This window comes from Poromitra crassiceps (genome assembly GCF_964638095.1).
Source record: "Poromitra crassiceps genome assembly, chromosome: 3".
Classification (NCBI taxonomy): domain Eukaryota; kingdom Metazoa; phylum Chordata; class Actinopteri; order Beryciformes; family Melamphaidae; genus Poromitra; species Poromitra crassiceps.
In genome coordinates, this window is record NC_139625.1 from 60,180,595 (window position 1) to 60,252,683 (window position 72,089).

The 72,089-nt window shown below is 43.9% G+C and overlaps 2 protein-coding genes and 2 pseudogenes across 4 annotated transcripts in view; 3 read left to right on the plus strand and 1 right to left on the minus strand.

The window, feature by feature from the left end:
- Nucleotides 1-17,920: 17,920 nt before the first annotated feature.
- On the minus strand, nucleotides 17,921-19,849 carry LOC310773198 (nuclear protein localization protein 4 homolog pseudogene; annotated as a pseudogene). The gene has a single exon. The product of its transcript is annotated as a nuclear protein localization protein 4 homolog pseudogene (transcript).
- Nucleotides 19,850-23,970: 4,121 nt separating this feature from the next.
- Nucleotides 23,971-60,326, plus strand: LOC310773200 (uncharacterized protein; the record flags this gene model as incomplete). The annotated part of the gene is made up of 16 exons (XM_083633098.1): nucleotides 23,971-24,109; nucleotides 28,253-28,327; nucleotides 32,385-32,630; nucleotides 33,993-34,246; nucleotides 34,973-36,788; nucleotides 37,021-37,215; nucleotides 37,497-37,634; nucleotides 39,684-39,739; nucleotides 41,795-41,912; nucleotides 45,202-45,258; nucleotides 46,767-47,077; nucleotides 56,417-56,509; nucleotides 57,001-57,093; nucleotides 58,811-58,895; nucleotides 59,635-59,747; nucleotides 60,114-60,326. 16 exons carry the CDS (start codon nucleotides 23,971-23,973, stop codon nucleotides 60,324-60,326), a joined length of 4,002 nt encoding a protein of 1,333 aa, XP_083489224.1.
- Nucleotides 52,287-53,711, plus strand: LOC310774219 (COP9 signalosome complex subunit 1 pseudogene; annotated as a pseudogene). The gene has a single exon. The product of its transcript is annotated as a COP9 signalosome complex subunit 1 pseudogene (transcript).
- Nucleotides 60,327-64,516: 4,190 nt separating the features above from the next.
- unc80 (unc-80 homolog (C. elegans)) overlaps nucleotides 64,517-72,089 on the plus strand; it is a gene marked incomplete at both ends in the record, with an annotated part of 113,112 nt that continues 105,539 nt past the window's right edge. Inside the window, 7 exons of the mRNA XM_083633099.1 lie at nucleotides 64,517-64,608; nucleotides 65,111-65,159; nucleotides 65,559-65,715; nucleotides 66,512-66,840; nucleotides 68,497-68,620; nucleotides 68,715-68,779; nucleotides 69,610-69,752. Coding sequence (XP_083489225.1) covers nucleotides 64,517-64,608; nucleotides 65,111-65,159; nucleotides 65,559-65,715; nucleotides 66,512-66,840; nucleotides 68,497-68,620; nucleotides 68,715-68,779; nucleotides 69,610-69,752 — 959 coding nt within the window. The remainder of the gene's footprint in view (nucleotides 64,609-65,110; nucleotides 65,160-65,558; nucleotides 65,716-66,511; nucleotides 66,841-68,496; nucleotides 68,621-68,714; nucleotides 68,780-69,609; nucleotides 69,753-72,089) is intronic.

Genomic DNA, 72,089 nt, shown 5'->3' on the forward strand with positions numbered 1-72,089 from the left:
TATTTCTACAACTTCGACAATGTACAATTGCGACTTGTAGGCGTTTCCATTGAAGTTGAGTTTGAGTTACGGCGCACACACCTGAATGCAATTCCCCATTACCAGCAGCTGCCACAGTGATTACGCACGGGGATCTGCCCCATATCCCGTCCCCTGCATGCTCAAATCCAACCAATGGTCAATGCAAATCACAACATGAAGTTACAACGCATATAAACGAGCATGATTATCAATTCAAAAGAAAATGAGTGGCAACATGTTGCTGGCTGCGGTGAATGCAGTGAGCGCAACAGACAGAGGAAAAAAGGTAATACAACTGGTCCGATTTAGAGATGGAGGAGGGAAAAGGCTGATTTGGTGCAATAATCAGAATGTTGTGTATTATAATTATAACATTGCACCTGAAACGTGTGTAATGTATTACTCACAGTCACTGTATTCACTTCAGTCAGCAGCACCGCACCGGTGTGCTTTTCATCCCCTCATCTCGCTGCTGTGCCAAATGCGCGCACACAGGCAGCCTGTCACCATGGACCGATTTCTGCCATTAAACATTATCTATTTTCCCCGGCTCCGCTTTTGCACAACACTCGTCTTTCTGCTAGGTAGCGTTGCTTCAAAGTTTTCCACTTGCTGCAGAGGTTTTGCCACAGCTTATCGAACCCTTTCTCCCTAATTTTCCGCTCCTTTTCCAAAGGAGAAGTTGGGTCACATGACGTGCAAATGCAGAAAATGTGTTTCCATTACACTTTTGCGATAAACTGCTATATCGACACGTCTGAAAAACCACCTCATGAGAGCACAAAAACTTTTTGTGATATTTGGGAGGTTTTTCGAAATGTACGTGTTTCCATTACCCGATCTTTATTGCGATATTTAGATTTTGCGCATTTCTGAGGGTAATGGAAACACGACTAATGTCAGTGTGTCTGCATTATCTGACTCCCCTCCCTCAGGGAACTGCAGTTACCTTCACAATGTCAGTGTGTCTGCTCGTCTGTGTCTGCATTATCTCATGCTCACGCTCCGCTCCATGCTTCCCTCTCATTATTAATTAATGAGTCTCTTTCCCTGCAGAGATTGGCTCATTAGACACACAGGCCTTCTGCACTCTGAAGTGTGTGGAGCTGTACACAACTCTCTTATCACCTGTAAGATCGCACTGATTACAGAGAAGTCTGCAGAATAAAGGAGACTAAGACCACGGGGAGAGCCATCATTAAGAAACCAGAGGGGTATCACAGACGCAATTACTCACTGGCTCGCTTCAAGAGAAGTTACCATTATAAGTCAGTGAGGCAAAGATGATGAAAAGCCATAAATGCTTAATATCTGAAACGGTTATCACCGCAAACAAATGATGTGGAACAAATGGCAATATTTAACGGACACTGTCATCGCCAATGACTCAGCTGTTGAAATGATGTTGATAAATTATTACGTCATTTTCTTCACTATCATTCTGAACATAGTGCTTATTTACTATTTTTGGCCTTGAAGTAATCCACTGATTTGTGTGTAGCTAGATCAAATAGGGGATCGGTACAGGCGGGACTTGAAAACTGGCAGCCCTATACCCCCTCCCTCTGAACACACACACACACACACACACACACACACACACACACACACACACACACACACACACACACACACACACACACACACACACACACACCACCCCAACCAAACCAACCCCTACTTCCATCTACCATGGCATTTCAAATCCGTCACATGAACCTTGACTATCACTCCTGGTGGTTTTGATGCATTAAACATACGTGTGTGTGTTTGCTTGCACACTCAAGTGTGGAAGCATGTACTCTACTGGCCTGCAAGTAGGTAGGTGTGTGTGTGTGTGTGTGTGTGTGTGTGTGTGTGTGTGTGTGTGTGTGTGTGTGTGTGTGTGTGTGTGTGTGTGTGTGTGTGTGTGTGTGTGTGTGTGTGTGTGTGTGTGCATGCACCAGTGCATGTCTGTTGGTCTGTGGGGAGATGGAGGCTGTCTGTGTGAATTATAGATGAGGAAATGGGGGCGATGGCCAAGTTAAAAGAGAGAGGAAGTGAAGACCTCTGTGGAGAGGCTCTTAAATTTACTGGACCCCCAGGTTGAACTAAAACACACCACAACCACAGTCAGACATACCGCCGCTGCAACCTCACATTATTACCATAAATTATCTAATATACTGGCACTTTGTTTTCTCGCCGTAGGCCTACTCATTTTACAGTTATTTTTTCCCAGTGAAATGTTTTAATTTAGTCACGCAACTGCTCATAACACACCCCAGTGACCCACCTTATCACATAGATACCAGAAAGATAGATAGATAGATAGATAGATAGATAGATAGATAGATAGATAGATAGATAGAGATAGATAGATAGATAGAGAGAGAGAGAGAGAGAGAGAGAGAGAGAGATAGAGAGAGAGAGAGAGAGAGAGAGAGAGAGAGAGAGAGAGAGAGATAGATAGACAGACAGACAGACAGATAGACAGATAGATAGATGCCTTTGGCTTCATCATGGCTTTCCAACACCTGACAACAGACAGCAGCCTATAGTTAGGCCTAGTAGGACATAGTTCTAGACCTACTAGTGCCAGTATACTCGCAATAGAGGCCGAAGGCTTTCAAGTTTCAACTAATTACATTTCTAAACTTACAACTTGCCAATCTCAAAAGCAGTTAGGAGACATTGTTAATTTCTGTGCTCTTTTTTTTGGGGGGGGTGGACGACTGACGATTACCTCCCTATAGCTAACATCTGATTGATCTGTGTTAGCTAGCAAGGTAGCTCTAACCATCTTGTTGTAAACCCATCTAATTTGCACACTAACTAACGTCGTTGCTAAGTGGTCGAATGCTAGCAGTCTCCTGTTAACTTTAACATTGGGAGCTTTATTGCTAACTGAACTTCTGAAGAAGGTCGTGAGACCGAAATGTTAAAATAAATTATCTGGGAGACACCTTTACCAGCAGTGTGCGGACTCTACTTTTGATTCATTTGTCTTTCTTTTGTACAGCACCTGCTCTTTTGAGTGGATGTGCGCGCTCTACTTTTTATCTCTAGATGTTGTCCGTCCGCTGCCTCAAGTGAGATTTGGGTCATTATGATTCTGTAGGGTGAGCAGCAGGAAAGATCGATACGCCAAATTAAAAGATTTCCACAAATGCCACGAGCGCTCGATAAGAGCGAACTAAATAATTCTGGAAACAACCTTGTGTCATCTTCTCCTCTACCTCCTCTGTGGGCTTATTTCAGGAGCGTTTATCAGGCCTTTGACCACGGCGCTGAGATTACGATTCATTTGCTGTTTGCCCCGTCTCTGATGATGAAGTAGCCAAATCTGTGCATTAGCTTGGCTTCTGACCTCTTTCTCCTATTTCCTCTCTCTCTGTGCGCTCTGTTCCCTTCCTCCAACTCATCCCTCTCTCTTCCCTTTCTGTTTGACCCGTTTGACCTCCCTCCTCTCCAGGGAGGAATGGGAGTGATACAAGTCAGGACTAATGTCAGGATGGACAAACGGCGACACACTGTGTTCCTCCGTTCCAGGGACTCAGAAGGAAGTGTCTGTTGTTTAGCTGTTTCTCAATGTCAAGGAAGGATCCTGAAACGGCTGCATTTCAAGGATGCTACGCCATTGGAGGCCGCCAAAGTACTGTTCCAATCTTCGAATTCTACAAAGGACTGTGTCCTCAGCAGAGAGGGAATTTCGAGGATGCATATTATGTGTATCCTCAGCGCATGTAAAGTTCCCACAATGTATGCACACAAATTGGGGGGTCTTTTCAAATTGGGAAGCATCGTAAATATGTTATCACTTTAGTGTGCCAGCCAAATTGCTTATTAATAAGCTAGAAACTTCGGTAATGTTAGGCTAACTGAGCTGTCATGGCTAAGTTTGTTAGCTGGCCTGCTAGCTTTGTCAACTTCCTTTGTTGTGTTTTCGCACGGAAGTGACGCAAGTGACGGTGGGACAATCACACACACACACACACACACACACACACTCGCTAGCCTGTTCCAAAAATGTTTGCTCTTCGAATGTGAGGAAGGACTCTTGCCTGCCCTCTGTAGGACATGACTAGGAAGGGCCCGTCCTGCCGAGGAAGGAACCATGACATTGTGAAAGAGGTTTTGTTCATCCCTGCAGTCGTGCACTCAGTATTTGTGCCCGTTTGATATTGAGCATTATTACACAGGCTTGTTGAATCCTCGATTCTGATTGGTCAATCACGGCATTCAGTGGTCTGTTATTTCTATTTATAAAATGGCTCTCTCAAATCAAGCAATCTGATTGGTTCACAGCCATTGTATAATTCCAGTAACCGAGTTCAATAACCCATAGCCATGGGTTATTGGTTGCCATGGCAACTCTCTTACTAAGAGAGTAATAATAAGGCTTACCTCAAATGACAACGTAGAAAAAAAAATGGCGGAGACAGCTGTCAGATCCTTGTGAATCGATCTTCGCTTATAACTTTACTAATACTTCGCAGAAAATGATGTTTTGTACAAGAATAGATGCGGGCTAATGTCTTCTTTGCAAAAGAAAGGCTGTTAACTCCGCATTTAACCCCGCATTTAACCCCGTAACGTTAGTTGGTGTCGGGCAAGCCCTGAGAATGCAACGCTGCTGTATGGAGGGTCACTACTGCTTCAAGTCTTTGTACAATGAGTCATTATGGACGCATGATGGCGCAACTCTCTTACTAAAAGGCTTTGAAAACAAAATGGCGGAGACACCTTTCAGATCCTTGTGAATCGATCTTCGCTTATAACTTTACTAATACTTCGCAGAAAATGATGTTTTGTACAAGAATAGACGCGGGCTACAGTAATGTCTTAACCCCTCTCTCGCGCGCCCTCACTCTTAACCCCGCATCTCTAAATAAGACGTAACGTTACTTGGTACAGCTCTGGTGTCGGACTTTGCAAAAAGCTCTCAGGTTCGCAGCAAGCGCCAGGATTGGCCAATGTCGACTTCAGTCTCCAGAACGATCCAATCAAATCACCCGCAGGTCTATCTTCTTGCTAGAGGTCCCGCCTTACAGTAGTGTTTCAACTGACTCTCAGAATACCATGCCAGTCGGACTTATAGTGTTATTATTATTATATTATTATACTTGGAACCCTTTTATAAAAGCAATATAGCACTCGAGCAGCGTGTGTTGTGGAATATATCCCCCTGCTCAGTTGTTATCCCACTCGGCCTGCGGCCTCGTGGGATAACAACTGATCAGGGGGATATATTCACCACAACACACTTGCTCTCGTGATATATTGCTTAAATAACACACCGCTGCTAGGAATATCATACTGGTGACATGCACAGAGGCCACATCAGTCATATCATTCCACAGAAAAGAAGTCCAGTCAATTTAACAAGCTCATTTGCAAAGTTAGCTAGCAACAGTCTGTTAAATTGGCAAGCTGCCTACCAAACGCCTCTTTCTTGGATATATATTGCTTTCTTCGTTAGAAACATCTCAGACGAATCCAGGTAACATGATGTTGTTTCTACAAGGCTGGTGTGTTACATGTAGCAGCATGTCCAAGAAATTACTGGTTAGCAAATCCATCTTAATTGTTTCCAGGTGTGTCAAGTTAACTGCAAAAAAGATCACCGACTAGAGGTCACATTACCCATGTCTTTATTATTTATTGTGATCTTGATACACAATTCTGTGCGATGCAATGAACGTCAATTTTGTTATTTTACTTGATTTTGCATATTAAGACATATTGTGAAAATTGAACAAAAATCCCTATGATTATCGTGCTATTGATTTCAACCATAAACTGTACTGAGCCAAGCAAGTGTGTGAGAAGGATTCATCATATGCCATCACACGCCGCTCAGGGTATCCACTATCCACTCTGTCACGCTGCTGATATCCTCGGCCTGTCCATGGCCACGGTCAGGTCTCTCTTTATCTGTCTCTTGTTTTTCTGGCTAAGCTTCCCCGCCTGGCCAGCCTTCCCCCCTAGAGGAGACATTACTTCCTCTGTGACTGTAGTGTCTCTCTTTTTCTCTCTCAAAGCAATATAGTGTATTATTGAACTAACAGGAGGTATCATCATAGATACAAACAGAGGATTGCTAATAATTACGCTATATACTGTCTGCATGTCTTTCTCTATCTAAACTCGCTCTCCCTCTGACTCACTGCTGCAGCCATTTTCTCTCTTTTCTAATAAATCAGTCTCTTTTCTGTTTGGCGAAAGGCTGCCTCCTCTCTCTCTTTGTGTCTCCGTTTCAATTCCCATCTCTCTCTCTCTCTCTCTCTCTCTCTCTCTCTCTCTCCAACCGCCTGTAGTGTGGCGCCAGAGATGCTGACACTTCTTTCACGCCAGTTTAAAGTTAACAGGATGCTCCGTGTTGTACCGCCTCGCTGATCCAAAGCAGAGTAAACGCGCAAAATCTGTCTCTCTTAAGCCTCGGCTCATCTGCTGGCTCAATCCAAGAATTTGTCTATTCCAAAAAATGGCTTTGTCTGTGTGTCTCGTTCATGACCCACTTGTTGGTGACAAATGATCATTTTGGTTTGCCCTTTTCTTCTTCTTCTCCTTGTCGCTGCACTTGTCTTAGGCTACAGGAATTATGGAAGTGGCTCCGTTTCCTTGGAAACAATGAAGCAGTCCAGCAACCTCTCTTTATCTGTGTCTCTTGCTCACTGTAGCCTTGTCATTAATTTGTCCCTCCTCTGTCCATCGTCCAGGTCTGACCAGGAGCTTCACCTCAGCAGCTGTCTGTCTCATCCACCAGTGCAGACAACTCTTCATTCAAGTCAGGTAACTGTAAAACAGAGGCATGGAACATTAGTTTGGGGGCATTCCTGGCTTTATTTAAAGTAGAGAGAGGCAGGAGAGAGACTGGTGGGGGGGGCAACATGCGGAAAGCCAAATTTGATCCCAGGACGCCGCCTTTACTTGGGGTGCATGGTGCACACCACTTTCATAACAACGACCAGGACTGGACCAGGGTTACTTGACCCATGTTCAACCCTTCTTTTGTCATGACAATTCACATAGGTCCCGGGTCACAACCTGGGAGAGATGCATAACAATTAGCATAGGCTATTAGCATAACCAACAGCAACCCGGGTGGTGCCATTCACGCTTGTCCGACCCTGGTCCAACCCGGGTCAAGCAACCCGGGTTAACCCTTTCATACCCAAACTCTGGGGATAGCCCTGGTTGGACCCTTGGCGTGAAAGGGGTATAGGACAACTGGGCCACCATGAAAAAACATTTCTAAATATAGACAAAGTAAAGTAAAAACAAAACAAAAAAAACAATTTCAAATCCCTGGCGGACCACCAGACGGACCACCAGTGGTCCGCGGACCACAGTTTAGGAACCAATGCTGTAGATAAAGGTCTCAATCACTCAACTAAATAAGGAAATGGAAAGTAAACGAGAGAAAAACAGAGAAAAAGCATACAGTAGAAGCCTGGACCGCTGCCAGATATGGTACAGTATACTACGCCGTATTTATACTCTTACTCCCCCATGACATTTCACACTCACTTTCCCCATGAGTCATGGGGCCCCAGGAGTCAGATCTAAGAGGCTGCACTCAGCCAAATGATTAGCTACCAGGCTGTTCATGGATATACCGGTAATACAGACGGGATTATGCTCACCAGCATTTGAAGGGGGGGGGGGTTTGGAGATGGGGGACGATTGTATGGGTTGATATCATATAATGAGGCATTTTTGACTGCGCTTTGAAAAAATCAATCATTAACTTGGAGGTCTAATACCTATCTGTTGTTCTTTACATGTCTGATTGTCGTAGAAATGTCTGTGTGTCTTGTGATGCCTGTTTAAAGACAGAGTGACAGGCTAAAATGTAGATTTGCTGGTGTAATGTTCTTTCGGATGGTATTTTGGAGGCATTTGGCTATTTGTGTGTGTGTCTATATTTAGCTCATGTTAACAATGTGTTCGTTCCCAGCCAGGGAGTTGTGGGTTTAACTCTGTTTGTCTGTGTTTGTGGGCACTTTTTGTGTGGGTGTGTATGGGTGTGTGGGTGTGTGGGTGTGTGGGTGCCTATGATGGTTTGAGAAGGGTGTGTGTGTGTGTGTGTGTGTGTGGGGGGGGGGGGGGGGGGGGGGTTAGTAAGGTGTGTGTGATTAAGGCGTGGGTGTGTGTTCGGGGAGACGGTAAGCTATTGGCAGCCGTCGTCATAATCCCCTAAATCGAGGAGGCCGCGTTAAAATCCAAGATGGCTGTGCAGGGACTGGGACACAGACGGATGACTTGGAATGACAGAGGGGGAGTTTGTTTTTTGAGAAAACACAGTAGCAAGTTCCAGAGAGGGAGCTCAGCATTTTTGCCTTTCTGTTTTTTGTCTGAGACCATTAGCAGCAAAATGCTTGGAAAAAAGATTTCCCCCTTGCATTACCCTATAGAAAAAGTATTGTATGTACACCGTAATACCAGTACTTGAAAGTTTAGTGTGTTTACAAGCATGTCATAACAATTTCAACTGCAGCTCCGGCTGCTCTCGCCAACTAGCCAGTTGTTCTTCTGTCTACAGTTTTCCAAACAAACCGCTGTTACTGCTGTCGGAAACATAAAACGTATGACTTCCTGTGTGCCAGAGGATTTCTCCCGGGGAAGATCTATCCCACACTACGTGTATAGAAGAACAAATGCAGTGTAACTTCCATGAGCTGTGTATAGGTTGTGTCAGTATTGCATTAAATCAGTGTGGTGGGTGAAAAAGCGTGGAGCAAAATTGAAATTGAGCTGATTATTAGTTTAATGCATGTCTTAATACATTGTAATAAGGTGGGTACAGTGTGCTGCCAAATGCAAAGAAGAATGGATCTGATACTTCAGTTTTGTGCTAAAAGCAAATTTGTAAAAGAAAATATATCATTTTTCTTCTCTCCTACATTTGTCATTTGAATCCTGCTGTGTGTGGCAGCTTTCTGGCTACCATTTCTACACACAAGAGATGTGAGATTGGGGTATAATGAGCAGCATCAGTGAAAATGACCAAAACATGATATGTAGCCTACAGTATCACACCCTAGAAACACACACCTTCACCCCCGCCATAGAGTCTGAAATTACATCAAAAGGCCAACCAACAACCAGCTATCAGTTTATTGATAGATCTAAATGGCTTGGCTCCCGCTTGCGTCAGTGTAGTGAGGAAGGACCCCCGGGGCCAGGCCTAAAGGATCCAGTGACCCATTTCAGAAACCATAACCTGGTCAAAGTCTGCTCTCTGCAGCTGCCGTCCTCTCCCGTCCACCAGCCCCTCCCGCCCCAGGCTTATGTCACCATGGGAACGGTGATGTCATTGTGGGTGGGGCCGATGTATGCCAGCCAGGAAACATCTACTCCTCTGATGAGACTGCAGGCTGAAAGTGAAGAGAAGGAAAACCAGACAGTCAGTCAGAGGAGAGGCGCTGGAGAGTGGTCCGTTCAGCTTCGCGATCAGTTCAAATTCAAATCGGTAATTGTCCTGAAAGGAAAGGTTCACTTTAAAAACCCACAAGAAAAACACAAATCATCAAAACATCTACCATACGGTCAAGCAGGAAGCCAATGGCTCGATATAGTGCATTCATTGACTTTCAAATGAGAGGGGAAAATGTTAATACAACATGTAGTTCCGACCAAGCAATCTGATTGGTCAAGGACCGTTTTCAAATGAGCATAACAGCACACCTAGCCGTATATCACTCCACCGGCCGGTCTGTTCAGCAGAGAACAGCAGCGGCCAAAATTCTGCAGGCAATATTGCCTGTAACCTGACAGAATTTCTAGCCCATAAACTAACTAACCCTCTGAAATGTAGTAGAGTAATAGTATAAAGTCTCACAAAAATGGGAGTACTCAAGTAAAGTACAGTAAATGTAGTTACTACTAGAAAGCACCAGCTCAATGCCTAAAGGCCCAATTATACTCCATTTTCATCCGTAAATAAGGGCGTCCGTTTCAAATGGTGTAATCGTCACTGCCCACATACTTCCATGCGTCTTTCACGTTGGTATCATGTTAAGTAATACATCCACCAGTGGGCAGTAGAGAATCAAATGTATGAGTGTGTGTGTGGTTTTGCTCCGTTTCATGCGTATCCGTAAGCTTTCAGATGACGGACAGAAAACGGACGAAATTAACGCAGAGTACGGACAGAAGGCTCTGTCCGTCTCCGTGTCCGTCTTTAACGTTGAGTACAATTGGGCCGCCCTAAGCCTATTTTTCAGCTCACCTGCCGAAAATGACATGCCCGAACTGAATGGAGTATATCTCCACAACTACAGGGTATTTTCTGAAAATTATTTTTTTCAAAAGCTAGCCAACACCTGTGAGATTGCTGTAGAAGTGTCAGAATCAATTACAAAAGTACTGTATCAGAGTAAAATCAGTTGGAACATGGCAAAAAATTAAAAATTCAAGCTCCGCCTAAAAAAAACAACACTATTTTGGATGAAAAGCACCTGAAAATCATGGGTTGGTAGCCAAATTATTCTATGGAGCAGTAGACTAATATCTTATGAGTGCTTGTATCAAAGGAAATCCTTAGAAAGTGAACCAGAGCAATTTTACAGATGATTTACTACATGTAGGCCCAGGCGAACCTGATCTGGGCACATTTTGGGCATCATGGTGCCATTTGAGTTTTCTATGGTAGAAGACTGAAATACCTTTTTTTTCTCCTATTTACATATCACTATAGGTACTCAGTTAATATGCGTTATGGTTTGGATAACCCTCAAGCCTTATATCTGTATTTTTACTCTGTGAAATGCATCAAAAGGGCTTCTTCAATTTGCCTGCAAAGCCTGGGGTGATACGCAGAGGGATATCTCGGGACCCCATTGGCCTATTTCGATGATTGACACCTCTATGGAAGCGTCAGAGCCAATAGAATCGACGTGAACTGAAATAATTTACGTCAGGCAGTTTTTTCAGGAAATGCTGTCGACTGAACCCAAAGCTCGTCTATTCTGTGAAGATGACCACTCCATGTAAAATCCTCCATATGGCTTTGTAAACACGATGACTGTAAAAAAACAACGCTTTAAGATGATGAAGAGGCATTAGGAGTAGCAATTAGTAGCGTTTTTATGAAGTCAAACACAACTTTTGATTGGAAAACGGCAAAGGTAAGACATAACTTGTAGTTTTATCTGTAAAACGTTAAACACTTTTTTGCTGTTCTTTGACAGCCTACTGAGTGAGTTTTCATCTCTCAGAGACGAGCTATACCTCTTTGGAAAGAGGAGACTCCGAGCTTTCGAAAGCCGCCTCGTTTGGAGAGAAAAGATTCACTCACAAAAACAAATCACCACATAAACGCAGGCATGCACTGTTTTCTTGTTTTTGCTACATGGTGATATTGTTGCTTGGGGTTGGAATTATTTTTCGTTTGAATACAAATGCTTGTCAGAGTTTTGTAGCCACGTTTCTTCCCGACATTTTGGTGTGCTGTACGTTTCCCTGCCTGCTTCCTAAGCTGCTATAGAGAGTCATTTGTGAGAGATGACAAGGGCTCAGCCCGCCGGCGGGCCCGCTAGGGGGGAAGAGGTTTTAAGATGTGGATGTGAATTATGACAATGTGACCATCCTTATGAATGGAGGAGAGGGTGTTGAGTCCAGCTCCATGTCTTCTGCTCAGTGGCTTTGTGAGCAGATCTGAAGAGGGGAGTGATCAGAGGAGGGGTGGAGGAGAGGACCAAGTACAGAGATTGTCACAGGCTCGTGGGAGTGCTTGCGTGATTGGAATGTAGATACTGTATTGAACTCACTCTGTATTAGGGATGTTCATTTTGAAAATTTTCCAAAATCGATAATCGGTGAGAATTAACGATCAATTATCGATTATCGATTTTATTAATACTTAGAAAATTTTCAATATTTTCAAATTTTTTTTTTTTTTTTTTTTTTTTTTTTAACAAAATGAATGCCTATGGCAGAAAATACGAAAGACAACGTGTTCTCCTCAATGAACTCTTTATTTCAATGTGTCTCCTCTCCAACACTGCTGTCCCCGGCGCATGCCGGTGTGAATTTCTCATGTTTAAAACAGTTTTGTTGGCACAAAGGCCCGTGCCCAGCCAGAAAACTAGAGACTATATGAAGCTCCACCTCACGTTAGTCGGCTGTGCAATGGAGTGGGGCGAGGAGGAACGATTTCCACCCAAACCTAGTCCAAAAAAAAAAAAAAAAAAAATTTTTTTTTTTTTTTTTTTTTTTTTAATAATTAAAAAATCGATCCAAATGCCACAGGATCGATTCCAATCCTTAACGATCGATTATCGATTTTCGATAATTGATGAACATCCCTACTCTGTATACAACATAGTACACACTGGATAGGATAAACCCTATGTGTCTGCTATATCTGTTTAATATGGAAGAGAAATCAACACTATTCAGTTAGTTTGTAGTATACTGTAATTCAATTTGGCCACACAAAGGCTACCGGTGAACGCAAATAAAAACACACAAACGTCTTTGGCATGAAATAATTAATTTTATGTACTTATCTTACTTTCTTAGTTAACTGCCAAAATTTTAGACAGAGTTTTATGATATTATACTACTAATATTACACATATTGCAATTTTCATTTTCTATTTCCACTACACGATCTCACTTCGCCTATTTACTGTGTTTATGGTACTTAATTTGCATCGAGAGGAATTAGCAGGCGCACGTGCGTGCGTGTGTGTGTGTGTGTGTGTCTGTGTGTGTGTGTGTGTGTCTGTGTGTGTGTGTGTGTGCACGCGTGCTGTGCTCACAATGTTCACAGTTCATTCACACTTCACTGGCACCACTCATTATCCTCCAATCCGCCCACATGTCTGTCTTGCTGAGTCAACGAAACAGAACCCCCTCCTCCGTTCTGGAGCAGGAAGCTGTGGGTTGATTACAGGTCACTCAAACCTTGAGTGTCCGGCTGTCCTCTTCAGACATTACGAATTGATGGCATTATCCAGAGTGACTTAAGGCTAATGTCCACCAGCTCCAGAACAGATGCGGTACAGCTGCGAACAGACCCACACTCATGTAATCTGTCAGACGCATGCGGAATCCGACAAAAATAGAACAGGTGCGTAATTTTTCCACCGCATGTATCGCCTATCTATCTATTAACATGGGTGAGAGTCGATCCATACTCAAGGATAGCTCCTCCCCCCTGCATGGTTTCCTCCATCCAGCCTCAACTTCCACTTACTCTCTCCGCATAGAGAATACGTTGAAGACATTAACTCTCTTTTCTTCCTCGCGCCCTTAAACTGTTTTATAAATGATTTGATCTTGTTTTGCTTATTTAAATTGCCCTTCAGGCTTTATGTTGCTAAATTCATAGCTATTATCTATGATGATTAATCACTGCAAAGTTTTGACGCATTTCAGGATCACTGTTTAAAAACAGAATTTGTATACTGTTGTACCCTGCCTAGTCAAATTTTTATAAATGAAACTATGAAACTAATCCAAAAAGGTTCATGACGTCTGACTTAGTTTTACAGTATTAGATATTTCATGTGAAAAGACGTTATTTTGTTTTTGTCATACCTGACAGTTTCGACTGCTTTGCTTCCTGCAGCCTTCTTCAGAGACGTCACGTGATGTTGCTGTGACGTATATATGGATGGTTAATGAAACTATGAAACTATCCGGCAGTTTTACCGGATCCGCAATGCAGCCGTAACACATCTGGTGTACATTGCCTATTACAGTGAGTGAGCAACTAGGTTGGTTTGGTTTCTCGCAATTGGCTACTGTGGGCTCAAACTTGTGACTTTCTGGATACGGGACAGTCTCTCAAACTACTAATTTGCCAGTTAAGTTCAGTTAAAGACCCTGGAAACCCAAAATAAATATGCATTTGAGTTCTTCGCTCCACAGGAACATTATGCTAATAAGCCACCAGCCAAATTTGAATGATGATGAACGTTGCAAAGTATATAAATTTAGGTTTGAAAGTCATGGAGAAACGAGGAAGAATTATCCCTTCAGCCCTGGCGGAATGTCTGGGCGTGTCGCATTGAACCAGCTCCCAAATCGCGGGGCGACGGGGAGAGGTGCGGTGGAGTGGAGTTTGATTGTCCTTCCTGGCTTTGGCTAGTTACTGGGAATACACATACGAATGGGCCCCATTCAGACAGAGTCCCAGCGGGCTGCGGGGGCATGGAGGTTTTGTTGAATGGACAACTGCAAGCTCACTGATTGGCTCCTTCTAGTGATGTCACTAGGATGGGAATTTGAAGCAGTTCAGCACCGCCCAATTCAAAGCTGCCTCACGGAAAATTTTAAATATTGAAATGGCGATATTTAGGATTTAGATTGAAACTAATGTCTCAAACTTTTTGAGGCTTATAATTACTCACATAAGACCCTAAATTACATAGTTAGAAGGTTTTTTTGAATTTCAGTTTCCAGGGTCTTTAAGTTATCAAACAAGATTAGTTTAGCATCGCAGGAATAATTACATGGCTGACAGCACTGTGGCTCTGACTCATACAGGACACTTTGGCTGCTTATAATGTCGGTAATCTAAGAATTAAAGTCTGTTCTACTGCTGCCTTCATCATCAGTCAATCTAAATGTCAAATTAAATTGTGGGGCTCCTTGCCAAAGGGACAGAGAGTGATGGATGCTCACAGTGATGATCATTGATGGATGCTCAAATAAATCCCAATAGACTAGGAGAGAGAAAGAGGATCTCACAGCTCCCTAACATCAGTTGCAAAGCCTTTATTCTATAATGAATTATCTTAACACACACACACACACGCACACTCACTCTGTAGCTGGGCATACTAACAAACGAACACACGCACAATCACTCTGTAGCTGGGCATACTAACAAACAGACACACGCACACTCACTCTGTAGCTGGGCATACTAACAGACGAACACACACGCACTCACTCTGTAGCTGGGCATACTAACAAACGAACACACGCACACTCACTCTGTAGCTGGGCATACTAACAAACAGACACACACACACACACACACACACACACACACACACACACACACACACTCACTCTGTAGCTGGGCATACTAACAAACAGACACACACACACACACACACACACACACACACACACACACAAACACTCACTCTGTAGCTGGGCATACTAAGGTTCTCAAACACACTCAGCCACTCACACAGAGGATTAAGGCCAGGTTGGCCTACTGAGATTGGCTGCCAGAGATTCCATCCTCCATCCTAAATGGATGGTGACATTCCGATGTTAGCGGCACCGGCGCTCCATGGAGGCGAGATGATTGACCCAGATTGGGGAGGGAGGGTGTGCAGTCGGGGAGGAGATTGGGGTGGGGTTGGTGGAGGAGGGATACTGGGACTGGAAGGTGGAGCGAAGGAGGGGGAGAGCGTGAAAGTACAAGGTGACGGCGTTGAAAGACAGAAGGAAGGGAGAAAAGCGAGAGCCTCAGGCTTGCTGCCACACCCTCTCTCTCCCTCTCTCTCTCTCTCTCTCTCTCTCTCCCTCTCCCTCCATCCCTCCTCACTCTCTTCATCTCTTACAGAGAGGACACTGGCATTTTCAAATGAAGACATCAGCCTCCGACATGATAGGATGTGACAGTCCTGTTTTGACTCACAGTGCTGTTGGTTTAACCCTTGCATGATCAAGAAACCTTCCAAGAGTATGCAACCTCACATACTGAAGCGTTTAATGTAGTGGAAAGAGTCATGTGACAGCCTAATTAGTAATACTGTCTCATTGTGATTGTTGGTCCAATTTGGTTTCTGAACTGCTTAGTGGGCTGTTTCAAACTAGCAAGATCAGCCATATCACTCAAATTCAAATGAGCTTAATTGGCATTACATACTTCAGTGTCTGTTGCCAAAGCAAAACACTGACAGTCAATAAAAGTAGCAATAATAGCAATTATTCCATCATACACACAAAGCAAAACAGAAAGTATATTCGATTTTTGCTATACTTTGTCAGACTTTGCTATTCCCAAGCATAGACAGATCCTACATGTGTTATGTTAGTGTCAAAGTGTTGTGTACTGTCTAGCTGTGATCATCCTTTGTTTTTAGCCCTGGGCTCATCTCAGGCCAAACAAAAACAAAAATGAAAAGATTTCTTCCATCAGTGCACAATATGTGATTAAAAACTCTTGCTGTTTTAGGGTTGCTATGTGGAGAACGATGATGCTGTGCAGCCCTCTCTGTCTAACACAATACAACTGGTAAACAGCTAAGAGGGAGCGACAAGAGGGGGGGGGGGGGGGGGGGGGGGTTTGTCAGATCACGTTAGCTGCACATGTCCCTCCCTGGAGAGTAAGGTCTGGGGAGCAGACACCCAGAGAAAAATTACCAAATTTACTTCAGTATCTTAAGTAATGATAAAATGACTGTAGCCATTTTAGAAACAAAAAGAAAAAAGAAAAATCATCGAAAAGGCCATCATTCAATATATAAAAATAGCCTATACTGGAATATACACTCTAAAAGCCTTATTTTCTGATTTTGTGCTATGGATTATTACATAATAGTAGGTATCACTGTTTCCCCCAAATCATGGAAATCTTACTTTCAATGTAACCAGAGGGAAAACATGTAATATTAACTACATTTATGTCAAATACCTTTTAGGAGCTTTGTTTGTGAATGACAAGTAATGCTGACTATTGCTGACCAGGCCAGAATAGAAAAGGAGGTTAGTGCAATTCAAAACCCATATCAGCACGTTTTCATCTACGAGTCCTGCTGTCAGCATTGATTCACAAGGGTCCGGGTTCTTACAGTGTGCAACTAACTTGCCAACAATGGTACCATTCTCTCCTTAAGCCAGTTTACACTACAAGGTTAGTGGTTCTTAGTATTCTACAGTCAAATATGTCAAGTCCAACAGGACAGTCATGCCAACAGGACAAGAAGACAGTCTAATAATGCCATGGTTATTAGGTGCGGTGGCTTGGCCTTGGTAGATGCTCTATGTTCTGTAGGTTCAGGCTTTATTGGCTGCGATATGAGCAAGAGTCGTCCAATTTATTTGTATTTTATTTTATTTTGTTGTTCTGTCACAGCAATATTTATTTGAGCCAAGATGGGATTATTCGAGGGGCATGGGTTGAAGGAGCTTCAGCCAAAATGCTTTACACTCGCGAGAGCCACAGTGAGAGGGATACAAAAAGTCATCAGTTTTACTTTATTTACTACGCCACAGGAGATGGGAAGGACAGAGGCTAATATAAGAGGTGGGGTGGGATAAAAGAGCATAATACTGTAATAAGAATAACAATAGCAACGATAATGATAATAATGCATTTATTTGTGGGCGCCTTTCAAAGCACTCAAGGACAGCTTACAAGGCAAAGTTAAAATCGAGCATGTACCAAGAATCATCAAATCAAACCGAGCAGGAATAAAAAACTTACTGTAATACTTACAATACTTAAAAAAAGGATCAGAAAGGATCAGACAGAATAACAGGTAGAAGAAGTGCGAATTCACTACAGGTATATATGCCAGGTAGGACTGATGACATCACTGCCAGCCACTGATGACATCATTTGTAAAGCACTTTGAGTTGCCTCTGTGTATGAAATGTGCTATACAAATTAAACTTGCTTTGCCTTGCTTAGAAAAACAAACCTGAGCAAGTATCCAATTGAGCATTTAGGATACTTGCTCAGCTTTGTCAGTCAGCTTCCTTCCTTTAGACATAAGCAGTATAGGCCAGCAGCCAGCTAGCTGCCTGGCAAAAAGATGCGTCTTGAGAATGCATTTGAAGCTGGAGAGTCAATATTGCGGATGTCTTGTGGGAGAGATTTCCAGAGGCGGGGGCCCAGAGCGACTGAAGCTCTGAGGGCATCCGAATCGCACAGCTGGTCCCGGCGTGGTGAGGACTTTAACGAGTTAAGAGAGGGGCTGGGCAGGGCTGGAGAAGATTAGCGGAACTGGGGGAGAGGGGCTGGGAGCGGGATTGGAAAAGGACCACGACTTTGACTGCGGGGCAATGTGCACATTTCACACTGCTCCGTGCCAGGCTGGTTCATGAAGGTACAGTGGAGGCAGGACCACATGGCCGAGGAGGAGGCAGGGACAGAGGGGCCTCCGCCCATGGCCCCATACTCCAGAGAGCTTGATTGCTGACCACCCTCCATACTGCACAGCTGCTCGATGGTGATCCATTGCTCGGACTTCTTCCAAGTATGCGCCAGGTCTTCATTGGAGGTCTTCACTGCATCTAGTAGGTGTCCAGTGCTGTCTCTCAGCGGCATGACTTCATTAGTGAACAGGAAGAGGAGTAGATGGAAGTCTGACAGGATATTCAGGAATACGGCGGAGGTGCACTGGGACAGGTATGTGGCTAAACTGTGGAAATCTTGTGTCTCTCCCAGGACATCACGATTCTCTATGGGGAAACATTGTGTGGAGGAGAAGGTGTGCTGGGGGTCCTTTGGGAAGGTGGTAGTTATATCTATGATAAGGTACTCCACAGGAAGAGGCCGGGCTAGAAATGTGACCTCATTTCCAAATGTGTCTTTATCCTTGTAGAAGACGTCCGGTACGTACTGCTCGGGGCTGGACTCTTTAGCGTAGCCCAGCTCCGGGGCATCTCTACAGGGCAGTAGGCACTCGTCTCTCACCAGAGCCATGCACTGGTTGGACACCTGGTAGCCCTCAAAGTGCACCTGTTGGTGTGGACCGCCTGTTGCCACCACGGTCACAAATTTGGAGCCAAAATGGCCATCTCTGGAGAGTCTGCAGGGATTTGAATATCGATTCTGGAAGTATCCAGCTGTGATGCACTCCTCCGCACTTAGGTAGTACGAGTCTATGTTTCTACTGTAGCGAACAGTACCTATCTTTGTATTCTCAGAGACCAGGTCAGTGAAGATCCATCCCACCTTGCACAGGCCCAGTTTGGCAGCGATTTGGTCCACAGCTGCAGCCTTGGGATCCTCCAGCAATTCCAGGCTGTTTTGAGTGGCATTCTGTGGGGGCTCATAGATGGCAGCCACCTCAGCTCTGATGCCCAGAGGGATGTCTGTGTGCTCGATGTACCTGCCATACAAATAGCCCATCCTCTGGAAACCCGTCTTCCTCCAGAAGTCCAGGAAGTGGTCAGCAATGGTGTGGTTCTCAAACATGATGTTGTCCACGTGTCTGTATTTTTGTCTGTTGAGGGTGATGGCACTGGGCTGGCACTTGGTGCAGATCCCCTCTGGCCAAGGAGGGTGGCCCTCACAGCCTGACTTGATCTTACAGGTGATGTTCTCCAGGGCTGCAAACTTCCCTTTATCAGATCCACCGGTCAGCTTGCGAATGTAGGCGTGGAATGACATGTGCTTGACTGGTGGGTCTAGGTGACTCAGGTAGTCTTCGTCAAAAGGCTCTAATGGTACACAGTGCACACACTTTCCAAGGGCACCATGTCGACATAGCTGTGGATCTTTGTTCCTGTAGATTTTGCCATCCTGCTTGGCCAGGTACTGATCAATCTCATCCTCCTGGATTTGGGGTGCTAAGGGAGAGCGATGAATCAAAGAGGATGAAGAGGATGATAATGAGGTGGAGGGTAGTGACCAAGATGAGTGTGGCGTGGGCGTGTCCATGTTCATTCCAGAGAATCCCGAGGAGGGATACAGGAACAGCATGTCTCCATGCGTGATCTTTAGCAGGTTGAGGGTCTTGTTCTGGGACAGGATCTCTCCAGTCTTGTTGCGGTTCAGGTAAATGGAGAAGCCATTGGAATTGAATCCAAACTCTTTGGCCACCTTCTTCAGAAACACAGCAGCAGTCTCCCTCTTGGTAGAAGGAATTTTCTTCATCCCATCTGGGGACTGTACCCTGATGATAATATTAGCTGCCATATTGCTCAGGTGAGTGTTCCTGATAAGTATCAATGTGTTACTAAGCCGACAATGATTACAGTAACTGCAAATTTAACGTAACTTTACGGATATTGTGACAACTCCCAACATCCAATATATACCATCAGCATGGAATGATTTATGACATCACTGATGATGTCACAATGTTGTGATTTATGACATCACTGATGATGTCACAATGTCCTAGCATAAGTGACATCATCAAGTCACATTAGTTCACTGGACATTGTCACTGTGCTTCATTTGTGACTTCTGTGTTTATCAGTTCTGTTTATCAGTGACATCATCATCAGTGATGTCACAAATCATTCAGTGAGTGATGTCATCAGTGATGTCACCCGAACAACTGTGATGTCATCAGTTAATGTAATTTTAATGTTATGAAAGTATTGATGTTTCTAATGTAGGCTATGTTTCTAATGTATGTTTCTAATGTTTCTAATGTATTGATATGATTTTACTAATCATTTGAATGTTTTAATGTTCTATGTTTGTCTGTCATGGACCCCAGGAAGACTAGCTCGACGCCAAGGCGTCCAGCTAATGGGGATCCTTTTAATAAACAATAAACAATAAACAATCAGTGATGTCATCAGTTATCACTGGCGACCTGCCCACTTTCTGAGACCGTCTTTCTTTCTTTCTTTCGTGGGACAGTCAGACATACTGACAGACCCTCTTTATAGATGCCTCAGCCCCATAAAAATGCAAAATATGTATTCAAATTTGGACCCAAGGGGGTTTAAACATATGGGACTGGTGAGGGTGATCTTTGTCTAATTAAGTCTTTTTTTATCCAATGAGAAGACAGAAACCTTGTGTTATGAATGAATGTTTACCAAATCCCTCGCAGTGACAGTTTGTGAATGACAAGTGTGGCATAATACGCCAAATTAAGGGGGGGAAAGGAGCTCAATGCAATTCTAAACCCCATTTAGCACATAGTGATTCCCCCAATTTGGCTGTCAGCACAGCAGTTTTCTTCCTTAGCAACAGCTGGGAGGAGCGTGGAGCTGAGCTTTTCATTCTCAGACAGGTTGACCCAGTATCTTTTGAGTGTCTGTAGGTCTCTCTCCTTCCTCTATTTCTCATTTTATTTCCCCTGTCTGCTCCTCAGCCCTCCTTTCTCTGCTGCTCACATCTTCCCACTGCGGCAAACATTAGCCCCATCACTGTGAGCCTGCCCACACCGCCCCTCGCAGGGAGAGGGAGAGACCCCATCACTGTGAGCCTGCCCACACCGCCCCTCGCAGGGAGAGAGATAGACCCCATCACTGTGAGCCTGCCCACACCGCCCCTCGCAGGGAGAGAGAGAGACCCCATCACTGTGAGCCTGCCCACACCCGGCCCCCGCAGGGAGAGAGAGAGACCCCATCACTGTGAGCCTGCCCACACCCGGCCCCCGTAGGGAGAGGGAGAGACCCCATCACTGTGAGCTTGCCCACACCAGGCCCCCGTAGGGAGAGGGAGAGACCCCATCACTGTGAGCCTGCCCACACCCGGCCCCGCAGGGAGAGAGAGAGACCCGATCACTGTGAACCTGCCCACACCCGGCCCCCGCAGGGAGAGAGAGAGTGGAGAGAGAGATGGGGGAAGAGAGAGAGAGATGTGGGCAGGAATGGAGTAGGAGGCCTGATTTATAAAAAGGAGAAGAGGCAGAGGGAGGGAGACAAATGGGACAGACAGAGAGATACAGTAGAGCGGGAAAGGAAGCTTCGGCGGATATTGGCTTTCAAAGGCTGGTCCGATATGTTGGGATTGAAGCTGATAACCGACACTCTGTGCCAATATTCAAGCTCCATTATGGTTAGGGATACACAATGATATGGCCCCGTCATCGTTCAGCCGATAAAGACTTCAAAATGAAACATCAGCTTCAGCCCGAAATGAACATTTCTGCTGATATGACAGGCCGATAAAATGACCCTAACCCAGGGAGAGCATCATCCAAACTCTCTCTCTCGTAAAAACTCTCGTAACGGGACAAGCCCCGTCTTTTATTGTCACACGAACACCACAATACATCCGGGGGGCAGGCCAGGAGCAGTGGTCGCTTTCTCGTACAGCGCCCGGGGACCAACTTCGGATGTTGTCGTCACTGGTCGGATGACGATGACGATCTGATCTTCTGCATGTTTTTAGTGGGGGGGTTATATACGGAGGAACCCCCTGGGGGAGCACGGAGAACATGCAAACTCCACACAGAGAGAAAGGCCCTTACGACGAGATACCCCACCTGGGCAGTAGGCACTGAAGATATGGGGGGGAACACAACCACAGCGCCCACAGTGTCCCAGGCGAGAATCGAACTCAGGACCTTTAAAACCTGTTTAAATGGGATGAATCTTACAATTTTGTTTGAAATAAAATGTTACATAAATAAAATAGTTGAAGTAGTTTTCTTATTTTGCCCACTGAATGTGTACATTTTGAAAAGCATTGTATTTATTATGTCTGCATCTGCCATCGTTATTGGCACGGGCATGGGCAATCAGCCAAAAGAGGAAAATATCAGATATCGGCAAAAAATCCAATATCGTGCATCCCTAATTTTCATGCCAAAGAAATCCAAACCTTAGGGTCTAACCCTAAGGGAAAGATGGATGGAGTGAGAGAGATGCACACAAAAAACACAGAGGAAGGGAAGAGAGAAATGTAGAGGAAGACAGAGAGAGAGAGAGAGAGAGAGAGAGAGAGAGAGGGAGAAAGACAGGGAAGGAGAGAGAGGGAACACATGAAGCAAGACTAGATAAGGGTACCAGACTTGCAGTGGTTCATCCTTAGAAGATCGAAAAGGGGTGTGGCAGTCGAAAAGCTGAATAGTTTAGAAGACAAAAATAAAAGTGAGATGGAGGGAGGAGGGACAAAGGAAACAGAGTATCACTGGTTGATTTGTGATGATGGAATTAGCTGCAGCTGCTTAAAGATAATGATGCCATTTAGTTAGGGAGGGCCCCCCACTAATCCTGTTTAAAAAGCGACATTATGTGTTTCCTCTATAGGGAGAAAAGCCCCTTTTGTGTGGAATGCATGCTTGATTGGTCTGTAGATACTTCATAGTGCATACTCCATAGTGTTATTGTAATGGTGGAATAGGGTCTTGTGGCGCTATAATGTGGCCAATCAGAGATAATGGGAGCTGTAGTGTCTGTTATATGTGCCATGCTTGTGCGTGTGTGTCTGTGTGTGTGTGTGTGTGTGTGCGTGCGCGTGCGCGTGCGAGTGTGCATGTACAGTCTCTTTTTTTTGTCTGCGAAAGGGGCAGGCCTGTCAAACCCATCTGTCGGACCCCCGAAAGACCTGTTCTGGTTACCATGGTAACAACCTCCTTATCGGTGGTGAGGGGATACGTAGTGTTCACAAGCGTGTGCTGACTCCCCCTTTTTTACCATTTCGCAGCTGCCTGCCGCAGTGCACCTTCACATTTTTGTCTTTAGGGCTTTTATTGGAGAATTAAACCCTTTCTGATACTACTCAAAGCCAAACGTTTTTAGTTCTCATTTGTGCATGGTTGCGTTTTAGGTTGACACTCCATTATTAAGCAGTACAACATAACATGTATGCAATTTGGTGGATACTCTTAACCAAAACACTTTGTATGGGTGCCCCCAGTGGGAATGAAACCATGAACCCTGGCACGTGTAGTGCCATTCATTCTCACCCCATTGAGCTGACAGAACCACATCAGAGTCACTGAATGCCTGCAGAATTACACTAGTGACAGCCATAGTCAGTGAGAAAAAATGAAATATCACCATTCACCAAAGAGACACTGACATAGTAGATATTCTCTCAGTCTTTCCCTGCCTTCTAAGCACATGGATGCTGACACAAAGACCAGTTGCCTGAGCCAGTGGAGACACGATGCGGTGCCTTACTCCCTCTGGTGGGCGATTTGAGAACTTCACCATGCAGTGTGCAGCATGTGCCGGGAGGAATGTCTGCTCGTCGCTGTGTTCTGACTCCGCCCTTCCTTGCTCTTCTTCTCCTCCTCCTTCATCATGTGTCGTCATCTCTCTCTCTCTCTCTCTCTCTCTCCACATCCACCCGCCCCGCCTGACAGGTGACCCGTCCCCATCCCGGTGTCCCAGCAGGCAGGCATGGCAGACGGTCAGCAGCCAGAGGAGCACTGGGCCTCCAACGGCCGGGAGAATGGCGAGAATGGCTACTCCTCCTACAGCTCGACCTACAGGGAGAATGGATACCACGGGGCGGCGGCTGCGCACCCCGGGGCGGCAGGTAAGGACACGGGTATGTGTGTGTGCTTGCATGGGTCAATGAAATTGATTGCGACTGCTTTGGCCTACCTCCGCACACCGCCAGAAGGGAAGGGTCGGAAGTTATTGGGGTAATGTGATTGGCTTCACAGTGCCAGGCAAGGGCAATCAATTCCCGAGAGGCACTTGAACAAATTCCAACAACCTTCACGATTGAATTAACTCTCAACATGACTCCTCTGTAGCAGTGCTACCAAAGGCAGAAGGACTTTGGCCGTGATCCTTTGAGACACTCAATGGTGGATCTCCTGTGGGTTCAACCACTCCAGTAATTAAGAAAGTGAAAGGTGTATGGAGGGCTTCTGGGCCGCTGTGGACCAGACTGATTAGGAGAAACTACTCCCAGGATCGTCACCAAGCATAGAGTTGAAAATGATGGATGGGAGATTTCTCATGTGATGCATAAACCTGTTTGTATACAATGAAGAAATGCTGGCTGCATGGCATCTTGCGCTTTGTGCACTCCAGAATACAACGGACATCGAGTATACTGTATTTGTGACATAAGAAACCAGCCTCACAGCCTTACTTACATGTTGATAGAGTATGTCTGACATAAGAAACCAGCCTCCCAGCCTTACATGTTGATAGAGTATGTCTGACATAAGAAACCAGCCTTACATGTTTATAGAGTATGTCTGACATAAGAAACCAGCCTCCCAGCCTTACATGTTGATAGGGTATGTCTGACATAAGAAACCAGCCTTACATGTTGATAGAGTATGTCTGACATAAGAAACCAGCCTTACATGTTGATAGAGTATGTCTGACATAAGAAACCACCAGCCTCCCAGCCTTACATGTTGATAAAGTATGTCTGACATAAGAAACCAGCCTCCCAGCCTTACATGTTGATAGAGTATGTCTGACATAAGAAACCAGCCTCCCAGCCTTACTTACATGTTGATAGAGTATGTCTGACATAAGAAACCAGCCTCCCAGCCTTACTTACATGTTGATAGAGTATGTCTGACATAAGAAACCAGCCTCCCAGCCTTACATGTTGATAGAGTATGTCTGACATAAGAAACCAGCCTCCCAGCCTTACTTACATGTTGATAGAGTATGTCTGACATAAGAAACCAGCGTCCCAGCCTTACTTACATGTTGATAGAGTATGTCTGACATAAGAAACCAGCCTCCCAGCCTTACTTACATGTTGATAGAGTATGTCTGACATAAGAAACCAGCCTCCCAGCCTTACTTACATGTTGATAGAGTATGTCTGACATAAGAAACCAGCCTCGCAGCCTTACTTACATGTTGATAGAGTATGTCTGACATAAGAAACCAGCGTCCCAGCCTTACTTACGTGTTGATAGAGTATGTCTGACATAAGAAACCAGCCTCCCAGCCTTACTTACATGCTGATAGAGTATGTCTGACATAAGAAACCAGCATCCCAGCCTTACTTACATGTTGATAGAGTATGTCTGACATAAGAAACCAGCCTCCCAGCCTTACATGTTGATAGAGTATGTCTGACATAAGAAACCAGCCTCCCAGCCTTACATGTTGATAGAGTATGTCTGACATAAGAAACCAGCCTCACAGCCTTACTTACATGTTGATAGAGTATGTCTGACATAAGAAACCAGCCTCCCAGCCTTACTTACATGTTGATAGAGTATGTCTGACATAAGAAACCAGCCTCCCAGCCTTACTTACATGTTGATAGAGTATGTCTGACATAAGAAACCAGCCTCCCAGCCTTACTTACATGTTGATAGAGTATGTCTGACATAAGAAACCAGCGTCCCAGCCTTACTTACGTGTTGATAGAGTATGTCTGACATAAGAAACCAGCGTCCCAGCCTTACTTACATGTTGATAGAGTATGTCTGACATAAGAAACCAGCCTCCCAGCCTTACTTACATGTTGATAGAGTATGTCTGACATAAGAAACCAGCCTCCCAGCCTTACTTACATGTTGATAGAGTATGTCTGACATAAGAAACCAGCCTCCCAGCCTTACTTACATGTTGATAGAGTATGTCTGACATAAGAAACCAGCCTCCCAGCCTTACTTACATGTTGATAGAGTATGTCTGACATAAGAAACCAGCCTCGCAGCCTTACTTGCATGTTGATAGAGTATGTCTGACATAAGAAACCAGCGTCCCAGCCTTACTTACGTGTTGATAGAGTATGTCTGACATAAGAAACCAGCCTCCCAGCCTTACTTACATGCTGATAGAGTATGTCTGACATAAGAAACCAGCATCCCAGCCTTACTTACATGTTGATAGAGTATGTCTGACATAAGAAACCAGCCTCCCAGCCTTACATGTTGATAGAGTATGTCTGACATAAGAAACCAGCCTCCCAGCCTTACATGTTGATAGAGTATGTCTGACATAAGAAACCAGCCTCACAGCCTTACTTACATGTTGATAGAGTATGTCTGACATAAGAAACCAGCCTCCCAGCCTTACTTACATGTTGATAGAGTATGTCTGACATAAGAAACCAGCCTCCCAGCCTTACTTACATGTTGATAGAGTATGTCTGACATAAGAAACCAGCCTCCCAGCCTTACTTACATGTTGATAGAGTATGTCTGACATAAGAAACCAGCGTCCCAGCCTTACTTACGTGTTGATAGAGTATGTCTGACATAAGAAACCAGCCTCCCAGCCTTACTTACATGTTGATAGAGTATGTCTGACATAAGAAACCAGCCTCCCAGCCTTACTTACATGTTGATAGAGTATGTCTGACATAAGAAACCAGCCTTACATGTTGATAGAGTATGTCTGACATAAGAAACCAGCATCCCAGCCTTACTTACATGTTGATAGAGTATGTCTGACATAAGAAACCAGCCTCCCAGCCTTACATGTTGATAGAGTATGTCTGACATAAGAAACCAGCCTCCCAGCCTTACATGTTGATAGAGTATGTCTGACATAAGAAACCAGCCTCCCAGCCTTACATGTTGATAGAGTATGTCTGACATAAGAAACCAGCCTCACAGCCTTACTTACATGTTGATAGAGTATGTCTGACATAAGAAACCAGCCTCACAGCCTTACTTACATGTTGATAGAGTATGTCTGACATAAGAAACCAGCCTCCCAGCCTTACTTACATGTTGATAGAGTATGTCTGACATAAGAAACCAGCCTCCCAGCCTTACTTACATGTTGATAGAGTATGTCTGACATAAGAAACCAGCCTCCCAGCCTTACTTACATGTTGATAGAGTATGTCTGACATAAGAAACCAGCGTCCCAGCCTTACTTACGTGTTGATAGAGTATGTCTGACATAAGAAACCAGCCTCCCAGCCTTACTTACATGTTGATAGAGTATGTCTGACATAAGAAACCAGCCTCCCAGCCTTACTTACATGTTGATAGAGTATGTCTGACATAAGAAACCAGCCTCCCAGCCTTACTTACATGTTGATAGAGTATGTCTGACATAAGAAACCAGCCTTACATGTTGATAGAGTATGTCTGACATAAGAAACCAGCCTTAAATGTTGATAGAGTATGTCTGACATAAGAAACCAGCCTCCCAGCCTTACAGGTTGATGGCGTGCAGCTTTACCACATTCATTCTGCTCACCAAGTACAGAAGAACTGAGTGTAATTGGGTAACTTTGCATGTTTGTGTGCACTGTGTATATGCATCTACATCTGTCTATTCATTTGCATGTGTACATCTGTGGAACCCGTCTTTTCTACCTATTCGAGTTAACGACTTTCTCAATGTGTTTTGGACTACTGAGGCACGATAACACATCAGTATATCAAAGTGTGTGATTTTGTGTGTCTTCTTAAAGGCCCTCTGTGGTAAACTGCTGCTCTATCTGCATGGCTCATAATCTGTGCTTGTGACTCAGTAAAAAGGTCCCTCTAGCCATTAATTCAATGCCAGCAGAGGGTCAAGGGATTAAATCTTTAAAAGCCTTTTAACGCAGTGCATTCACAACATGGCGCATGCAAAAACATGCACACGGTGAGCGTTGTTCCAAACTCAAGAGGGCGTTACGCCGCCACCCACGGAGATAAGGTCAGCCGTTCTATTAGTTAATCATTTCCTTCCTCCCCTCCATGTCTTGTCTTCCCGGTGTGTCTGTCTCTCTCTCCCTCCACAGTGGATGACTCAGCCAATCTGCCACCCTCCCCTCCCCCCTCTCCATCCGCTGAGCAGATCGGGCCTGTGGCACAAGGTACACACACACACACACACACACACACACACACACACACACACACACACACACACACACACACACACACACACACACACTCAGACCATCCAGGATGAGTGTGAATGGTGGTGAGAGTGGCAAAGTGAAGGGACAGGAACGTTTAGCTCTATACCATAGCAGAGTGAGTCGTTAGGAGACTGACACCTGTCGTAAAGAAAGAAGACACTGAACACACAAACTCGTGCATGCTAGCTGGGACGTCTTTCTTGAAACGTGCCGGCCGGGCCACTCGCATGATGAGAAAAACTGCTCCTCTTCCTTCTTGCCTCTCCTTGCTTTGTCTCAGCGTCGTTGATCCCCTTGCATGTCAGTTGTTCCCAGCACCCTCAAGGTATCTGCAGCAATGCATGTGCAGCACTGTCCTCTCCTATACTCACGCTCTTGTTTAGTTAGTCAGTGTTCCTTTGGGACTCTTGTTCAGTTATGCGCAAGAGTTGTAGCCTTGTTGTACTCTTCCCCTTACAGAGGATTTTAAGGTGACATAACACACCTTCTGGTGGCCATAGTGGAGGTCCTCCTGCAGCTCTTGGGCAACAGTAGCTGTGAATAGTTGACTGCATTTCTAAAAGTAGCCTACACCTTTGCATCATTCATTTCTGTGCTAGCTTTGACTGGGAACTCAGCTTCTTAGTTAGCTATCCATAATATCTGGTCAGCTAACCAGTCATGTAAACACATCAAATTTGTAACATAGAGGCATTAGTAGTAGCTACTAGTAGTTATGGTGGTTACTAAATTAGCAGTCTCAAAAACAAACTGTTGGTTCAGGTCAACTGAGCCGCTCAAGATACAGCTCATAGTTCTTTGAACAAGAGCTAAAAATTAGACAGATCACCTACATTTGGAAATCTATACCTAATCAATCAGACTGTTCACTTTTATTTATTCAGCCTATTCAGCTTAATGTAGCCCCGCCCACTTGACGCATTGTGTCATGACTTCCTGTTCAAAACGCCGGCTGTTTTACCTGCTCAAACTAGTCTGACTCACCTGGTCAAACCTAGTTTGACTCACATATGCATCAGACTAGGTTTATGAGTCACAGGAAGTGTAAACACAATCGGAACTTCAGATTGTGTTTACACTTCCTGTTAGTCTCTCAAGCCAGAATCTCTCAAGCCAGACTGTCTCTTCTACATAAGGTGAATACAGTATAGGCTACCCACACCACCAATATAATTTTGTATGTCTGTCTTTTCTAATCTGGTAGTTTTATATTATCGGCATTGCACACAGCCAATTCTCAAGTGGACCTCCATGATTGCACCAGCCCTATAGGATATTTGTTCGGCAACTGCAACAGCGTCTATACACTATAGTAGGAATGCTTCCTTTTCAAGCATATGCCAGTCTGTTATATGAGCCTACAGTATGTGCTTGGGCTGTGCTACAGAAGAAAATGTGAAAATCCTTTCTCCCCTCTTATAGTTAATAACCTTCCACACTAGAGCTTTCCTTTCCATTAGTCTGCTGTTCCCTCTCTACATCTCCTCTGTTGTCCCTGTGGTCACTTCATCTGTTCCCTCTCAAGATCTCCTCTGTTGTCCCTGTGGTCACTTCACCTGTTCCCTCTCAAGATCTCCTCTGTTGTCCCTGTGGTCACTTCACCGGTTCCCTCTCAACATCTCCTCTGTTGTTCCTGTGGTCACTTCATCTGTTCCCTCTCAAGATCTCCTCTGTTGTTCCTGTGGTCACTTCACCGGTTCCCTCTCAACATCTCCTCTGTTGTTCCTGTGGTCACTTCACCGGTTCCCTCTCAACATCTCCTCTGTTGTTCCTGTGGTCATTTCACCTGTTCCCTCTCAACATCTCCTCTGTTGTTCCTGTGGTCACTTCATCTGTTCCCTCTCAACATCTCCTCTGTTGTTCCTGTGGTCACTTCATCTGTTCCCTCTCAAGATCTCCTCTGTTGTCCCTGTGGTCACTTCACCTGTTCCCTCTCAAGATCTCCTCTGTTGTCCCTGTGGTCACTTCACCTGTTCCCTCTCAAGATCTCCTCTGTTGTCCCTGTGGTCACTTCACCGGTTCCCTCTCAACATCTCCTCTGTTGTTCCTGTGGTCACTTCACCTGTTCCCTCTCAAGATCTCCTCTGTTGTCCCTGTGGTCACTTCACCTGTTCCCTCTCAACATCTCCTCTGTTGTCCCTGTGGTCACTTCACCCGTTCCCTCTCAACATCTCCTCTGTTGTCCCTGTGGTCATTTCACCTGTTCCCTCTCAACATCTCCTCTGTTGTCCCTGTGGTCACTTCTCCTGTAATTTCCTCCAGCAGGAAATCACAGGTTGGCTTTCAGCTCTTTGCTCTTCACACACAAACCAGCACATTCTCTTCTCTAATCATTTTCTTTGTGCATGTGCAGTCACCAACATGCACTATACAGATGCAGTGCATGGATTACCTTTTTTACTCTCCTTTATTTTATTTTCTGATCACATTACAGCACAGCACAAATCTTCCTTTATTTATGCGCAGACGTATTTACCATATAAAGAAATTATTTGATATATCTGTTCCATATTATATATTAATGTATCATAAGCAGTTCTAATAGATTATACACATTAAATACAGGGTAATTGCTTTTATGGAGAGATATATGTGTCTTTATTCTGTGACTGAAAGTTTACATCCTGTAACCAAAGACTGTATCTGTGAGAAAATAAATCCACTTTGTAATAAAAAAAAATAGATCCGTAAGCAAAAACATAGATTTGAAAACAAAACTATCAACAATCCAATAAAGAAAAATGTAAAAATATAATAAAAAAAATGTTTTTAGAATTTTCATTAATGTGAATTAAAAAAAGTTGCATGCAAACACAAACATTTTGTTCTCAACTCCAAAACATTTGTTTGCGAAACCATTACCTTTGCTTACAAAGCCCAACTTTTCTTTTGCGAAATGAAAAGTTTTGTTTGCAAAACCTGAGTTTTGCAAAACTTTTTCTACAGCAGAAAGAAGTAACGCACGTCCCTATTGGCCAGTGTCGATCGGAGTGATAGCTTGGCAACATCCAATCCAGTACGAGACAAGGCGGAGGGCGGGCACTTGAACGGAAGTATTTCCTGAAGGAATCTCCATGCCATTTCAGCGCCAGTTATAACCACAGATTGAAGCCGTGAGTATGTTCACACCAATGTTTTTATGTTTGGTCAGGTTACATGCACCGGTCCAAACATAAAAACAACATAAAAACATTGGTGTGAACATACTCTCGGCTTGGATGTTGCCAAGCTATCACTCCGATTGACACTGGCCAATAGGGACGTGCGTTTCTGCTGTAGGTCCCGCCCTTATTGTAACAGAAAAAGTTTTGCAAAACTCAGGTTTTGCAAACAAAACTTTTAATTTCGCAAAAGAAAAGTTGAGCTTTGTAAGCAAAGGTAATGGTTTCGCAAACAAATGTTTTGGAGTTGAGAACAAAATGTTTGTGTTTGCATGCAACTTTTTTTAATTCACATTAATGAAAAATCTAAAAACATTTATTTTATTTTATTTTTTAAATTTTTCTTTGATTGGATTGTTGATAGTTTTGTTTTCAAATCTATGTTTTTGCTTACGGATCTATTTTTTGATTACAAAGTGGATTTATTTTCTCATAGATACAGTCTTTGGTTACAGGATGTAAACTTTCAGTCACAGAATAAAGACACATATATCTCTCCATAATTGCATACACTTTACAATTACTCTGGGTAAAAAAAAAAAATCAGTTTAACCCAACAGCAATTGTATAGTATTAGTAAGGTACATCTGTTATTTTTGCAAGATTGCTAAGGCAAACAGAAGCAAATATTCACTCGCATGGTGTTAATAATTGCAAATTCCATTAAGATACAGAACCTTACATTCAAACTAGATTATTGAGCCATACTAGGCTAGAAGGTTTGTTGATTTCATATGTCATCATGTCCATCAGAGCTGAAAGTCTTTTACCATAGGTAAGCCATGTAACCCCAGTCTATGTTGTCCTCCATGTCTCATCCATGTCTCTCCTCCTTCCCCTGCCTAAAGAAGAGAAAATAGAGGTTGTCACTGCTCCCTCTGTGGAGGAGCAGCAGGAGGATGAGGAGGAGGCTCCAGAGGAGCTCCACAGTTACCAAGAGGAAGTGACATATGAGCAGCCAGGAGACTTGCTCTTAGAGCAGGCAGATTTTGTAACAGAGCCCCAGGCTTTGGCCTGCCAGCAGGCCCAGATACCTGAGGTCCTCAATGGAGGAAGTCATCAAGCTGAACAGGACAGCCCATCACAGAAAGAAGGTGTGTGTGTGGGTTTTATGGACTTGTGTGTGTGCAGGTGTGTGTGTTTGTGTGCGTGTGTGTGCGTGTGTGTACTATGTCTCTGTGTGAGCAACTGCACACTCCTCTGTGTTGGTGCGTATATGTGCGCACATGAGTCTGTCTGTCCATTAGCTATTTTGCATGATTCTCCTGTGCTCTCTAAATGGGCACAAAGTGTTTTGCTGTTGATTAACAAAATGCAACACAGGCTCGGCTGCCAAGCTGTCCCGTCAGCTCTGTTGCTCTGAGATGCTGACGCTTCTGCTTTCATCTCTGTAGTTGCCATGTGCAAAGTATGTTACATAGCATATTGAATTTGTGCTTTTTCATGCAAAGCATAACCATTTGCTTTTTCATTGGAGTGACATTAGATACTGCCCTGATCAACCAAATTGTGGTTGATCATGTCTCCATGTATTGCCAGCTACATTGCAAATGCAAAGGTCACTGTCTGAAATGTCAAGCACTGTAGCCCTCTGTGTTGCTAGGATTAGCTGTTGGGTTTTTGTTGGAAAATTATGTTGCAAGGTTTTGTGAATACACCCACTCATAATATGGGCCCTTCATGGATCCAGTCCTGAATGTCTCTACTCTTATCATTTGCTTTTAGTTTCACTGTTGCTGTCATTTCATCTCAAAGTAAAGGATAATTATCTGTTTTCCTATTGTTACTAATACCACACTTTGGGCATTACAATCCACCCATACATTGGACATAGATACAGTATTCATGTACTGTATATAGTATAAGGTTATTATAATAAATATTTTCATTGGAAATCAAAGTAATTGAATCAAGAAATTAAAACACATGGATTTCCTTGTATATGTTCTTCAAAAGGTAAAAAAAAAATCTAAAAGAAAAAAATCTAAATTTGAGATTTGTTTATTTGCAGTAGCCACTGTTATGACACATAACAATTCATTCCATATAAAGAAAGTATCTTACAATAATGGCATACGGTTGAACCTTTTTTGTCAATACAAGTTTATTGCAATAGGAATTCAACATATTTGTGTATGTTGATTTTCTTGTCATCCACCTCATTCCACTCCAACTCTGCACGCTATTTAGGCGCTGTGACCCCCCATGCTCTTGTGGCCTGCCACAAAAGATATTGCGTTGTGATCCCCCCATGCTCTTGTGGCCTGCCACAAAAGACACTGCTATGTGTTTTGCTTGATGGAGAGCTATTGTATCTATGTGCAGAAAGGCTCAGCTTGACTGTATTGGCTAGCTTGTGTGGATGCTGCAAGCAACGCTATTATGGCCTGCATTTATATTAGCTATTAGCTAATACTACTCAGCACAGAGCTGTACAGTGTCCTTCAAACTCACAGCCCAGATACTGCAGCCAGAAGAATGTATCGATAAACCGTCTTATGAGCCTGCTGTGAAAGAAGATGAACCCCAGGTGGCACCACCACATCAGATGCTCATAGTCGAAAGAGCAGCACCTGAAGGAGCAGAACATGTCTTGGCTCCCCCTCCTTCAATACAAGACAAAGAGCACTCTGATACCTCCGCAGTTCAGCAGCCAGGCAACCAAGACACAACGGGGGGAACAGAAGAGGCCCCTGAGAGCCACTTGCTGGTAGAGTCCAAAGCTCTCGTAGAAAAACAGACCACATTGGGTGACCCATGCTCACACCTTACTGCAGAAGACAGAGAGGGAATTAGCAAATCAGCAATCCCTGAGAGTGAAAGCAAGGACAAATTGGTGACATTTGAAAGAATGGAGACGGAGGGGCAAGATAGTGGCAGTGAAATAAGATTGCACGAGACTCCATCAGAGACTGACATGAACAAAGTGGAGCAAAGGCAAGAAACTCTCAAAATGAGTTCAGAACTTGCCATGGAGTCAAAGGTCACGTCAGATATTTTTACAGAGGATGAGTCAGGAGTACAAACCTACTTTGAGACGTCCACACAAAGACATGAAGAGGAGCCACCACAAACACAGAGTTACTATGAACTCAGCACCGTAACAGAGACTAAGTTAAACCAGGAAAAAACAGTAGATGATTTAAATATTGAATCAAGCCACCAGGCTCTTCATCAGCTCAGCTCCAAATTGACAAGTGAAAGTAATTTGCAGAGACTAGAGGAAGAACCGGAGAGAAAGGTTCGGCTGTCTCCTGGGAAGATGTCAGTGGAACAGAGAAGCCTCTTCCCGAACATTAATGTTGGGTCCTTGGCAAGCCAGAAAGAGGAGGGAGATAAGTCAAAGACCTTCTCAGACACCTTGTGTGGAAGTGGAAGTTTGGATGAATCAACAGCTTATCCTCCAACACCATCTGTGGAAATCCTTTCACCCAAGTTTCCTCCAGCTCTGTCCATTACCCCAACCTCCACGGAACCACCCGATATCCCCACCAATCACAATTCTATGTTAGAACAATCAAGTGACCTCTCTGAGATGTTAGACCTGGCTGGATCCCTGCCTAGACCATCCCTGGAGCGGAGGGAAATGGACCATATGAGGCGCAAGTCTGTGCCCGCCAATGTATCAGCTCTGGTAGGGAGTTCTTTGGCCAAGCTCGCACTGGGAGAACAGACCTCAAGAGTGGTGGGAGGGGAAAACCAGCTGGAGGAACTGGGCTACTGTGTTTTCAGTGAGTATTCAGGGCCCATGCCCTCCCCCGCCGACCTGCCTAGTCCCGGGGATTCTCCTCACCAATGTTTCCCTTCTATGGAGGGCGAGGGTGAGGAGGAACTTGGAGCCACTGAGGTTGAAGGTGTTAAAAAAGTTGGAGTACAGCAACCAGACCAAAAGGAAGTTCTCCCTCACATTTCTCAGAAATCTGTGGTTGAGAAGAAAGATGTTCTGGGGGAACCAGTGAAGTCTACTATGATGCTTGAAAGAGCTGTGACAAGTGGCATGAAACCTGATCGCCTAAGGATCCCTGTGCCCTCCTCAAAAGACAGACTGACAGAATTTCGTTTGGAGACCGGCCTGCCTGGCGACATCAAGATCCAAGCTATTCCTGAGGTAGAAGTGGAAATGGACCCCTCCAGAGAGGCTTCTCCCATCCCACCTGACAATTCATTTACTTTCACTACTGCCGAAATTGGAGATAAGGGTCCCCAGACTCCCATCACCCCCAAGTCCCCAGATGTTGCCTCATCAGGCCCTTGGGTCACTGGGGAGGAAGTTAAGAATCATGCCACACTGGAGGTCAAAGCAGAGAAGGATCCAGAGTCTGAGAGGATTGATGGTGAAGAATCAGATATGGCAGATATACAGACAGATATACCCTCAGCATCATCAGAGTCTTCAGGTGAGAGCATAGAAAAAGACCACCAGAAGATTCAAGGTGAACATGGGAGAACTACAACATTAGAAGAAACCGAAAAGCAAGAGGCATCAAAGTATCTTCAGCATTTAACCATTGAGAAACCCAAAGATACCCAAAACGAGTTAAAGGAGACAAATCAAGAGAGAGGGTCGGCAATGCCGCAAATATCTTCCCCAGTCATCATCATACCTCAAGCACAAGTAGACGAAGAGGTGGAGGATGATGACGTTGAGCTTGCTGAAGAGCCTCCAGAGATAATGGAGGAAGGTGAAGAGTCTGGGCTCCCCGAGGGGCAAGCAGAGGAGAGTCTCCTCAAAGAGGAGGGGGAGGAAGGGCCAACGAAAGAGGAGATGAGGCTGCTGGAAGATGATCAGATGACTGAAGATGAACCTAGGTCTGGGGCAGAAGATTCAAGTCATAGTGCAATGCAAATCAGTGATGAATGGGGGCCTGCAACAGACAGCTCTCATCTGTCTGCCTGCTCTGACAATGATCCACCACAACCACCTCTGGAAGGGGGGAAAGGCAAGGCTATGGGAGAGGAGAAGGTAGTACATGAGCTACCAAGTGCCAAGGAGGGGGAGCAGGATGAGGAGGATGAGGGTGAAAAGGAAGAAAAAAGGGAAGAGGAGGGGATTGGATCTGTTGAGAAAGGAGAAGGGTTAAAGTTGAAAGGAGAGGGGGAAAGGATGAGTGAGAAGGACAGAGCCATAGAGATTGGTCAGGAGGTGGAGGAGACCTCTGATGTGCTCATCCAGAGCGGTCAGACAGCTAACGATGAAACCACCATGGACGTCTCCGTCCTAGACACAGACAGTGGCTGGATGGACTCACAAGGTACCCCATGCTTTTAAACACTGTCACATAATTTATGGCTTGCAATGTAATGTCATTGCGTCAAGCATACATTTTAATGCATCTGTACCAGAATTTCTTACAGTATATCAAAAAGTAGCTCGCTTCTAAAACCCAGTAAAATTGAATGTGTATCGTTGTACCTAGATCGTTAATACAGGCTAGGAGTCTAGCAAATTAGTGGTCCTCCTGTCTCAATCCTTGTCCACTGCAGATGATGACAAAAGTGTCATGACTGAGCAAATCGAAGCCCTTCCTCAGACCCAGAGTCCTACCACTACACCTGTGGTGGACAGACCCGCTAAACGGGCCCCTGGCAGAGGAAAGGGCCACACTGACATCACTGAGAGTAAAGTGTCCCGCAAAGTGTCCGGCCACCATCCAAGAGAGGAGATGAAGAAGAAAAAAGGTTCCAATTCTATATTCATGCAGTATCATTTAGTGTAAAATGCACTGTGTTAATTACTTAACTTGTATCATTGTAAATGTATTCCTTTGATGTATATGCAGATATATGGTAGCTCTTTAAAACACAAACAGCAAACATCATAACAATGTCATCTCAATGTAAATCTTTTATGTTATGTTTATGTTAATTTGTTATGTTACTTTGTTGGAGATTGGATTGTCTACAGTGCATTTTAACGAAGGTTTGCATTTTCATGTAATGCTGTTTCTCCTCTTTGCTAGTGGGCATGAGGAGGGCTGACCAGACTAAGCTGTCAGTCCTCCAAAGTCGCTCTCCATCTCGAAAGAGTGTAGTCAAAGCGGCGGCCAGACAACCTAGGCCTGCTCTGCTTCACGGCTCTGCTAGACGCAAGGCCACAGGTGAACACTCCTCACCGCAAATCAGAGCCATGGATAGAGAGAGCGCAACCAAACTTTACTGTGTTCTATACACCTCCTGTATTAGGCTGTGGTCACACTCATCCGTCGTGTCCGCTCATTTCAATGACATTTCAACAAGAGCTGTCTGTTGTCCGGGCAGCGCTGAAGACACGTCCGTCTCCTGTCTGTTGTCCGGGCAGCACTGAAGACACGTCCGTCTCCTGTCTGTTGTCTGGGCAGCGCTGAAGACACGTCCGTCTCCTGTCTGTTGTCTGGGCAGCGCTGAAGACACGTCCGTCTCCTGTCTGTTGTCTGGGCAGCAAGACACGTCCGTCTCCCGTCTGTTGTCTGGGCAGCGCTGAAGACACGTCCGTCTCCGGCACATTTCCATCCCTTTTGACAGACGGAAAGTTTTCTGGACGGACGGAGTCGTCACCGGCCGTTTAGCAAATCACAGTTTAGGAGGCGGCGTGTTATGAAGGCCAGAACGTTGACGTTCCAAAACAAAGCAACAGACATAAATCTGTATCTGTTGGTAATTCTGGTAATTCTGTATGTTTCCCAATGGATTAGTGTGGCCGCAGCCTTTAGTCTTAAAACTGATGTATGTGATTGAATATAGCAGTAATATAGTACCCAAGTGTGTGTTCTGTTCCATGATTATACAGTACAGTTTACACAAGGCACCACTGAGTACCCTCGGCAGCGCTCAAGTATCTGCACAGTAAAGAGACATCCTCAAGGGTATTGTGGCATTTACACAAAGTGAAAAGCTTTCTCGAAAGTAACAGTAATAAAAACATCGGAGAATAGAAAACCGGATGAAACAAGGAATATCACTTAATACAGTAGCTCTCTGATTGCCACTAGAGATGGCATAGCATCTCTGGGACATATGAAAATCACAACACAATTTATTCAGCCTTGAGTGTGAAGCAGCAGCCAGCATTCATTGGAGCCGAATCTGCACAGCTGAATCCACACATGGCTAATTTGGAGGTTGAAATATTCAATAGAAAATGTCGTCGGTGCTGTCTCCCTATCGATGGCTCTTTGAGGAACCATGCAGATGCAATGTAGCTGGCAAACATCGTGGGCTGCTGACCCATTGTTTTTCTAGTTTTGTTTTTTTCTTTGAGTCTCATGAAGAATTGTTTTCTTTTTTGTTTTGTTTTCATTTTTCTCCTTAGCAACTACTGAGCATTTTGTCCTACTTGGTTTTAGATTCATGTATAATTTTTTCACATTGATGCTGTGGTTTGTTTGGTGTGTGTGTGTGTGTGCGTGCGTGTGCGTGTGCACATGTGCGTGTGTGTGTGTGTGTGTGTGTGTGTGTGTGTGTGTGTGTGTGTGTGTGTGTGTGTGTGTGTGTGTGTTTTCCATGGGGACCATAGCTAAAGTTGAAGTTGGGGTGTTTGGTCAAGCTGTATGTAATCTCTCAAGACAGATTTTCCATTTGTACGAAAATCTGTCAGCATGGTCGAAGAAAATCCGGATAATAGCGTTCCTAGCAACTTGCGAAAGAACACTGTCAAACGCTCGTGTTAGCTCCACGTCTCTTTTGCAGTGATGTTGCTCATCGGACTGTAAACACAGGAAGAATCGGATATAGCGGTCGGTAAAATTAGCATAAAGGGCCGCGGTCGCGAGCCTCGGCGTCAAGTTCCGGTTATTCAGGCATTGAAAAAGAAAATACATTTAAAAAACTAACCGGTGGATTCCCAGATTGAGCTGTATGAAATGACCTATGAATGTAAAGACTGCGATGTTTTGGGTATTTTACGGATCTCTGTTATCTGGTTGTGTCTGCTGCTAACACTCATTGCAGCAAACACTTGTTGCTGCTGAAGGCTTTGAGATGTGTGTGTGTGTGTGTGTGTGTGTGTGTGTGTGTGTGTGTTGTCGTGTGCTCTGCATGGACAATAATTACGTGTGTGCGATGTGCGTGTACATGTGTGTGTTGTGTCTGTGAATGTGTTCACACTTGCAGGCGTCTCCCTCTACTGGTTTTACTCAGACCATTACCACATGGATCTGTTTTCTCCACAGGCATGGAGGGCCGTCAGCCCCTCAGTGTGGCCCACCAGTCCAGGGAGAGGACCACTGTAAGTACCCCCCCCCCCCCCCCCCCCACACACACACACACACACACACACACACACACACACACACACACACACACACACTCATGCTCTTCATTCCTTCATCCCCCCTATATCTCTCTCTCTCATCATTCAGATAAAATAATGTGACCATAAATACTTTCCAACAGCAGGTGTCACTTTTCTCAAACTAGGAATATTCACCACTGACGTCTTTGTGTATTACAACCTGGTGCCCATTGTTTGCATGACAAAGCCCATTATTTGTTTATTTATTTATTTCTACATGTGTCTGCCTCTGTCTTTTTATTTCTACCTGTGTGCCCACGCAATTTGTCATGCATGCCTGCCTCAGTCCCGACAGAGAGAATGTGTGAGTATCCTCCTCTGTCATCTAATGAGCGTAATAATCCAATCAGGGAGGGCAGGCCAACAGAGTCATGCTCATGTTTTGCCAGAAAACACATGATGTGCAGTACAGTGGGAAAGAAAACACATCAGGACAGTGGGAAAGAAAACACATCAGTACAATAGGAAAGAAAACACATCAGTACAATAGGAAAGAAAACACATCAGTACAATAGGAAAGAAAACACATCAGTACCAGTGGGAAAGAAAACACATCAGTACAGTGGGAAAGAAAACACATCAGTACAGTGGGAAAGAAAACACATCAGTACAATAGGAAAGAAAACACATCAGTACAGTGGGAAAGAAAACACATCAGTACAATAGGAAAGAAAACACATCAGTACAATAGGAAAGAAAACACATCAGTACAGTAGGAAAGAAAACACATCAGTACAATAGGAAAGAAAACACATCAGTACAATAGGAAAGAAAACACATCAGTACAATAGAAAAGAAAACACATCAGTACAGTAGGAAAGAAAACACATCAGTACAATAGGAAAGAAAACACATCAGTACAGTAGTTAAGAAAACACATCAGTACAATAGGAAAGAAAACACATCAGTACAATAGGAAAGAAAACACATCAGTACAGTGGGAAAGAAAACACATTATGTGCAGTACAGTAGGAAAGGGGCACGCCTAAGCCTAATGTCTAATATTGAGACTCCAATCTGTAAAATGTCATAATTCTGTTACCTACTATCCTTTAAAACGTACCACAATTTATTTAAATTTTGTACGATTGATCATTTTATAAGAGCATGTGCCACATTTTCTCAAATTATACACATCTCACTTTGGAGTTAATCTAAATTATATACTAGCCTGGTAACCAGACCCAATGAATCCTTCATTAGGAGTGCTGACAACTGCAACGGCACGGTAGTTCAGTGGTTAGCACTGTTGCCTCACAGCAAGAAGGTCCCGGCTTCGAACCCCGGTCCTTTCTGTGTGGAGTTTGCATGTTCTCCCCGTGTTTGTGTAGGTTTTCTCCGGGTCATTGTGTTACGTATGGTTGGAATAATAGTGAAAATAAACGATTCCCCTTTTTGCTGGAGACCCCCTAGAGCTCCCTCAAGGACGCCTGGGGTCTGAGGACCCCACTTTGCGAACCACTGCTATATACAGTACCATTGAAATCTTAATTGCAGTGAAGACACTTGCTAATAATAATAACTGAAAATACAGTGACAACACAACAGGCACTTGCTTGCAACATATTTGCTCTCCTTGTAAAAAAAAAAAAGTACACATTTTGATCTCCACTCCATCCTGTCTCACTCTTTCATTCATCTGTTTCTTCTCATCTTCATCATCTGTCCATCCTGCATGCTCTCCTGGCTCTTTGCCATGGCCGCTGTCCAGAGCCCCACGAGGGCGGTTCTTTTAAAGATGACAAACAAATGGGCCGAGCAGGTAAAGTTAAACAGAAGAGAATAGGGATTGCTGCAGTACTGTAGAAAGTTGTTGCCTAGTCCTTGGGTGCAGTGTCGAGGCACGCTAAATGTAATTGATCTGTAGTATTGATTTCTGCTGTGTGTGTGTGTGTGTGTGTGTGTGTGTGTGTGTGTGTGTGTGTGTGTGTGCGTGCGTGCGTGCGTGCGTGCGTGCGTGCGTGCTTGTGGACGTGCGTGCTGATTCAGGAGAGAGCCTACCGCAGCCCGGAGAAGAGGTCGTCCCTGCCCAGGCCGGCCAAATCTCTGACACGTCACATCCCTGCTGCTGAACAAGAGGACAACAGCACCCCCCGCAGGCCAACCTGTAAGAATACACACACGCTTTATTTGATTTCTTTATTTTTATTTGAAGGGGACAATGTACATTACAGTTCGAACATAATTGTCACAATTTGATGCACCATACCAGATTATTTGCGTCTGTAGTCCCTTGGCAGGTCAAAGCAAAGAAACAGCCCAATAACAAATAGTACAGAGTAAAAAAAAGATACAAAGTTATACAAAAAAGAAGACACAAGACATAAAATACAAAACTATGCACATTAGCACAGCACAAACGTAAGCTTGTCAACAACAACAAAGCAAGTCATGAAGACCATAAGATAGAATATCAAAGTCAGTAAGTAACGTTGCAGAGCTGAGCAGCTTTTGACAGATAACAGACTTTTTAAGTTAGTTTTGAAATTGCTGATAGCCCTGACGCCCCTCACATTGTCAGGCAGGGTGTTCCACTGAGAAAGTTGATTGCCCGGGCATCCGGGTAGTGTAGCAGTAGATTCCCTGCCTACCAACATGAGGGTCGCAAGTTTGAGCCCCCCATACAGGCACAATTGGCCATATCTGCGGATGGGAAGCTGGTCACTGCATTAGTGCCTCCTCTGGTCGATCGGGGCGCCTGTTTGTGGGGGAGGGAAACTGGGGGAATAGTGGGATCCTCCCACATGCAACGTCCTGCCGGTGAAACTCATTGATGTCGGGTGAAAAGAAGCGGCCGGCGACTGACTGCACATGAACCAGAGGAAGCATGTGCAAGTGTACAACTCTCCCCAGATCAGCAGACAAAAAATGGTATAGTACAATCTCGTATAGAGGAAATTCTGGAGGATCTAATAGAATTTACTGAGCGAGTATACACAAAGTCACATACTAAAGGAAGGCCCAAACCATTTTAAAGTTATAAACCAAGCACAAATTTGAAAATAATCTAAAATTCTCAAAGCTCAGTAAATTGTATTTCTCCAATACCCTACAGTACAGTGATGGAAATGAGAACATGAGAACCCTCACAGAACACAGATGATCAGCCAACCCACTTGCCTCCCATATTAACCGTCACTCATCCCTTCCACAACAAATCGCTCTGCACATGTAATAACTCCTATTTAGTCTCTTGCACATGTAATAACTCCTATTTAGTCTATTGTACATGTAATAACTCCTATTGAGTCTCTTGCACATGTAATAACTCCTATTTAGTCTCTTGTACATGTAATAACTCCTATTTAGTCTCTTGCACATGTAATAACTCCTATTTAGTCTCTTGCACATGTAATAACTCCTATTTAGTCTATTGTACATGTAATAACTCCTATTTAGTCTCTTGCACATGTAATAACTCCTATTTAGTCTCTTGCACATGTAATAACTCCTATTTAGTCTCTTGCACATGTAATAACTCCTATTTAGTCTCTTGCACATGTAATAACTCATATTTAGTCTCTTGCACATGTAATAACTCCTATTTAGTCTATTGTACATGTAATAACTCCTATTTAGTCTCTTGCACATGTAATAACTCATATTTAGTCTCTTGCACATGTAATAACTCCTATTTAGTCTATTGTACATGTAATACCTCCTATTTAGTCTATTGTACATGTAATAACTCATATTTAGTCTCTTGCACATGTAATAACTCCTATTTAGTCTATTGTACATGTAATAACTCCTATTTAGTCTCTTGCACATGTAATAACTCATATTTAGTCTCTTGCACATGTAATAACTCCTATTTAGTCTATTGTACATGTAATAACTCCTATTTAGTCTATTGCACATGTAATAACTCCTATTTAGTCTCTTGTACATGTAATAACTCCTATTTAGTCTATTGTACATGTAATAACTCCTATTTAGTCTCTTGCACATGTAATAACTCATATTCAGTCTCTTGCACATGTAATAACTCCTATTTAGTCTATTGTACATGTAATAACTCCTATTTAGTCTATTGTACATGTAATAACTCCTATTTAGTCTCTTGCACATGTAATAACTCCTATTTAGTCTATTGCACATGTAATAACTCCTATTTAGTCTCTTGCACATGTAATAACTCCTATTTAGTCTCTTGCACATGTAATAACTCCTATTTAGTCTATTGTACATGTAATAACTCCTATTTAGTCTATTGCACATGTAATAACTCCTATTTAGTCTCTTGCACATGTAATAACTCCTATTTAGTCTCTTGCACATGTAATAACTCCTATTTAGTCTATTGTACATGTAATAACTCCTATTTAGTCTCTTGCACATGTAATAACTCCTATTTAGTCTCTTGCACATGTAATAACTCCTATTTAGTCTCTTGCACATGTAATAACTCCTATTTAGTCTATTGTACATGTAATAACTCCTATTTAGTCTCTTGTACATGTAATAACTCCTATTTAGTCTCTTGCACATGTAATAACGCCTATTTAGTCTCTTGCACATGTAATAACTCCTATTTAGTCTATTGTACATGTAATAACTCCTATTTAGTCTCTTGTACATGTAATAACTCCTATTTAGTCTCTTGTACATGTAATAACTCCTATTTAGTCTCTTGCACATGTAATAACGCCTATTTAGTCTCTTGCACATGTAATAACTCCTATTTAGTCTACATGTAATAACTCATATTTAGTCTCTTGCACATGTAATAACTCATATTTAGTCTCTTGTACATGTAATAACTCATATTTAGTCTCTTGCACATATAATAACTCCTATTTAGTCTCTTGCACATGTACTAACTCCTATTTAGTCTCTTGTACATGTAATAACTCCTATTTAGTCTCTTGTACATGTAATAACTCATATTTAGTCTCTTGCACATATAATAACTCCTATTTAGTCTCTTGCACATGTACTAACTCCTATTTAGTCTCTTGTACATGTAATAACTCCTATTTAGTCTCTTGTACATGTAATAACTCCTATTTAGTCTCTTGCACATGTAATAACTCCTATTTAGTCTATTGCACATGTAATAACTCCTATTTAGTCTCTTGTACATGTAATAACTCCTATTTAGTCTATTGCACATGTAATAACTCCTATTTAGTCTCTTGTACAACTCCTATTTAGTCTCTTGCACATGTAATAACTCCTATTTAACTCCTATTTAGTCTCTTGCACATGTAATAACTCCTATTTAGTCTCTTGCACTTTTACTAATGACTCTGCTAAATCACTTCATTCTTAATCCCCCTCTTATTCAAACCTAACTCCTATCTCCGTCCTCCTCCTCCCTGTCCACCTCTTCTTCTTGCTTCTCCTCGTTTTCTTTACCTCCTCCTCTACCTCCCTCATCCTCTCCTTCTAAGCGATCCGTAATGAGTCCAGAGGGAAGAGCAGGTCTGGAAGAGCCCCTAGTATGGCAGGTAGACCATCCAGTAGCTCCTTTTAGACACATCATGCCCTCTTCATCAAAATATTCTCTAAACTTATTATAGTATTTACATGTTTCTTTCGCCCAGTAACACCAAGATAAAAGTAACAGGACTGATACAATGTATAGCGGTGTGCATATTCCATTCATTCATTCATTCATTCATTCATTCATTCATTCATTCATTCATTCATTCATTCATTCATTCATTCATTCACTCATTCATTCACTCATTCATTCATTCATTCATTCATCTTGTTATTATACAAGGTATCTGCAGGTCTTTCAAAAGTCTTAAAATAAATTAAACATCATTCAGTAATAAAAAATCTTAAACAGAGTTTTAGAGGCCATATTTTGCAGCCATGCAGTGACACATTGTGTTGCATTCCTACACTTTGATTAATGCAGAACAGGGTTACAATATGCAAAGCATATTTCATTGACAGTATCTGCTTTACTAAGCACACTTTTCCAGATGTAGCCCAGCTCTCGCCCAGAAAAGTGGTGGGTTCCATGACAACATGGTTGCCACCGCTTGTCATTATTCAGGAAGTCCTCAGCTGTAATCCCATTGGCTCCTGCTCCAGTATCCCGGCAACAAGTGTTACATGAATTCAGCTGCCTGTGTGTGTTCACATGCTTCCTCTTGTTTGACCTCTTTTGTTTGATTGTGGAAACGCAGCAGATGTGGCGTCGTCAGCTTGACGGCCTTCACAGTGTGTTCTGTGTATTAGCTTGACGGCCTTCACAGTGTGTTCTGTGTATTTGTCCTTCCTCATCAGAAGCAGATGAAGGCTTTTAGCTGCTGTTACAAAACATGTAGCCACACAAAGCATCACTTGCTCCCATATCTCTGTCTGCCTCTTTCAATTTTTCCTCTCATTGGTTCCAGTAAGTGTCCTCCTCTGTTTCTGTTTGCATGTTTTTTTCTCTCCCTCTATTTTTCATTTGACCAGTTTCTTTCTTTCTCTCTTGTCTCACTGTCTGATTCCAGTGAGTGCCCTCTCTCTCTCTCTCCCTCTCTCTCTCTCTCTCTCTCTCTCTCTCTCTCTCTCTCTCTCTCTCTCTCTTCTCTCTACTGTATCTCGCTCTCTCCCTCTTTCCATCCATCTGTCTGGTTCCAATGTTTCCTTTCATTTTCTGTTGACAATTTTTGTTTGACGGGGTTGCATTGGTTCTGAGTTCGTGTTTTGTGAAAAGTGTTTGTCCTCAGCCATGATGTATACTGTATGTCGTAGGTAGAGGTTTCATTAAAGGCTTGTTAAAACTCAAACTCTGTTTGTCAGTTTAACTCTTTCTGTCTGTCTGTCTGTCTGTCTGTCTGTCTGTCTGTCTGTCTGTCTGTCTGTCTGTCTATCTATTTCCCTCTCGCCCATCTGTTTTCTCCTCCCTCTCTTTGAAAGGTGTTTCTTTTTCTGTCAGCCCCTCTTTCTCTCTTTCTCTGTGGTTCCGGTGTTTTCTCTCCTTACATGTTTCATTCTTCCTCCTGCCTCCCAGGTACAGACTCGGCCCGCTCCCGGTCGGTGCGTAGCGGCGCCTCCACCCCCGGCTCCTCGGCCGTCACGCCCGGCACGCCGCCCAGCTACTCCTGCCGCACGCCTGGCTCGCGCACCCCCGGCAGCCACACGCCCAAGTCCTTCAGCCTCCTCCAGGAGAAGAAGATCGCGGTGATCCGGACCCCACCCAAGTCGCCCTCCTCCGCCCACAAGCAGCTGAAGGTCATCAACCAGCCCCTGCCCGACCTCACGAATGTCAAGTCCAAGATCGGCTCCACCTCCAACCTCAAGCACCAGCCGAAAGGCGGACAGGTAAATGGATTGTACTGGAACCTGATGCTACAGTAATAATCTTATTCAGATGAAGAATTTAATTTGTAGTGCATTGGGACTTTAAATAAATGTCACATTTGTTCATGGGTTGGAAGGAACTGAATAGAAAACAATGGCAAAAAGTATACTTCTAGTGGCAAGAACGTATCTAAGTCCAGGTTCAGCCATACATAACTGTGAGTTAAAGCTGCACTAGGCATGTTTTTTTTTATAATAAAATATAAGTGTCTTAACAGTCTAAATCACAGATTGGTGAGGCAACAGGCAACAGAACAGCAGCCCATTCGCATTAATTAAGACCCCATAGTTTCTTCTTCCCTGGTGTCCATAGAAAGCTGTACTCACCAACAATGGTTAGAGCTCTTCACCATCTCCATCCCCACCAGCCACTGAGATGAAAGCAATTAAGTCCAAAGAGTGCCTATTTCACTGATGCCACGTGACATAATTTCTGGTTAATGCAGTCCTTCAAACTTTCACAATTTCAAGCAGGTATCTCTCATTGCCACTTGGGGCTGCCAAACTGCCAAAGAAAAGTGGCTTAGTGCAGGTTTAAATACAAAATGCCATTATTTGGTCAAAGGAAGGCTTATGGTGAAACCTGTAGGTAGTGTTTTACTATATCTATCTTTGCCCTCCAAATTACATTTTATAGTTAACTCACAGATGGACAAGAATGTATACACTTTCTTAACACTATAAATGTTGGGTGTTTGGTTTTCTATTGATAATGTTATGCACCACTCACTCCCATCAGAACTCAATCCACTATTATTTAGTTGATATGGATTCAAATAGTGAGTAACCATTTACACCAAATTAAATAATACTTTTCTATCAATCATGTCTGTTACTTATTGAGCAGTACCTAATTAATAAAAGCAAGTAAAAGTTAAGTTGTAGTATATATAAAATTAATATTTACACCGTAGCTAATGTTAGCTTACAATATCCACAATCCTCGTCATTTTCAGAAAGAACTTAGTGCCACATGTTAACAGAAATGGAGTAGAGTTCCAATCCGGAAGCAAGGGGAAGGCCTCTTTCCCTCTGACCCCCACCCCCCCCCCCCCCCCCCCCCATCTCCATCGAAGTCATCAGCAGAGTTAAATAACGCAAATTCACTTTGGTAGAACATTTCCCACCGTTCAGCCTATGGCGATGAGTGGTAATTGCAGGTGGGATCCAAACAGTGTTGTATTGTGTGATGTTTGTCAGTTTGTTCTGCCATAGTAACCACCCGTAATGCTAGCAGAGACCAGGAAGAAAGTAGCTCGTTATCCTCCTTCACACAAGAGTTGCCAAGATCCTACAGTAATGTGAAGAGTGAGTCTATTGCGTTAGCTCCCACCCAGCTCATACTGTAAATGCTGCAATACTGAAAATGCAAAGACTTCCATCAATGGGCCATAGGCTTAATCACCATTGTGTTAATTCAGTCTGTGATAGACAGACATTTATTTACATGGATGATCTTTAAGATTATAACTTGAAACAACCTCCAAATATGTTGATTTATAATTTTTTGTGTGAAAAGCTAGATCATCCATGTAATATTCACTGTTTCTGGCTACAATTTTGAGCCTATATTTTCCAGTGGCCGGAAATGCATCTCTTTAAGAAGAACTTTGCGTCACCTTCTCCACCACTGAAGCATGTCCCATATCTTTCAGCTCTAGTTTGCTCTTAAACTGCTCTAAATAATCTAGTTAGGCTTAGGGTGCTTTCTCACTGGCGCCCAGGTCATTTGACGAGTGTGAACATTGCGTTCCGTTCCATTCCGCGCCCGGGCGCAACAGGGAACCGTGACAGGATCCACTTGAAAAGGTGGTCTGGGGAGCGCTTTGGCGTGCCCGGGCACGGAACACTTGCGGGTGTGAAAGCCAACTTTTCCGAACCGCATAGACAACACATGGAGCAAGGATACACTGCAGGCATAGTTGATGACGCAAGTGTACCCTGTTCCATTTCCGAGCGCAGAAGAAATATTGTAATGTGAAAGCTGACCAGCGGAGGAGAGTGGAGGGGGGGCAATCGTTTCCGGTTGCGGAACAGAACGGAACGAAAGCAATCGTTCCCAGTGAGAAAGCAGCCTGTCTACTTGCACTCCCTTACAGCTGGTTGCTTGTGATGTGGTAATGGAGATTTAGGAATTGAAGCTTAATTTACTCTCATTTGAAGTCACTCTGGATAAAATGTCAAATGTGGCTGTATTACTACACACAGCAGACAGTATTGGCCCTGTTGCTCTCATCATTGTCTGCAGGGTGTAACAGATGTGTGGGAGACTACAAGTGTTAATTCTTAATCACATACGGTAACCACGGCAACAGACGGTCTTAATGTTCCCTGAGTCTTAGCAAAATGTCAGCCGTTTCATTATCCCCAGTGCTTTACGGGAGAGGAGGTGATTCATCCCCAGTTTTTTTCCTCTTTGGGGAAAAATGTGAAATAGACTCAGTCATTTTTCATGAGCCTGGGTGACGCATGGATCTGGAAGAGCAGCACACTACAGTATGCTTTGTGTGGCACGGTCGCTGCTATTTAAGTTCTACTGAAGCTCTGTATCACACACTGTTCAGATTGGTTTTTGGTGCTGTGAAACCACTAGTGTCCCCTAATCTCCCCTCATCTAATCTCTAATAACTAATAACTCATCTCCTCTGAGAAAGATGTTGGTGTTTAAAGTGGCTTAAATGAGAAAAAGAAGGATATTTGATCTTTAAACAGGTTATGGTTATGGTTTGCGTATGATGGAGAAAATCTAAATTTCATTGGCTCATTTCATAATCAATAAGCTATAATTGCATACACATAGCGGACACTGTTTTCACCCTACGAGGCTGGAAGTGTGTTTGTGTTCATGCCAATCGGCTGGGGGGGAGGGGGCATTGCGATTACCTGAAAATGAGTATCCCCACCCCATAACCTCTGACTCTTTTGGGGCAATGATGATGTCTATTTTATGCTTTTTAAGCATTAGAAAGACAGAATACTCAGATTCATGATTTAATCTATATAGATGTAATTTGCATATTTGGCTACCAATATGCCGCTATCCCAAAGATGTTACATACATTTTCACCCAGGTTGAATGTAGAGTTGTAAGAATGAGTTAACCTTCCAGCAAAATATCCACAGATCACTGCTGGTACTGCTAGTCCAAGACCAAGGCGGCAGCACACTGCCATCATCACTGATTACACCACTCAGTGATGACATCACAATTGCTCCAGTGACATCACTGATGACATCATCATCGAGTGCTTGAGTGACATCACTGGTGACATCAATTCTATGCATAATATCATCAGTGATTTATGACAGACACTGATAATGTTCAAGTGGGCTTGTTCGTGTTTACCGTTAAAATGACATAAATCCACTTTAAACAGCTCCCTCATGTGGTATTCACAACTTGCTATGTGGAATTTTTCTGAAAGCTTCGAAGCTCACGACTTGTGATGTGTCTTGGGACGTTTTGGACGTTGATGGAAAGGAAATATATTAACATTTTAGCTGTATTAATTTTATAATAATATGTCAGGATATTCTCAACAGTCTCATTCTGTTTCCTCTGTCATTATGCCTTTGCATTTCCTGCATTAACGTAGTTAGCCGCTTGCTAGCTAGTGGTAGCTAAATTGTTAGCCTCTGTGGCATAGACAGTGTTGGGACTAACGCGTTATTAAGTAACGCGTTACAGTAACTAAGTTACTTTTTGCGGTAACGAGTACTGTAACGAATTACTTCATCAGTAACGTAACGTACTTACAATTATTGCGGTTTCAACAGGCTTGCTACTCGTTACTTAACTTTTTATTAAGTCGAACTGCACTGACATTTGCGCGTGAGCCCCTTAATCGCTGTGAGTATTTCCAGGTAAAACGATTCTGTGCGGGACCTACAGCAGCGAGGGTAGAGAGGAAAATGCCTGGAGTCTGACGGCGGTCTGATGAGGAAGTAATCGTGCGGCACTTCTATACTTTCTAATGTTACTGGACCAAATTCTGATAGTGAAACGGGTCATTTTGCACAAGCTATGTTGTGTACGGTAGCGGTGTTCACTTCACACCGCTCGGGCAGCTCGGCGAGTCAGCAGCATGGAGCCCTCTCCTCCTCGCTCCTCTCCCAGGCTGTCTGTCACCAGTGCCCTGCACCAGGCAAGCACTCGTCTCTCACTCACAGATTCCCCTCGCGTTGTTTGGTCATGAAATGGAGAAAAAAAAAATGCCTGCAAGTCTGCTGCTCCTTTTGGAGATGAACTGCTTTTAAAGGCAGCCGCAACGAGCGGCTGCTTTGGGGCTCTGCTCTGTCCCTGCAGCGCTGGGCTCTGCTGCTGAGTGTCACTCCGCTGTTACAAAGGGTAACCACAGTGTTTATGTTGTTCAGCCAGGATATTATAGACTACTACTGAATGATACAGTTGTTAATTATACACTGCCAAAAGTGTACTGGCTACTTTTTGAAGGCAACAATAAATATGCCTCAATGCCTAAATGTTGTGTTTTCTTGTTCCACTACTTTTCATCGTAGTGATAATGGGTACAATGATCAAATTTGACAGTTGTCTTGTCCCACACTGTGCTACAGCAACCCCAAAATAATGTGTGTGCATTAATAAGAGAATTGAGAGTTTAAAAAAAAGTTACTCAAAAGTTACTTTCCTAGTAACTAGTTACCCGGAAAGTAACGAGTAACTTAAAGTAACTAAGTTACTTTTCAGAGCAGTAACTAGTAACTGTAACTAAGTTACTAATTTAAAGTAACTTGCCCAACACTGGGCGTAAACACAAGCCCACTTGAAGGCAGCAGTGATGTCACTTGAGCAATTGTGACATCATCAGCGAGTGATGTCATCAGTGAGTGATGTCATCAGTGATGATGTCATCAATGATGTCACTCGAGCCAGTTGTGATATCATCAGTGATGACACTTGAGCAATGACCTTTAACAGTCATGACAATGACATCATCACTGATGTCATAAATGATGTCAACAGTGATAAGATGTCAAAAGGTCTGTCAACATGTCACTCATGCATAGACATTGTGACATCACTAATGATGTCACATATGTACATTGTGACATCATCAGTGATGTCATAAATCCTTCCCTGCTGACGAGCAGACCAGTAGAGGCTCCTGTACACTCACAGACTGTCCACCTTAAGTTGTAAAACAAGAAGATGCGTTTGCCTGTACAGGTCTTTAACTTTCAGGGGGCTGTGGAGCACATGCAGATTGATGAAGAGCCCCAGGACAACCAGCAGATTGCACTAGACGCCAACTATGTAGTGGAGAACCCAACACTGGACATGGAACAGTATGGCACCAGCTACAGGGGACTGATGCGCATTAAGAGGCTCCAGTTTGTAGCAGATCACTGCCCTCAGCTCCGGGTCAAAGCCCTCAAGATGGCCCTCACCTTCGTCCAGAGGACCTTCAATGTTGACTTGTATGAAGAGATCCACCACAAACTCACCGAGGCCATGCGGGAAGTGAGTGTAGCTCCCCCTCCCCTGGACTCAGCCTGGGCCGAATCCACCAGGAAAAAGGCCCTGCTCAAACTGGAGACACTGGACACTGACCTGAACAACTACAAGGGAAGCTCCATTAAAGAGAGCATTAGGAGAGGCCACGACGACTTGGGGGACCATTATCTGGACTGCGGTGACCTCAGCAACGCACTCAAGTGCTACTCCAGAGCCAGAGACTACTGCACCAGCCCCAAGCATGTCATTAACATATGTCTTAACATCATCAATGTTAGTGTTTACCTCCAGAACTGGTACCATGTCATAAGCCACGTCAGCAAGGCAGAATCCACGCCAGAGACAGCAGAGCAAAGGGGAGAGGGAGACGGTCAAAACCAAACAGTCTTCACCAAATTAAAATGTGCTGCGGGCTTGGCAGAGTTGGCCTCTCAAAATTACAAAGCAGCTGCCAAGTGTTTTCTGCTGGCTTCCTTTGAGCACTGTGACTGTCCAGAGCTCCTGTCTCCCAGCAATGTAGCAGTGTATGGAGGCCTGTGTGCACTGGCCACATTTGACAGACACGAGCTCCAACGCAACGTCATCTCCAGCAACTCCTTTAAGTTGTTTTTAGAGGTGGAACCTCAGATCTGCAACATCATCTTGAAGTTTGACAAGTCAAACTACGCTGCTTGTCTCAACCTGCTGGAGGATTTGAAGGGCAACGTGCTGCTGGACGTGTACCTGGCCTCCCACGTCAAAACACTGTACACACAGATCAGGAATAGGGCCCTCATACAGTATTTCAGCCCGTACATGTCGGCCGACATGACTAATATGGCTCAGGCTTTCAACACCACTGTAGCGTCTCTAGAAGACGAGCTCACTCAGCTCATACTCGAGGGTCTCATCAACGCACGCATCGACTCCCACAGCAAGATCCTGTATGCGAGGCACGTGGACCAGAGGAGCACCACCTTTGAGAAATCACTCCACATGGGCAAGGAGTTCCAGAGACGAGCCAAAGCCATGATCCTCCGGACCGCCGTGCTGCGCAACAAGATCAATGTCGAGGAAAGGTCATCAGGGTTTTTCCTGACTCAAAATGATATGTATGCCCAACCGACATGGGATTTCTGAGACCGATAGCGATTTTAGTGGGGGGAGATATTAGCGATAGACGGCCGATATAATTTGACCACACATACATATTTTGGGACTGCCCAGAGATGCTTTCCTTCTGGAAGGGGCTAAATGTCAAGATAGATACACTTCTGGGAATGAAGTTACCGCTCAGGTCAAGCCTTTTTGTTGTTGCTGGATCTGGCTCCTGACGACATGTTGACACTGCTGACCAAATGTACTTGTTGCATGCATGTACTGTACTACTAATGACCGCAAGAAAAATAACATTGAACTGGATGCAACCACAGCCACCTACACTGGGACAATACCTTGTCCTATAATGCCTTTCATTGAATCATTTTTTTCTTTCTCTACTTGATTCTCCAAAATGTTGTTATCCATACTGCCTTGCTTTCCTGCCAAGGATTATTGTGTCTGTCTATCTTGTATAATAAAAACTAACGTTAAAAAAAGTAGATTGACAATGGATTGTCCACCGATTTGACTCGGTGGAAATCGGTGTATTCTCAGAAGGCTGCTTTTTTTAAACAAATAACTTTATTAAAGAATATTTAACATTAAATTGTCAACACATTGGCGTAATGCCACAATTATGACAGAAATCCGTGTATGGCTTGTTAGAAAATAGTGTTTTCCGTGAAGATACCTGTCAGAGTTTTGTCAAGAATGGGAGGTGGCACGAAATTTGACGGAGGTGGCCGCCTCCGAATTCTCTATGCAGGAAAACCCTGGTCATGGTCAAGGCTGGAGGGTAGAGAGAGGGCAGGCTGAGGCTCAGGACAGAGGCAGGGCCAGCTGAGAGAGGGCAGGCTGAGGCTCAGGACAGAGGCAGGGCCAGCTGAGAGAGGGCAGGCTGAGGCTCAGGACAGAGGCAGGGCCAGCTGAGAGAGGGCAGGCTGAGGCTCAGGACAGAGGCAGGGCCAGCTGAGAGAGGGCAGGCTGAGGCTCAGGACAGAGGCAGGGCCAGCTGAGAGAGGGCAGGCTGAGGCTCAGGACAGAGGCAGGGCCAGCTGAGAGAGGGCAGGCTGAGGCTCAGGACAGAGGCAGGGCCAGCTGACCCCGGGTGTCGCTGGCTTGGGCACCCTAGCTAAATAATAGAGCATGCCCTGCCCCACACATTTCACTACCACCACTGCAATGCTATCACATATCTTCTAGCTCTAGGGCTCTTCTCATCTACATGAGAAAAAGTGCATGTATAGTACAATAGCAGTGATAAATGACAATGATGATTATTAATCCCCCCAGATACAGGTGGCCCAAATTTGGAGTGCGGCCTCACGACTAATATCCTCAATACTTTTCCTAGGTTAATACACTGGTTTAGACACTTAAGGCTATTGCAATCTTTTTGCAAGAACTGACCAAGAACCAACAACTGACTGACCCCCCATTATTGAAACAGGCATGCGTAAGTGTTGAGCAGTAGTGGCAGCAGTAGTGGCAGCAGTAGTTCAGGCCCGGCATAACTAAGCTTGCGTTGTTTAATAATACTGTACCTCCATTTTGGCCGTATATGAGTTGTTGCAAAAAGCATTTAAAAGGGGTGTGTGTGTGTGTGTGTGTGTGTGTGTGTGTGTGTGTGTGTGTGTGTGTGTGTGTGTGTGTGTGTGTGTGTGTGTGTGTGTGTGTGTGTGTGTGTGCGTGCGTGCGTGCGTGCGCGCGCGCGCGCGCGCGCGTGTGTGTGTGTGTGTGTGTGTGTGTGTGTGTGTGTGTGTGTGCGTCCGTCCGCGTGCGTGTGTGCGTGCGTGTGTGTGTCCATGCGTGTGCAGTTAAGAGGAGGAGTAGTAGACAGGAGAATCCAGGTCAGGTCAATGTAGTGGCGATGGAGGCTGGGTGTCAAGGCTCTTGTGTGCTTTTTCTCTTTTCTTCCCCCCTTTCTCTGTGTTCACTTCGGCTCTTTGCACAGTGGACAGGGCATTGTTTATTGTTTTTGGTGTTTATAAAATGACACAAAGGTGCACTAGGTATACAATATAAATACATACATGATATATTTATATATAAGTATTTTAGATAAATATTTCTCATAGGTAGAGCTGCTGTGGAGGCACAAAATAATCGCATTGATTAATTTAAACCTCAATGGGCGGAACCAAACGACTGCAGTTTTTTGGAGCAGATAAGTAGCTAACTGGCAAACAAAGAAGGAACTCTCGCCAAAATATGAATCAAACATACAAATGTCAAAATAATAAAACATACAGATGCAATGGCTTTTTTCATTCATTCATGAGTCATGATCTTGGAAGGTGAGCAGATGGCTAACTATCTTACCAAGCTAGCTCCAGGCTAATTTGTATTTGGAAGGCCAGCTAAGCTAACAGCTAACCTAGATAACTTAATATTTTTTCAGGTAGAACCTCTTCCCTCTTGTCTTTTTCATTGGGATCAGTAGCCTGAAAAACTGTTTCTTTGGCTCCGCCAACTGAGGTTTAACTCAACCAACGGGATTATTTCTGCCTCCACAGCAGCAGCTCTGCCTCTGAGAAATATTTGCAGACCTAAAACTACAATCTGCATGCATAAAACTAGAGACTTGATTGACACTCGCAGATCCCTATTCTGACTTTTGCACAGCAGCACAAAGATAATGTAAGCCTAAAGACACGTTAATGCATGTGAAGACACATTGATAAGGCATCGCACACTTGACTAATCTAAAAGAGGCACATATTATTTTCATTATTTTGTTTTAGATTCAAATTTTAAACGAGAAGCTGGAGTTCAGTCATGTTCAGTCAAAGTGTAGCTCCACGGATAATCTGAAGCACTCGCCCAAAGGAGGCAATGTATGTACGGCTTTCTCTCTTTCTTTTTGTTCTCTTTCTCTCTTAATCCCCTCTTTCTTTCAGCTGGGGCTCTATGTCTGTAACATTAGCCCTATCTCATTCTATTTTTATTTGTTCCCATCTGTCTGGGTAACTAATAATGGATCCCTCATTTTGGAATAATACTTCTCAAATATGCTGTACTTTAATTACTCTATTCTAAACAGGACCAGGTTCAGGACTTCACGGACTACAGCGCTCTATATATTCATATACGCCATTAGTCCTGCACACAAATTCAAGAAAATTCTTGGAATAAAAGGCTTCAATTCTCTGGTCTACATCGGCTAAAATTCACGTGGTTACAGTGTTAACCTGAGCGCTGACAGATAGAAGGGGCGTGGATTTAAGATTTTGATTATTTTGTCCATTTTAAGGCCCCCCCTCCTCTCTTTGGTTAAGACCCCTGTGTGTGGCTGTGTTTGTGTCAAAAGCTACCTTGTCATCCCCAGGTCTTCATTCCAAGTGTTAAGCTGGACTACAGCCACGTTCAGGCCAAATGTGGCTCCCTGGCCAAACTCCAGCACAATCCAGGCGGGGGAAATGTGAGTGACTCGGCAAACCCACGCACACACATAAACACGTTTTGGAACACACACACACACACACACACACACACACACACACACACACACACACACACACACACACACACACACACACTCCCATGCACCTGCACACATGCACACTCAACCACATAGGTACTGTACATGCCTTTGTCCATGTTCTCTCATTCTGTTGCACTCAGAAATTATGCATTTAGGCATGAATGAATGTGTCTGTGAATTGTAATATTTGTCTATTGTGTTTTGTGCCTCGGAAGGAATACGTGACACGGTCTGTGTGAAAGGGGGTAACAAGTAGGCAACTGTGAAATCGCACAAATCAAGATAAAAGTTTTTTGTTTTTAAGAAGAAAAAAGTTAGTCTAATTTTTTTCATATTACACAATATGTTGAAGAACGCACTCAATAACAAACAGTTTTATGATCACTACACGTAAATACTTACAAGTAGGGATGTCACAATATATCGTCCCACAATATATCGCGATATCAAAACGTGACAATATGTATCGTTGAGATGAAATCTCATATCGTGAGAAAAAGAAGCTGAACATGGTGGCACTGATCTGTATCTGATTGCATGCTCGCTCTCCTTTTCATTGCTTTGTTTGAATAGACGAGGGACGTTACAGACACGGAGGATGAAAATGGTGAAATTACTCAAATTACAGTAGCGTGGAGGATGCCCCCTCAACTTACAAATCGACCGCAAAAGAATATTGTTAAAATATCATATCATATCGTGAACTGAATATCGTGTATCGTATCGTATCGTGAACTGAGTGTATCGTGATACCCCTACTTACAAGTTAATCTCGCTCTCAATCTTGCTCACCAACTTTCAGGGCGATTTTCTCTGAATGTTGCTTTTAGGAGTACGGACATTCAAATGAGCATGTCTTCTTCAACTATTTTCAGAATTCAATGTATGACACATCATTTGAAAGCTTACAATCTGCACTTTCATAATCTGTAAAAAAATATAAAATTACCTTGGCCTCTTGTTACCTAAAACAGCAGTCCCTGTCACATTATTGTTTTTTTTCTTTTTCTTTAAGAATATAATGTCTTTTCTTGTCTTATTTTGCTGAGGCACAACACACAGCACATCCGCATAGTATAAATTCTTAACACAAACACCCTTTTACCGCAAGCAGCGCTGTCACGACTCACAATACCTCTTAACGCCGTGTTTAGTGTGTGTCTCACTAATTCGTAATCCAGCGCGTCTCCGTTATTGTCCGTGGACAATAAAGTTTAATTGCAACACCTGCTCCTTGTGGTGTCACTCAGCGTCTGTGTTCAGTGTGTGTTTTATGTGGGTCCCGTCTTGTGTTTCTAGTGCTTGCTTTTCACGTTAACCTCTCCCCAGGGAGCCAACATCTGTGTCTGTGTTGTTTGGACGTACATTGATTGACTTAATTTCCCTTTATCCACAGATCCATGTTGTGTCATTTTATAGCCGAATCATCACTCTCCTATTTCTATACCTATTCCCTTGGTAAAAATCAGTGACCACCTACTAATCACAGCCTTTCTTGTTTACCTCATGTCAGGGCCGCCAACAGGGTTTGGGGGGGGGGGGGGGGGGGGGGGGGGGCTGGGGGAGGCGTGCGTGTGCACTGTTCCTAAATTAACTTTCAGTCCTTTTTTTCTCATACTAAACACATGTAATCTGTGCTTTTGTCTGTCCACAGGTTCAAATCCAGGAAGGAAGGAAGGTCGACCTCAGCCATGTCACCGCCAAATGTGGCTCCATGTCCAACATTCACCACAGACCAGGTATATCTGTTTCACCAATGTCCTCCACAGGGCCGTTTTTGCTCATAGGCATTACATAGGTGACTGCAAATGGCCCCCCTAACCACCAGGGGGCCCCCGTGGGAAGAAGAACAATATGGCATGGCACAGTCCGTGTTTGGTGAGCTGTCGCAAACTCAGTTTTTCAGCTATTGAGTGGAGCTTCTGGTGCCTAGATGCCTGAAATAAGGTCTGTGGCATAGCTCTGTGGTTAACAAAGGTTTATGAAACTGAGACCTTTGTTTTGAACAGGATCATCTTCACAAATGAACACCACTTTTTTTCTTCTTTTTTTAAGCATTTTCTGGCAATCACAATTTTTGACGATCGCATTTACACATCAAAAATCATAAAAGTTGTGTGAAGCTCTCAATTTCATAAAACTTTGTTAACCACAGACCTTATGACAGGCGTCTAACCAAAAACCCATACAAAAATCACATTGACCTCCAGACGAGGGACCCCAGCGCGATGCTAACTTCCGGGTTGGCCTCTGTCAAATTAATTCATGAATGAGGCAGAGTTTACAGTATTTTTTCACCTACTGGCAGACATTTTTATTTATGTATTATAGCTAAAGTATAGTTGATGGATACAAGTTAAATGTCTAACTCATGCTGCTGTTTGGTTTTGGGTCAGTACACTGTGCAGACTGCCACAGTTTGCCCTGATGTCCAATTGTCTTGATGCTTTTGTTCCCTCCTTGCTGTCCTGTTCCCAGGGGGCGGCCAAGTGCGTATTGAGAATGTGAAGCTGGACTTCAAAGACAAGGCCAGTGCCAAGGTTGGCTCCATGGACAACGCCACCCACATGCCCGGAGGGGGGAACATCATGGTAAAAAATAAACACACATACACTGATATAGGCAATTGTGTACAATTTACCTGCTGTCTTTAGCCATTTTTCACACGGGACAAATAAAACCTGTGGACCTGACATGATTTGTAATTAATTACGGAGTTCATCAGTGGTTTTAATCCCATGCGAATCATCCAGGTCTGTAATTTGTAAAGTTTTTTTTTTTGGCATGAATTACCGTATTTTGGCAAAAAAAAGTTTCCCTGATAATACTAATCCTGTTCACATCTCTCTGTAATTTCTCAGTGATTTCAGCCATTGATTTGTGTTGCGGAATAATATCGGTTTTATTACTCTTCGATTTCTGTGCCCAACTCTCACCTCTCTCTCGCCCTCTGCCAGATTGAGAGCCACAAGCTGATGTTCCGGGAGACGGCCAAGGCCCGGGTGGACCACGGCGCCGAAATCATCATCACTCACTCCCCCGGGGGAGAGACGGGCGGCACCTCCCCCCACTGCCTGTCCTCCACCGGCAGCATCAACGTCCTGGAGTCGCCCCAGCTCTCCACGCTGGCACAGGACGTCACCGCCGCCCTGGCCAAGCAGGGCTTATGAGCGCCCTGCCCCCAGCCCCAAAAACCCCCACACCCATCACTCCTTTCCACATGCACCAAGCATCCGAGATACTCCCCAAAGTCCCTCTCTGCACCCCCTCCATCTCTGTCTCTCCATGACCCCCCCAGTTTCTACAGTTGTAGTTGATAGACTGTCTTGTCCATCAACAACCCTTCTCTAGAAAAAAAAATAAAGAAACTAAAAAATATGCTATTTAAGCCACATGTCCGCTAGAGGGTTTTTAAAGACTGAATTCTACGATTTCTCTTTCCTATCCATTGAAGCTCTAAAAAGGGAAAACGCTCAAGTCTTGTTGTTTTATTTGTGTTTTTCCACTCGTGTTTCGTTCAACTCAACTTTGGGACTTTCTTTGCTTTCACTAGACGAGCTGAAGAGACGAGGAGAAGTGTTTGTCTAAGAAGGCGATGTTTTATGTTCTCCGACTGTGCGGTGATTCATTCTAGTGTGGAAACCATCACTGCATCTCCCACGTTCCAGGATACACAAATTGTATGGTACTGGGTGCAAGATATAGCTACTAGATCCTAGACACTAGTCTTAAAGATACTTGTGTGTGTGAAAGAGTTAACCTACAGAAACATGGTGTGTAACTACTTGTAAAAGAATGGCTGATGACATTAAGAGCATGTCTGCTAAAATGTGATATTTTCTAGTCGAACAACATGATTTCTTTTTGTTTGTTTGTCGGTTGGTTTTAATCCTACGATTTCCTGATACTACGTGCTGAATTGTTGGACAAATTGTGTTCTCTTGTTCTGTTTTCTATGTATATGTCACTGTAGTGGAAATTGTTACAGTTCACTGTGGCTGCACTGGCTTAGCACTTCCATGTGGATTAACCGTTGCAGTTATGTCAAGTCAAACGCTAAAAACGCTAGCTTTCCAATAGATGATCTTTTTATTATCATGTTCTTTTTTTTCTCCACGAACCAATGGGCTGCTCTTCTCCTCCATTGACTCTGGCATTGTTTTTACATTAGGTCTGTGATTTTAATGCAACAATGCTGTTATGCTGGCATGGCAAATAAATAAAGAATTAAATAAATAAATTAGATCTATGCGGAGCTATCTCAAACATATACTGTAGCTGAAAAGCATCTTTAGTGTGAGTGTAAATGGCTAGGGTGCATTCCCATGGGTGTACCACGCTAGGTCACAACCATGGTCAAACCCATTCACTAAAGCTCCCGACCCCCCCCCCCCCCCCCGTCTCCCTCCCCTCGCCTTGCATAGACTGGATTGTACAGTAGCCTTGAATGAGCAAAGGGCCGACCGTCATTTGTGTAACTATAAGTGGAAAGTCACAAGCTTTATATGAAAACATTCCATTAAAAGAGCAGCTACCCAGCCCAATGTGACATTGATCCAGTGTGGCTGTTTTGACCATGTAACTTTATAGGAAAAGAAAGCAGAACTGATGAAAACAGACAAATAATGGAAGTTATTCTCAACATGCACCTGTTAGGATTAATAAAAAATAAAAAAAACTGTTATAGCATTTTCGCTGGTCACCATTGTGAACCCCCTCTGACCTCTGACCTCCCTCCCCCCTGATGTTGGTTACCCCTCCAGTGGTTTTCTGTGCTTTCTCTTCCTCTCCTGGCCTCTTTGCCTGTGTAAGTGTATTTAAAGACCATGTAGATGTGTGCATACAATGTTTGAGACGTACCGACGATGACAAATGCTCCAACAGGATGACGACAGCAGAAATAAAGAAAATAAAAACTTGGTTTCGCTGGAGTCACGTGTGTGGATTTTTCAAAAAATGTTGGGGTGAATGTTTTCTCTGGCATGTTTGTTGACTTTGTATCCAAGATGGTGGCACAAGAGGAGACGAATAGGTCGGCATTGCATGGAGTATTGAGTTACAATAAAAGAAAGTAATGAAAAAGTGTAGATTCTGGTGATTCTAAAGCTTAATCCAACTGCCATCAATATGAAATTATGTTTTTGTGCACATAAAAATGCATATTACGGGGTTTTTTAGGGTTGAACTATCATTAGTCATGGTAGAGACGTTATGAACACTATGAGATCTTGCATAATGTGCATTTATTTATAAATTATGTTTGTGTGGGTGCCAGAACACTGATTGCAGTAGCCTATTTCACACAGTAATTAAATGTTTCCCTACATTGGCACATCCCCCAGTGAAAAATCACTGTAATATTCCTGTGGTAATAATGAGTTTTCTGGTGACTTCATTGTAGTTTATGGCATTTCTAGTCCTCACAGTAGACATGTGCTACTCAGACTTATAAACGTAATAGTGAATACACAATTCCCTTATTGTACTGTATGGCATTTATATAATGGTGTTCATATAATGATGTCTTGGACTATTTTCAATAATGAAGACTACTTAACAGCCAACGCCCCAGTTCTCATCATATCACAGTGCATGCATTGTTAGGCTCGCCCCCTTTCTCTGATGCTGTCTCCTCACCTCTCCTCAACCTCACAGTTTACCACACATGTGGCAATAACCAATCAGCCAAGGTATTCCTCTCCATCTGATCCCAATCACCTAATCAGCGTAGTATATCAGGGTCCATGTTTCACTCTGTTGCTATGTGCTGTGTATGTGCCATGTGTCATTCTCAGTTGCTGATCATCATAGCTGAAGCAGTTGTTTTCGCCCCACCTCCTCCCCTGACCACCACCATCGTCATGACTCCTGATTGAAGAATTCCCTATGGGGGATTTCCTATCCTATTCTTCACTGACAACGCCCTCTCATCATTTCAGGAGAGCATCATCATATCATGGAGTCATACGCCAAAATTAATTTGTTGTATCATTAAAGCTTGTTATACTTTCTACTAGTCTCTCATTATTGAAATAGTCTAATCCAGTGTATGCTGTGATATAGCTTTTTCATATAGGTTAAATGTAATTACAATTAATTTACTATATTGATTATTATAGTTCTTCATGATAACAGGGTTATCCCATCATTCATATCCTATTGCAGTGGAGTTCGGTGACCCCCAGGGGTCCTTGAGGGGGTTCCATGGGTTCCCAGCAAAAAGGGAATAATGTCTCACTATAATACCCCATAAGTGACACAATGACAGAATGCGTGTTTGGTCATGAGTTTCATAGCTACACTTTCTGTAGCCTAATAAAACATCTCAAAGCAAAAAGTCTTATCAGATGGGGGACCGTAGTCTAATTTCTGTCAGTTAGGGGTCCTTGACATGAAAAAGTTTGAGAAACACTATTCATAATCTAGTTTTCCTATGTTGTAATAGTCTAATCTTGTTTTAACGTATTTTAAATGTAGCCTATGCAATTTCAGTAGGTAGCCTATTTGGATTATTATAATATTTTTTGTATAATTTCTTATTCATGCTGTTACTGCACAATACAGTATGTAGCCTAGTTGTCCATCTGGGTTATTAAACAACCTGTTGGCGTGATTCAAATGGGGATGATCCCTCACATCCTGACATGAATGCAACCTGCCCACATGTGTAAAACATTCTGAGGGTTGTTCTTATTAATATATTGTTTTTTATTGTGTGTGTGTGTGTGTGTGTGTGTGTGTGTGTGTGTGTGTGTGTGTGTGTGTGTGTGTGTGTGTGTGTGTGTGTGTGTGTGTGTGTGTGTGCGTGTGCGTGTGCGTGTGCGTGTGCGTGTGCGTGTGTGTGTGTGTGTGTGTGTGTGTGTGTGTGTGTGTGTGTGTGTGTGTGTGTGTGTGTGTGTGAGTGAGCACACAGGAAAACAAAGTGGAAACAAGTGACAGTGGAAAATGTCCTGTGTCACACTTGTGACATAATGCTGCATGAGCCAGAAGGTCGACGAGGGGAGAGAAAAACAGCTGCTCCAGCTGCACAGCGCGCGCACCCGCCGATAAAGTGCGATAAATTACCACGCGCCGTTCACTGCCGCTGTCCAGCGCGAGGGAGGTGCTGAAATCAGAACTCTCTCTCGCCTCTCTCCCTCCCTCTCTCTCTCTTTCTCTCCCTCCCTCCCTAGTCCCTCCCTCTCTCTCTCTCTCTCTCTCTCTCCCTCCCTCTCTCTCCCTCTCTTTTCTCGACCGACACTTGCAGCCATTTTACGCAGGACGCCCAATCATGTCGTGAGGTGCTCTCTCTCCGGTCACCTGCACAGACCGGGACAGAGGCTGCCGTGTGCCCGCTGGTCGAGCAGGTCCAGCGGCCAAGATGGTGAAGAGGAAGAGCCTGGACGACACGGAGCAGGAGTGCGGGAAGGGGATACCGTTCCCGATCCAGACCTTCCTCTGGAGGCAGACCAGGTTAGTGGTTCATGTGTGTCGCTGGAGACTGATAACAGGTGTGTGCCATTGCCGAAAAAGAGCATGACTTGACAGCTGCTGCAGCCACGGTAAAAGTCTCTACCTGGCAACATGAAAAGACATCTGTATTCATAAGAGGTGTAGTCGGCGTCAAAATGAATGTACAGTATTGTATTGCCTTATTACAATTCAACCCCCTTGAATGGGTAACCATGTCACTGAGTGTGTCAGTTCATTGGTTTCATCGATTTTTTTTTTTTTTTTACTGTGGATTGAGATGTGTGATGTCACACCTGTAAAGCAACATTTGCATAGAAACCAGGCCAAAGAAATAGAATAGAATAGAATAGGTTGTGGAAGAGCTGTAGTGGATTGACTCAGGCAGTATTATTATTTGGTAGCCTATTATAGACCATACTGTATGTCTGTGAAAATAGGGTGCATTTATCATTTTGCCAAGGTTAAAGCATTCCATATTTAAGCATGTTTTCATATTTCCCAGTGCATTCCTGCGTCCGAAGTTGGGAAAACAGTATGAAGCATCTTGCGTGGTAAGTCATTCCGTTAATACCCTGTCCATGAGAGAAGAGTTAATCACTCCCTCCCTTCACACTAATCTGTTTTTACCTTAATGCACCTGCAAATGAAGTGTACTCTTGATTCCGCATTAGCAAATTACTCCCCCCCCCCCCCCCCTTGTTTCCTCTTGTTACCCAGGGCCAGACCATAGGGGTTGGAAACTCATATCCATAATGACACTCCTCCAGATCCCTTTGGATCTAAACAGAGCTGCCTCTGTCTTTCCCAGAGGCATTGCCTCGCCCGGAGCCATGTGGAACGTTTAGATAGTCAAAGAAAGAGGCTTGAGTCTCTGGCTGATGTCTCTTTTCTCCCCCCCCCCCCCCTCTCTCTCTCTCTCTCTCTCTCTCCCTCTCTGGCTGTCTCCCCAGTCTTTTGAGCGCGTGCTGGTGGAGAATAAGCTCCACGGCCTGTCGCCAGCCCTGTCGGAGGCCATCCAGAGCATCTCACGCTGGGAGCTGGTCCAGGCCGCCCTGCCCCATGTTCTCCACTGCACCTCCATCCTGCTCTCCAACAGGAACAAGCTGGGTGAGGACACACAGCTGACAGCCGTATCCATGATTCACTGTCTTGCTTCAACAAAACACCAAACCTGTGTCGAGCTGCAACTAACAATTCTTTCCATTATCGATTAATCTGTCGATTATTACTCGACCAACCGATTAATCGCTTGGTCTATAAAATCTCACAAAATGGTGAAAAATGACTGAATCACTTTTTCCCCAAAGACCAAGATGACAACCTCAAATATCTTCTTTTGTCCTGACCCCATAGTCCACAACCCAAAGACGATCAGTTTACTGTCATAGAAGACTAAAGAAACCAGAAAATATTCACATTTAAGAAGCTGGAACGAGAAGATTTTAGTTTTTCCTTTTCTTTTTAATTGTCGAAACGATTAATCGTTTATTAAAAAAAAATAGTTGGTGATAAATTTTCTGTCGATCAACTAATCGATTAATCGACTAACCGTTGCAGCTCTAAACCTGTGTGTCTCTAACCATTAGGTCACCCTTCTGCCAAGATGTATGGCTACACACACATGCATGGGTGTGGACACACAGGTGAGGCATAGGAAAGGCATATAGAGAGGCACAATTACACATGTACAAAACATACAGTTAGATAGACAAGAATACACACAACATGGCGCCTGACAATACAACACAGCGCATTGGCTGTTTTTGCCATTTGATTGTAATCACCTGTTAATTGATTACAATCACCTGTTGTTGTCCTACCAACATGGCCGTGTGATGATGTAACAGAATACTATATGAATAGAGCCCATTCATCACCTCACCCATATCATGACCACTGGCAGGCCACCAGGACAAGCTGGGCGTGGCGGAGACCAAGCTGCTCCACACCCTGCACTGGATGCTGCTGGAGGCGGCCCAGGAGTGCAACCACGAGCCCAGCCTGGGTCACGGCTGGTCGGGGGGCAGCAGCAGCAGCGCCTTCCTGCAGCCCGTGGGGAACCAGGGCTCATCCCCAGCGGGGGCCCCGGGCTCCTGCTCGGGCTCGGGGCCGCGGCACAGCGGCTCCCTGCTGGAGGAGGACGAGCACACGCGCACCAAGCTGTTTCACAAGAGCATGGCCACCGTGGAGCTGTTTGTGTTCCTGTTCGCACCGCTCATCCATCGGATTAAGGTTTGTGTCTTCTGTTAGATGGTAAACCGACATGTCGGGGTAATATTAGCCTTTTTGTAAAAGTCAGCCACATGATTTAGTGTCACATGAAAGTCGACAGATGTATCAAAGATGTAACAAACATAATTCAACCTCTGAATAAACAGCATAGATATCATTCGTTTCTCTAAAACAGTGTCCGTTATGGTGTAACGAAAGTTCAGTTCTTTAGGTTCAGGTTTTAGAGGCTTTTCCACTGGACCAAGAATAAAACCCTGGGGGAATATTTGTAATTGTTGGAATTTTCTAGTATGAAAAGTGTCAAATTTAAAGCTACAGAATATCTGCTATTGGCAATGTCATTCTATAAATACTGATATCACTACTGGCCTTCAAAAGCCCATATCAAACTACTACAATCCACACACTGACACACTGCCCCCATTGATCTGTGTGCAAACAGATGTGAGGGTCGGGTTTCAGCTCTCTGGGGATTGCTGTGTGTCCCCACTGAGCAAACAGTGTAATGGCTGTCCCTTGTAAGTGATCATATAACAAGAGCAGTGCTGTAGTACTCTTTTATCATATAACAAGAGCAGTGCTGTAGTACTCTTTTATCATATAACAAGTCGTACTCTTTGATCATATAACAAGTCATGCTCTTTAATCATATAACAAGAGCAGTACTGTCGTACTCTTTGATCATATAACAAGTCATGCTCTTTAATCATATAACAAGTCGTACTCTTTGATCATATAACAAGTCGTACTCTTTGATCATATAACAAGTCGTACTCTTTGATCATATAACAAGTCGTACTCTTTGATCATATAACAAGTCATACTCTTTAATCATATAACAAGAGCAGTACTGTCATACTCTTTGATCATATAACAAGTCGTACTCTTTGATCATATAACAAGTCGTACTCTTTGATCATATAACAAGTCGTACTCTTTGATCATATAACAAGTCATACTCTTTAATCATATAACAAGAGCAGTACTGTCGTACTCTTTGATCATATAACAAGTCGTACTCTTTGATCATATAACAAGTCGTACTCTTTGACCATAACAAGAGCAGTACTGTCGTACTCTTTGACCATAACAAGAGCAGTACTGTCATACTCTTTGACCATAACAAGAGCAGTACTGTCGTACTCTTTGACCATATAACAAGTCGTACTCTTTGATCATATAACAAGTCATACTCTTTAATCATATAACAAGAGCAGTACTGTCGTACTCTTTGATCATATAACAAGTCGTACTCTTTGATCATATAACAAGTCGTACTCTTTGACCATAACAAGAGCAGTACTGTCGTACTCTTTGACCATAACAAGAGCAGTACTGTCGTACTCTTTGACCATAACAAGAGCAGTACTGTCGTACTCTTTGACCATATAACAAGTCGTACTCTTTGACCATAACAAGAGCAGTACTGTCGTACTCTTTGCAATCACCCACATCCAATTCCACATGATAATATCTCAGTATTCCATCTCCTAAAAGTGTATTATGAGGTCTTACAAGATGCCCCTAGCTTTGACTGAATGATAATTTGATGTTTGAGGGAGCAGTACTTTACTATTATAAAGTCAATGTACTAGCCTGCCTCTACTCGAGATGGAATTCGGAATTCGGAATGTCACATTGTGTCATTTCCTCTAGGAGTCAGACCTGACCTTCCGATTGGCCAGTGGTCTGGTCATATGGCAGCCGATGTGGGAGCACCGGCAGCCTGACGTCCCAGCCTTCGCCGCTCTCATCAAACCTGTCCGCAACATCGTGACAGGTGAAACATCCTCCTTTGCAGCTACGAATTCAAATCTTTCAAATCAGCCATTCATAATGAAGACATGTAATCTGCTCCGCCCTGTTCTCCACAGCAAAAAGGAACTCCCCGGTCAACAACCAGTGCAGCCCCTGTGGATCTGGCAACCCGGGTCCCATGGTGAGTGAGTGTTTTCAGCTTGGCTCCTGCCAGACCTGGCAACTGGTTTCCCCACGATGATTGAATGTGTTCAGGCAGGAGGCAGACACATCCTCCCCTCCCCCCTGTCACATCCCCCCGGGTGGCCCTAATATTCATTAGCACCAGCCATCCGGGAGCATTAGTGTGCTTAACCAGGGTCAATCTCACTGCAACCCAGTGGTGTAATATAACAAAGTCATAATACTTTGTTACAGTACTTTTTTTGAGTATCTGTACTTGACTTGACTATTTATATTTCTGTCAACTTTCACTTTATCTCTACTACATTTCCTAACTGTATACTTTTACTCCATTACATTTCCACTAAGCATCTTTGTTACTAAGTAAAATCCGAAGAAATGTGGTAGCGTGCAAGCAAGCAGGTTTGGGGAATCAGTGCTCCTAGCTTGCAAGTTGCGTTAATCACGATCCACACCCCATTCCATTTGGTGGCGGTAATGATAATACCACCATAACGTTGTTTGCTAACCACTCAAGGGCAGGCAAGTATTTTTGCTTTTTTTAATTAACAGTATTTACTTGTACTTTTACTTTCAATACTTAAGTACAGTTAATATCAGATTACTTTAAGTTAAGACGTTTACTTAAGTAATATTCTAATAGGTTACTTTAACTTTTACCATGTTGTCATTTTGTGGTAAAATATGCTTTTTTACTAAGTATGGCTTTCAAGTTCTTCATCCACCACTGGCCTCACAGCCTTTGATCATGAGTGTCTGTCTGTCTTGTTTATCTCTCTCTCTCTCTGTCTGTCTGTCTGTCTCTCTCTCTCTCTTTCCTTCCCACAGGGCTTCCAGGTGGTTTGCGAAGCTGCCCAATCGGATTCGTCCTCCCCCGGGGCTGGAGAGCAGAGCTGTCGTCGTGGTAACTCGGTGGAGAAAGGTGGCCCTTCCCAGCAACCCCCACTGGTCAAAGGGCTTTCCAAGAAAAAGTAAGCAGCACGATCAATTCAGCCTCAAGCATATTGATAGGCAGCAGCTAGTTAGTACAGGTCATTGATTTTTGATTTGTCATGTGCCTAAATGGAACAAAGACATCTGGGATGGGAGGGGCGAGCTTGATGCCCAGCGTGATCACGACTGTCACCCATCCACCCCTTTCTTCTAAGGGTGCAATAACACCTGTTGTGTGGTGCATGGCAAAAACGTTGACTATACAGCATTTATGTATTTGGTTTATTACAGTAGGTTCACGCTGCCCAATCCCAAGCAACCTAGGGCTTGTAAACACATGTCACATGGGTTCACAAGTAGCTTGTTTATTGGACAAAGTTTTGGTCACCTGCCATCCTGCCAGGTTTGGTGTGGTCGCTCTCACCTGCCCAAACAAGCCAAACTAAAGCAGTAAACGCTCTGGAGTTGGAATAAACTGCACCAAACATGCCTGCACTGAACACGCCCTATAGCACAAATCGTTGTTACCTGAGATCCTGCGCTTTGATAAATGCAGTAGTAGATGCAGTATTAGAGATTGACTGATGTAACAAGAAGCGGCCTCATTTCCCCATACAGTAGATCCATCATGTCATTTGATTTGATCAATAAATGAATCCACGGCAAAAATGTGTGTCGGTCAAATCTTCGATGGATAAGTAGTTTGACTGCCGTTTCCCACGTGATGAGCTGTGTGTGAAGCACTGTCACAGTCACATGATGAGCTGTGAGTGAAGCACTGTCACAGTCACATGATGAGCTGTGAGTGAAGCACTGTCACAGTCACATGATGAGCTGTGAGTGAAGCACTGTCACAGTCACATGATGAGCTGTGAGTGAAGCACTGTCACAGTCACATGATGAGCTGTGAGTGAAGCACTGTCACAGTCACATGATGAGCTGTGAGTGAAGCACTGTCACAGTCACATGATGAGCTGTGAGTGAAGCACTGTCACAGTCACATGATGAGCTGTGAGTGAAGCACTGTCACAGTCACATGATGAGCTGTGAGTGAAGCACTGTCACAGTCATGTGATGAGCTGTGAGTGAAGCACTGTCACAGTCATGTGATGAGCTGTGAGTGAAGCACTGTCACAGTCACATGATGAGCTGTGAGTGAAGCACTGTGCGGAAGGTGCCAGTGATTTGCGAAATGACCCGCGGTGACACAGAGCCGGTGCGATCATCTTGTTGACGGCGAAACATTTTGCCCTGTGGCATCGTCTGTGGAAGCACACTGCACAGCACAGCTTGGCTCACTGGCTTGTGAGAGCGCGCGTATATGAATAGCTCCTCCTTCCCTTGTGTAATGTTTCACTCCAAACAGAGGTGTGTTTTCAGTCGCACGCACACACGCACGCACACACACACACACACACACACACACACACACACACACACACACACACACACACACACACACACACACACACACACGCGCATGTGCACACACACACACACACACACACACACACACACACACACACACACACACACACACACACACATGTCTTGCTTGAGCTTTAGCAGACCCATCTGACATTTGCCCACATAACAAGGGTAATTATGCTGAAGTAATGTGCTCCATGTCTAATGCTGGCAGTGTCCCTGGCCTGGCATGACACGGCCTGGCTTGATTTTGGTCGCCCGAGGCAAGTCTGCCGTGGTTCAGTCCTCACTGCCAGACTAAAATCTGTCCCCGCTTTGGCACGGGCAAGTTCCACCAGCCGGGTTGGCAGCGAGCGATAATCGTCCATATTCAGAATTGGACTTTGTACAGAAGAGTTTTGTGGAGCCATGTTCGTGCATACCAGCTGAAGTGCAATCATTTGGATGCTTCAAGTGATGCAGAAATGCTGGATTATTCAGACGTAAAAGCCCTCCCACATGCTTTGTGTCATCAGAAGAGATTGCCGGGTTGAAGCCCAGGACTGGCTGGGAATATGGGGGTTGGGGGATGAATGATTAGTGCTTCCCCAACAAGTAGCGCTCAGGTGCCCTTGACATACTTACTCCCCTTCATTCCCTCCAGTACCTAAGCCTGCAATGAGCTCTCTCTATGGCATCGCCAACATGTTGACAAGGACAAAATGTGAGGTGCTCTTGAGCAAGGCACCTTACTTTTTAACTGTTATACTGGCCAGCTCCCAGATCTGGATGTGTGAAACATGTCCCCACATTCGGTCCCCAAATAAATAAAGGTAAAAAACACACACACGCACGCACGCGCACGCACGCACACACACACACACACACACACACACACACACACACACACACACACACACACACACACACACACACACACACACACACACACACACACACACACACAC